General features: G+C 33.0%; 1 protein-coding gene across 1 annotated transcript; it reads left to right on the top strand.

The window, feature by feature from the left end:
- The first annotated feature begins 11,703 nt into the window (after positions 1–11,703).
- LOC132719607 (uncharacterized) lies at positions 11,704–42,554 on the top strand. Its single transcript, XM_060703795.1, has 2 exons — positions 11,704–12,101; positions 42,419–42,554. Exons 1-2 carry the CDS (start codon positions 11,704–11,706, stop codon positions 42,552–42,554), a joined length of 534 nt encoding a protein of 177 aa, XP_060559778.1.
- Positions 42,555–53,202: the final 10,648 nt, after the last annotated feature.

The raw sequence follows: 53,202 nt of genomic DNA, 5'->3' as shown, positions 1-53,202 counted from the left end.
GCCTATAATCATTTTTGTGCTCCATTTACAGGGTTATTTCTATATCAATGTAATATTAATTAAATATAACATTTTGATAAAGACAATAGTAAAATAATGTAGAAGTTAATTTGAAAGAATGCCTTTTTTATAGTTAAAACACAACTTTCTTATCTGGATGTCAGTTTTATCGAGCTTAGTTTTACCTCATTATACACAATATGCAAAGTCATTGCTGTACAGTAAGGACATGTTGTAGCATCATCCTGAGATCAAAGGTTTTTATCATGCTATTCGTCTTATTTTATGACTACGTTGTCGCGTTATCAGTTCTCAGAAATTGAATTTATGTAACTGGAATGCAGACCTTTGATCATAATGTATATATCCTAGTAAACGTATTTATTACGTTAATGATTACATCTAGATAAACAACAGTACTATAGAAAGCTTTCTATTTTATCTTTGATTCTGTTTCAAATTATAGGGCAATTTATAATCAATAGCCAAATGTTTATCTCAAAATAGCATATAATTAAATATATTTACTATAATATTTATGTCGCGAGCAATACTCCACTTTTGAAGTTTTGATGGAAAATACTTAAGTTTTTTACTTTAAATTATTTTAAACATATTTAATTTAGCTCAATTGCGAAACAAGTTCTTGCAACTTATATTATCAATTTCAAATCCGCTTCCTGGATCTAACCAGTAATTAAGTTATATCGTGACCCGAGTAGGGCTCGAAGCCACGATTCCTTGGTTGAGAGGCAGACATCTTAACCACTAGGTCACCGCTCCCCTTTCCTTAAAATTGCTTTAATTTATTTCTTTTATTTATTTTGCAATGATTTTTTGTTGTCGATATTTTATTTATTAATTATATTTAAAATACAAAAATTACAACTAAATACTGTTTGTAATAAGATTGATCTCTAATGTGCAGTGTCCTTCAATTTTGAAAATGCTAGATAAAACGCTATTGGTATTGAATTATGTAATTATGTAATTATTATTCTTCATGATGAAATGGTACTAAACAATTTATTAGATAAATGTATTTGATAGTTATGTCATAAATTTGAAGTTATCTACTTCAGAAGCAGGAAAATAACAGTTTTATGGCAAAATTGAGTTGGCATTTCAAAGACATTTGGTGTACGCATTAATAAAGTGTTCTTGTTCAAACATTTTGAAATGTTAAATGCTGCTCAAAATACACAAATTGATATAATAAGCTGTGTAATCAAGTCTGATAAATCTATTTATATTGTGATTCTTTATTTGCAATACATATATTCTATCCAATCATGTAATCAAAGTGATTTTACAACTAGAAAGACTGCAGTGCATATGCAGCAAAAACGTAATGGATTCATGGAGGGTGCTACATTGCCTGCTCGATTTGCAAGACGACTGTTTGATTCCATTTTTAGCTCGACTATTCGAAGAATATGAGAGCTATTGTAGTCGCCCCGGCGTCGGCGTCGGCGTCAGCGTCCGCGTCGGCGTCTGCGTTGGTTAAAGTTTTTTGTAAATTCAAATATCTCAATTATTACTTGAGATATTCAATTGAAACTTACAATACTTATTTATAGTAACAAGGTACATCAGATTGACAAGTTGGATAACTCTGTCTACAATATTGACAGAATTATGCCCCTTTGGAACTTAGAAATTTTGGTTAAAGTTTTTTGTAAAGTCAAATATCTCAATTATTGCTTGAGATATTCAATTGAAACTTACAATACTTATTTATAGTAACAAGGTACATCAGATTGACAAGTTGGATAACTCTGCCTACAATTTTGACAGAATTATGCCCCTTTTTAACTTAGAAATTTTGGTTAAAGTTTTTTGTAAAGTCAAATATCTCAATTATTGCTTGAGATATTCAATTGAAACTTACAATACTTATTTATAGTAACAAGGTACATCAGATTGACAAGTTGGATAACTCTGCCTACAATATTGACAGAATTATGCCCCTTTTTAACTTAGAAATTTTGGTTAAAGTTTTTTGTAAAGTCAAATAATTTCTCAATTATTGCTCAAGATATTCAAATGAAACTTACAATACTTATTTATAGTAACAAGGTACATCAGATTGACAAGTTGGATAACTCTGCCTACAATATTGACAGAATTATGCCCCTTCTGAACTTAGAAATTTTGGTTAAAGTTTTTTTTGTAAAGTCAGATATCTCAATTATTGCTCGAGATATTCACTTGAAATTTAAAATACTTTTTTTTATAGTAACAATTTTACATATCTCTATAACTATTAAAGATATTTATTTAAAACTTCACATTTAGGGTCATAATTGTAGGTCACTGACAAAGCTTGCATTTAGGCTGATTTTTCTCCCCTTTTTCAACTTAGATTTTCATGTTAAAGTTTTGTTTGTAAGCTGTTATCTCAATAACTACTGAAGGGTTTGTGCCTTTTTTGGGACAATTTTATGCATTCATAATAATAAAGCAGTGATTTACTTGATAAAACATCTTAATAACAAGCCTTTGTACCTTTTCTGTCAAATTTATGTATTCATAGGTAATTAGTATTATTATACTCAATAAAACACCCTTGTGACATAACCTTCCGAATAGTCAAGCCAATACTGTATAATTAGACTCTCTCTAAGGCCTATAACATGAATTTATAAAAAAAAATTAGCCCTTTTGTGAACTTAAAAAATTAAACAATATAAAGGCTCTTTTACTATCAAGCACTTAGAATAGTCGAGCGTGCTGTCCTACAGACAGCTCTTGTTTCTTATAATGATTTCTATGGTATTATATTTCGGTATTAAATTATTCTGAAATAATCGATTATTTTGATGCATCCGCACATTTTTCACTTCAACGGATAAAATTCAATGAAAAGTCTTATTGTGTTTAAGCTTAAAACCAACACCAATAACACATGAATCTTATTGGAGGAACATGCCTTGCAGGACATAATACATTTTATCCGAAAATACTCATTTGTTCCTTCTAAATACTTTGCTTTCGAACGAACTGCAATGAAGAAACAGATGAATAATATCAATTGATATGAATCGTCTTTGATATTTACCATTTATCCAACTAACTCTCTAAATTTCTTTTCCCAGTAGACGTAACTAATCAATTGTCTTGATCAAATGTGTTTTAGTTAGAGTCGTTACTTGCTTAATACTGGGTTTAAACCTTACTTGAATGAGGTGTTAAAAGTGATTTTTTCTAAACCTAAAGTACATGAAAGAAAAGACAAATGTTTGGAATATAAAAGCCCGTACAAGTATGCAATAATGTATGTGAATAAACAATGGAGAGATTCTAAACTTTGACCACTATTTCATCTGAATCTAACAGTTTGATTAAAACATTTCATAGATTGCAGCAAAAAAATGCAAGCTGTGTCAACCCCCGGCATTGATTGAGAATAACAATAATTAAGCATGAAAATGACTACATGTATTTCAAAACATGAGTAGATAGATGCGTTCATACGGTGTTGATCATGAATTATTCTATATGACACTTTCGTGCCATTCAATGAGGAAAAGCGTAGTGTCCCCAAATAGATGTGTGCCTTAAAATGTTCTTTTTTGTCAGAAATAGAAAGAACTAATTGCTTTTCATGACAAATAATGATCACATTTTTCCTTGTTTCTAGATATCAAACTTGGTTATGATATCAAAGACAGTTTTGACAAATATACAATTTTCTTTGCCTTGATGATTAAATGAATTGCCAAGGGAATGAGAATATACAATATGCAAAATCATTGTTGTGCAAATGACAAACATTTGAATTTCGAGAGACAATGCATGAATGAGCTGTTTAACCGTTTTACCTGCTGAGTTTCTTGAAAGGACTGCCCACAATTACTTTTTGGGGATATTACGATTAAGACATTTGCCAACAGTTTACAAGAAGTCAGACAGCAATGGGGTGAAGGCGTAACTGCAATTTTCGGGTTTCAAAGGCTGATCACTTTTGATTCCAGCAGCTCAAGTGTGAAGTCCTAGCGGCAGGGTCTCGCAGTTACTGCAATCAGGTAAATTTTTCTCTCCTGAATATATATGTATTAAATAACATTTTTGCTAGTACTCGAATCATATTGCAAATAATTGATATCAGTTAACACATAATGACATTTAATGTCCAAATCGCAAGTGGCACAATAATAAAATTGATATATCAATATGAAGAATTTAGTTTAGGAATTGACAATACCTCGCAATAATCATGTCACTTGAAGAGATATCTCACTGCATATGTTGGTTTATTGGTGCATTGAATGTCAATTAAGAACTGTGAGAATAGATATGGTCGATGCTTTATCTATCAAACGTTCTTCAAATGTTTAGTGCGATAAATCAAAGGCATTTTATTGAATATTTAATGCATTTTCAAACGTTAGAACCCAAATGTTGTAAACATTTAACTTTATCCACTTCCGTATTTTGACAATATATATATTGAAATAGAAATCGATTTTTTACTTTGCGTAAAATAGTTATAAGTTACAGAAATTGAATGATGTCCTTCGACATTTCTGTTTTTACGCCATTACATTGAATTGTATTATTTTATTACGACAAAATCTCCTTTTATGTTCACATTAAATATAATACAATATTAAATAATTTATCTCATATCCTTATGATCACTTTCAGAAGCAGGATAATGATACTTTATGACATTATAATTGTTATGTCAAAGAAAATGTGTGCTTTTGTAAAATAGATTAGCTTAAGGTTAAATGATTGAAACGTTCGATTTCTGACTAAAATATCATTGATACTAAATGCAGTAATTAGAAACAATGTCGATCACTTATTATGTACGTATTCAAAGAGCACTACATTGTATTTTACTTACTGATTACTACGAATATCCTTGTCCTTCAAACCTTTCCTTGGAAGTTGATAGAGAAAGACTTACGCTTAGGATGGCATTAGTGAAGGAGCATACCAGAGATGATTGCCATTGTCTGGGCTTCGTGACATTGTAAACAACGAGAAGTGTTTGCAACAAAAGGTTGCCCAAACTAGAAGCGCCACTGAATTTGTTTGAATGTCTTTAACAATCTTAAAAAATAGAGATGAATCTAATGTTTGAAAATACAAAAAATAGTGTATCAAAATACAATTATTATTTTTTTTTTATTATTTCTTTTTTTTTGTTTTTTATTAATTTAAATTTTTTTAATTTTATTCTTTAAGTTTTCCACTGTAAGCCTATCAGTTTTCAATGTTTTCAATTAATTGATTAGGACAAAAATGAACCAATTATCTTAATTACATTGCATGTTTGATAAAGTGTCTTTGTTGTTACATTGAAATAGGAACGTCATTCATACAAATAGCGTAACTATTACAAGAAGAAATATTTTGTGATCTTAAAATGTTTTTAAGTTAAGGACATCCAATAGTAAACAGCATTTTTCTTAAATCGGATATAACCCGTTTTATCAACTTTTTAATGAACGGAGCGAAACTAAACTTTAGTCAGTGTTTCTGTCTTTCCTCTTAAAGAACGTCTCATAGAAGACGTCATTTCCTAACAGACTATCACTTGAGGAGTCGTTAACATACAATACTTTGAAAGCTTTTACTAGTGATCATTACACACCAGTCAGCCGTTTCCTGACAGAGATTTCTTTTTGTCCAGAAAATATATCAGATTTAATTTTATCGACATTTTATTGAAGTTATTTAGATTACGAATAGACGTTTACCTTATCAATGTTTATGTGATTTCCTTTCATTGGATTAATGGGTTTAATTTTCGTAGACAACATGTAGACGACAGTGTATAAATAACATAGGTTTGTGAGTAACAGCAAAACTATTATCCCGTTGAATGTCTTGGGTATTAGTATTTTTAAAACGGATGATATTTTGCCGCTACAAACATATGTGTTATTCATTCTATTTACCCGAACAATTATTTCATAGGGACACTGTTGCTTTAGGGTTTTTTTAATAAAACTTAATAAAATTTAATAATTAAATTTTACTGTGAATAAGTAATGATACCTATGTCACTTTACAAATATGTAATTTGGGGAGAACAGTTGCAATCCTATACATTTTAGTAATATCTTTGGATCAGATTACATTCTTAATTAAAAAGGATAATAATATGAAATCAGTTTAAGGTATGAGCCCCCTAATGGGCACTATAAGGAACTATAAAATTGACAACATAGGTCAGTTATATACCTTAAAAGACACAAGAATGCAAAATTTAAACAAAGTTTACCGTATGGTTTACGAGCTATGGAGATTTTTCTAAAGTAAAACTTGGCTATTAGAAGGGCTCTTTTTCAGAAATTAGAAACTCTTATTATTCTATTATATAATCATTTTGAACTAATGTTTTCCTATAGAATTTTTTTTAAGAAACAAATAATAGCATTCAGCTAACAAATGACCCAGCAAAATTATTGTTTCTACTCAAAATGTTTGAAATATGTATATAATTGTTACCCTACCCACCCATTTTAAGTAGTTGTTTGATCATTTTTCTACTTGACGGGCCTTATTCAAAACATCCCTAAAATTTACTCAAATCAGGGGCTGTTTTCAAAGTTTGCATAAATTTTCTTAAAGGTATATTGGTTGCGCTTATTAAATATAAAATATTTTTACCGACTAGTTTTTATTTTATTAGACTTTGAAAATACAAGGTACCATATTTGATAATAAATTTGGCACAATTTAGCCAAAAAATGCCAATAATAATTTTATAAATAAAATGAAACACTTTTATCTTATCAAGAGTGATCTGAGAGACACAAATAATGTTCAAAGAAAAAACATGTACAATATAATAACTGTTGTAAACATGTCCTTGAAAATGACATTGAATAAACTAACCGAATTAAGTTTCGGCGACAGTTTCATCACAAACAGGAAAAAAAATTTACAATGATTTTAAAAAATTCATTTATTATGATATGCAACGTATTTAATGAGAATTAAATCAATCGTTATAAATCAGTTTATCTCATTTAATGAAGAAAGACAAGCTACAACAGAAAAAAATTACTTATTACTTATGTTTAAAACCTAGATGTCTTTACAACAAGAAGGCACTCTACAGGATAATTGGGTTTTTGAGATGGATATTATTGTTTGTGAGGGTAATGTAAATAGTTGACGTATTTTTAGGTTTGTCTTTTAAAACCTATTATTTAAATGTAGCATCTATTTCAAAGTAAAACAATCTGCAGATAAGGCATTAAGAATGAATGGTTTTATTTTATTTAACTTAACAATATACTGGAATATAACAAACTTTTATCAAGTTTTATTACCTTTAACTGTTTACTATTTCTTAAAACAAAGTTTGTATACAACATGGTATTTTTGATTATTCAATGTAACAAACTTGTTGCTTTGAAATATAGCAAGTGTATAAAAGAATAATTATCTATGGTTCATCGTTTTAATGCTTTGTAATTAATCACTAAGGCCTACCAACCTCGTGATTTATATTACTGTGCATCTAAAGTCGAAAAGGACGAGAACAAAAATCAACAAGGCAAAGGCAACGTTCATAGAACGCAGCCAAAGCTTGCAGTGTTCTACAACAACGCTATTTCCTAAACAAATAATTGAGAAAGCTGTTCACGGGAGAATTAAAATACCTTACTAAGGGAAGCCTATAACCCTTTCTGGTGTTCCATTTACTGGGTTATTTCTATATCAATGTCGTATTAATTAAATATAACATTTTGATAAAGAAAGACAATAGTAAACGAATGTAGTAGTTAATTTCAAACAAAGTATTTTCATTATTAAAAACACAATTTTCTTATCTGGATGTCAATTTTATTGAGCTAAGTATTACCTCATTATACACAATATGCAAAGTCATTGCTGTACAATACGGACATGTTGTAGCATCATCCTGAGATTAAAGTTTTTAATCATGCTTTTCGTCATATTTTATGACTACGTTGTCGCGTAATCAGTTCTCAGAAATCGAATTTATGTAACTGGAATGCAGACCTTTGATCATAATGTATATCCTGGTAAACATTTTTATTTCGTTAATGATTACATCAAGATAAACAAGTATAGAAAGCTTTCTATTTTATTTCTAAATCTGTTTCAAAGCATGGGAAAATCAATAGCCAAATGTTTATCTCAAAATAGCATATTAATAAAATATATGTACTATAATATTTATGTCGCGAGCAATACTCCACTTTTGAAGTTTTGATGGCAAATACTTAAGTTTTTTACTTTAAATTATTTTAAACATATTTATTTTAGCTCAATTGCGAAACAAGTTCTTGCAACTTATATTAATCCATTTCAAATCTGCTTCCTGGAACTAACCAGTACTTAAGTCATATGAGGAATCATAATCGTGACCCGAGTAGGGCTCGAACCCACAATTCCTCGGTTGAGAGGCAGATATTTAGGCCACCGCTCCACTTTCCTTAAAATTACTTTAATTTATTTCTTGTATTTTGCAATGATTTTTTGTTGTCGATATTTGTGTTTATTAATTATATTAAAATACAAAAATTACAACTAAATACTGATTGTAATAAGATTGATCTCTAATGTGCAGTTTCCTTCAATTTTCAAAATGCAAGATAAAACGCTAATGGTATTGAATTATGTAATTATGTAATAATTCTTCTTCGTGATGAAATGGAACTAAACAATTTATAAGATATATTAGGAGGGGGATGAAAATCCACCAGACTCGAAGTGGCTGTCAGCTACGGAATACACAGGAACAACGCACAGTTAACCCTGGTGAGACGGGGGAGATATCTAGTCAGGTGCCGAACCACAGTGCTACTTGTCTCTCAGCTCCCGTGCATTCCTTAACTGCAGATGACATCAAGAACGGTACAGCAAATCCCACAGACCAAACAGAGCCGTCTGAGGAGCTAATTCCTCCCACTGGAGATGGAGAAGAGTCCCCAATATTTCGAACAGATCGACCAAGGGTGACTTCAGGAGGTAGTTCTCCAATCTTTGCACAAAGTAGACAGAGTACAACTCCACTCCATGAAACACAGGAAGTACCAGACCAAGGGCAAGCTGAATCAGACATCAAGACCACGACAACCGACATCAAGCGAAAGAAAACCGAAGATCGCATGGCCCAATACCAACGACAGTAGCTGGAAGACGTTTGACGATGACTTGGACCTGATCCTTCAGTCAACATTGTCAGGTGCTGTGGAAAGGAAACTACAAGTGTTGCCTTCCATAGCCTACACCCTTGGAAGAGAGAGGTTCGGAGAAGTGAAGAAAGGAGAGTCAAAGAGAAGTCTCAACCGCGCCCAAACAGAAGGCAGTGTGAGATCAAGAGGCTCCGGACAGAACTTCCGTACTTTACGTAAGCGTTTCAAGGGTGCCAACCAGACTGAGAGAGAAGGTCTCGCCCAGTTGAAGAGGACAGCTGAGGTCACGCCTGAAGACCCTCACTACGGCAGAGAGAGTGGCCAAAAAGAGGAAGACCAAAGCAAAGAAGAGAGCCGCCTTCATAGCAAATCCTTACAGATTTTCTAGGGACCTACTAGGAGAGGAAAGATCAGGAAAGATGAAGAGTAGTAAGACCGAAGTGGAGCAGCACCTACGGGATGTACACTCAGACCCAAGAGGCACGACCCGCTAGGCAACTGTGACAGAATTCTTCCTGTTGAAGAACCCATCAATTCACTAGATCTGAAGGAACCAACATTTAAAAGAAGTGACAAGTGTTGTTATGAAGGCCCGGTCATGTTCAGCTCCTGGACCGAGTGGCATTTCTACAAAAGTTTATAAGAAGTGCCCCAAGCTTCTGAGGACGTCTCTGGCAACTGTTGAAAGTGGTATGGAGGAAGGGAACAGTTCCAGACTGCTGGAAACAAGCCGAAGGTTGCTTTGTGCCCAAGGAGAAAAGACTCTAAGACAGTAAAGCAGTTCAGGACCATATCACTTCTAAGTGTTGAGGGCAAGATATTCTTCTCAATACTGGCCAACCGCAATGACCTCGTACATGTTAAGCAACCAGTACATCAACACCTCAGTCCAAAAGGGAGGAATACCCGGTTTCTCGGGGTGCGTAGAGCACACCAGCGCTCTAACCGCAGCTGCTTCATGAGGCCAGGATCAACCACAAAGATCTCAGTGTCATTTTGGTTAGATCTTGCGAACGCCTATGGATCGATCCCACACAACTGATCTTGGAAGCTCTGCACCACTACCACATCCCGGATCATGCCACAAAACTCATCCAGAGTTACTTCAGCAACATTCACCTGAGGTTCTCTTGTGAACAGTTCACAACAGACTGGATTGAGCTACAGAAAGGCATTGTGACTGGATGTACCATCTCTGTTATACTGTTTGTGATGGGCATGAACATCATCATCAAGGCAGCAGAGGTGGAAACGCGAGGCCAAAGACCAACTCTGGTATCGCCTACCATCCAACCGTGGGTTTATGGACGACATGACCGTCACGACGGAAACTCACATCCAAGCACGATGGGTACTCACGGCACTAGAGGAAACAGCGACATGGGCCCGAATGCAGTTCAAGCCAGCCAAGTCACGAAGCCTGGTGATTAAGAAAGGAAAGGTCACGGAAAGATTCAAGATGACCATACAGGGAGAGGACATCCCATCCCTGTCCAACAATCCAGTCAAGTGCTTGGGAAAGTGGTTCGACACCTCACTATCAGACAAGAGCAGTCAAGCCCGTCTTCAACAACAGGCGGAGGAGGGGTTGAGAAGAATAGACAAGTGCGATCTTCCGGGGAAATTCAAGGCTTGGGTGTACCAACACAATCTACTACCCAGACTCGTTTGGCCAATGATGGTTAACGATATTCCAACCAGTACAGTAGAGAAGCTGGAGCGGACTGTCAGCAAGCACCTAAGAAGAATGGTTAGGCCTGCCTCCATCCTTCACCAACATAGGTCTCTACAGCAAGACAGCAAAGCTACAGATGCCCATCAACTCTATTGTAGAGGAATTCAAGTTGCTAAGACCAGACTTCTGCTAACGCTGAGAGATTCCAAAGACGAGAAGATCAGCGGCGCTGGCATCGAGGTTAGGACTGGGCGAAAGTGGTCAGTGAGTCGTGCGGTGGAGCTTGCAGAGAGCAGTCTCAAAGCACCAAGACATTGTGGGTATGACAAACATAGGAAAAGAAGGACTAGGGGCACCAGGAAGCACCAAAGATGGGAGACTTCAACACAGCAGGAAAGAAGATCCCTAGTACAGACCGAGATCAGGAAAGAAGCAGAGCAGGAAAGAATGTCAAGGGCAGTCCAGCTAGGACCACAGGGAAACTGGACAAGATGGCAGGTTCCAGAAAGGAAATTATCCTGGCAAGAGATCTGGCAGTACGAGCCACTCAGACTGAGTTTTCCTGCTTCGTTCTATCTACGACATGCTCCCATCTCCTACCAACCTGTACCAGTGGAAGTTGATTGACGACCCGGCATGTCCATTGTGTGGTTCACCAGGATCACTCAAACATGTACTGTCATCATGCCCCACAGCCCTATCTCAGGGGCGCTACAGATGGCGTCATGACCAGGTCCTGTCTGAGGTAGCCCATGTCCTTTTGAGACCGAAAGGAAGAAAAAAGAGACCGAGGCCAAACCAGAACCGCTACATCGGGTTCCTGAAGGAGGGAGAACAAGTACCCAAGTCAGCCCCAGCATCGACCGGAATCCTGAATGAATCCAGGTCATGGAAATGAAGGCTGACCTAAAGGAACAACTACAGTTCCCCCAGGAAATCGCCCAGACTACCCTCCGGCCAGACATTGTGATATGGTCCAGGAATCCAAAACGAGTGGTGCTGGTTGAGCTGACAGTCCCATGGGAGGAACGCATTGAAGAATCCCACGAGCTCAAGAGGTCCAAGTACGAAGACTTGGCCCAATCCTGCAAGTCCAACGGCTGGAACACTCAGGTCTTCCCGATTGAGGTCGGATGTCGTGGCTTCCCATCACAATCAGTGTGGAGGATGCTCGGAGCATTGGGCATCAAAGGAGCGGCACGAAAGCGCACAGTCCATGCTCTGGGGAGAACAGCCGAAAGAGCGTCCAGTTGGCTATGGATGCTCCGTAGCACACATGAATGGCAGCCAAGGTAGACGGGGTAGGGCCTGATCAACCCTACTTGCTCCACCATCCCGAGGGTGTCCCGAGTGTAAATGGAGCGAAACACCTGCAGACGGATGGTAACTCGGCTGATGACGTCTACCTTCAGCAGGACATCTGTTATTCAACACTTTGATTTGTTGGGTCATAAATTTGAAGTAATCTACTTCAGAAGCAGGAAAATAACATTTTATGGCAAAATTGAGTTGGCATTTCAAAGACATTTGGTGTATGCATTAATAAAGTGTTCTTGTTCAAACATTTGAAACGTTAAATGTTGCTCAAAATACACCAATTGATATAATAAGCTGTGTAATCAAGTCTGATAAATCTACTTATATTGTGATTCGTTTTTTGCAATACATATATTCTATCCAATCATGTAATCAAAGTGATTTTACAACTAGAAAGACTTCAGTACATATGTAGCAAAAACGTAATGTATTCACAGTGGGTGCTACATCGCCTGCTCGATTTGCACGACTGTTTGATCCCATTTTTTTTTAATTTTGTGATTCTGAAAGGTATTTTTATAACAAGAGAATTTGTTAAGAGAATTCATTCATTCAGAAGAGATTCATTTGAAAAAAAACGTGGCACTATACATCTTTAACGCAAACATAACCTCCGAAAATAATATCGAGAATAGCTCTAAAGAACGCAAAAAACGTGTTGGAGGCTCGGTTAATTGTCCATGTTCATGGACAGTACTGGACACTGCAATCTACCGTCCTCGCCCTTTAGCGACAGAATTAATACAACCATCCGCAGATGTGTCCATATGGCGATAATCATGGAAGCTTCACTTTGATAGTTTCTGTCTATGTTCATGGACAGTACTGGACAGTTCAAAATACCGTCCTCCCCCTACAGCGACATAATTTAGACATTAAAATGGTGAAAACCAGCCGCAGATGTGTCCATACGGCGATAATCATGGAAGCTTCAATTTGATATCTTCTTGCCATTACATGAAAAGCGGCTTATAGTTCCCAAGTAAAGTAATGTATGTGCACTAAACGGGACCACAATGGCCTGAACTAAATAAAAAGGAAATTTGAAAGGGGATCACAGGTTATGAAACCTGCATATCACAGACGAAACGTGAAAAGACCAATTTAAAAGCAGCAGCAAATCCTTAGGGTTGTGTTACCATTAAAACTAAAAATGCCCAACTGTAACGTGGTCCAGCAGACCACAAACACAACAAAAATCCCATGCTGAACCCGAGATTAAGAAGACAAAATATCGTTTTGTTTACGCTAATGGATAATTCAAGTAACCATTACAGAGTTACTTCTGAATGTATTTTACATTTTTTTCTTATAATGATTTCTATGGTATTATATTTCGGAATTAATTTTTTCTGAAATAATCGATTATTTTGATGCATCCGCACATTTTTCACTTCAACGAATCAAATTCAATGAAAAGTTTTATTGTCTTTTAGCTTAAAACTAACAACAATAAAACATGAATCTTATTGAAGGAACATGCCTTGCAGGACATAATACATTTTATCCGAAAATACTCATTTGTTTCTTCAAAATACTTTGTTTTCGAACGAACTGCAATGAAGAAACAGATGAATAATATCAATTGATATGAATCGTCTTTGATATTTGCCATTGATCCATCTAACTCTCTAAATTTCTTTTCCCAGTAGACGTAACTAATCAATTGTCTTGATCAAATGTGTTTTAGTTAGAGTCGTTACTTGCTTAATACTGGGTTTAAACCTTACTTGAATGAGGTGTTAAAAGTGATTTTTTCTAAACCTAAAGTAAATGAAAGAAAAGACAAATGTTTGGAATATAAAAGCCCGTACAAGTATGCAATAATGTATGTGAATAAACAATGGAGAGATTCTAAACTTTGACCACTATTTCATCTGAATCTAACAGTTTGATTGAAACATTTCATAGATTGCAGCAAAAAATGCAAGCTGCGTCAATCCCCGGCACCTGATTGAGAATAACAATAATTAAGCATGAAAATGACTATTTCAAAACATGAGTAGATAAATGCGTTCATGTTCGGTAGTGATCATGAATTCTTCTATATGACACTTTCGTGTCATTCAATGAGGAAAAGCGTATTGTCCCCAAATTAATGCGTGCCTTTACATTTCCTTTTTTTTTCAGAAATTGAAGAACTAATTTCTTTTCATGACAAACAATGATCACATTTTTCCTTGTTTCTAGATATCAAACTTGGTTATGATATCAAAGACAGTTTTGACAAAATATACAATTTTATTTGTCCTGATGATTAATTAAATTGCCAAGTATTTATTTCTGAGAATATTCAATATGCAAAATCATTGTTGTGCAATTGACAAACATTTGAATTTTGAGAGACAATGAATGTAATACTGTTAAACCCAGTTTAACCGTTTTACCTGCTGAGTTTCTTGAAATGAATGTCCACAATTACTTTTTGGGGATATTACGATTAAGACATTTGCCAACAGTTTACAAGAAGTCAGACAGCAATGGGGTGAAGGCGTATCTGCAATTTTCTGGTTTCAAAGGCTGATCACTTTTGATTCCAATAGCTCAAGTGTGAAGTCCTAGCGGCAGGGTTTCGCAGTTACTGCAATCAGGTAAATTTTTCTCTCCTGAATATATATGTATTAAATAACATTTTTTTTGCTAGTACTCGAATCATATTGCAAATAATTGATATCAGATTGACACATAATGACATTTTATGTCCAAATCGCAAGTGGCACAATAATAAAATAGATTTATCAATATGAAGAATTAACTTTAGGAATTGACAATACCTCGCAATAATTATGTCACTTGAATAGATATCTCACTGCATATGTTGGTTTATTGGTGCATTGAATGTCAATTAAGAACTGTGAGAATAGATATGGTCGATGCTTTATCTATCAAACGTTTCTTCCAAATGTTTAGTGCGATAAATCAAAAGGCATTTTATTGAATATGTTAGTGAAGTTTTCAAACGTTATAACCCAAATGTTTTAAAACATTTAACTTTATCCACTTCCGTATTTTTGACAATATAATATATTTTGAAATAGAAATCGATTTTTTTACTTTGCGTAAAATTAGTTATAAGTTACAAAAAATTGAATGATGTTCCTTCGACATTTCTGTTTTTACGCCATTACATTTGAATTGTATTATTTTATTACGACAAAATCTCCTTCACTGTTCACATTAAATATAATACAATATTAAATAATTTATCTCATATTTACAATGGACTGTAAACGTTGTGTGTCCGAGAAGAATTCCCAGTATACACATATGCCTTGTGTTAAAATAAGAATTAAATTAATTGCCTGCTTCCATCACTAAAACTCTATTGCTGCAGCATTACACAGTTATTATATAATAATAAATAAGACATATTACTCTTAAAATACTATATGTATAAACTAAATACCGTTGGTAGCTAAATTTATTATATATTTTTTATTCTTTTTTGCCACTGTTAGTCTGTCAGTTTTCAATGTTTTCAATTAATTGATTAGGAGAAAAATGAAACAATTATCTTAATGACATTGCATAATTGATATCTTTATACTTGTTAAAGTGTCTTTGTTGTTACATTGAAATAGGAACGTCATTCATACAAATAACGTAACTATTACAAGAAGAAATATTTTGTGATTATCATATTTTTTTTTAAGTTAAGGACATCCAATAATAAACAGCATTTTTCCTTAAATCGGATTTAACCCGTTTTATCAACTTTTTAATGAACGGAGCGAAACTAAACTTTAGTCAGTGTTTCTGTCTTTCCTCTTAAAGAACGTCTCATAGAAGACCTCATTTCCTAACAGACTATCACTTGAGGAGTTGTTAACATACAATACTTTGAAAGCTTTTACTAGTGATCATTACACACCAGTCAGCCGTTTCCTGACAGAGATTTCTTTTTGTCCAGAAAATATATCAGATTTAATTTTATCGACATTTTATTGAAGTTATTTAGATTACGAATAGACGTTTACCTTATCAATGTTTATGTGATTTCCTTTCATTGGATTAATGGGTTTAATTTTCGTAGACAACATGTAGACGACAGTGTATAAATAACATAGGTTTGTGAGTAACAGCTAAACTATTATCCCGTGGAATGTCTTGGGTATTAGTATTTTTACAACGGATGATATTTTGCCGCTACAAACCTATGTGTTATTCATTCTATGTTCCCGAACAATTATTTCATTGGGACACTGTTAATGCTTTATGTTTTTATTTTTAATAAATTAAATTTTACTGTGAAAAAAGTAATGTTACCTATGTCAAAGTACAAATATGTAATTTGGGGAGAACAGTTGCAATGCTATACATTTCAATAATATCTGTGGATCAGATTACATTCTTAATTATTCGTATTTCATATTAAAAAGAGAAACAACATATAATCAGTTCAATGAAAAAAACGCTTTTCTTTAGCTTTCTTTTTTTAAAAAGAGTTGCATTTCTAACAATCTTACACTGTTTTTGTTGGAAGATAAATGCCGCCCTTCCATATTAATCTTACCTTTCATGTGTTTTGATTTCAAAGCTAGTGTTTGCTGAAACGCAATTTCATTTTCCTGATTACGATTATTAAGGGTTATTATCTCAACATGTACAATATAATAATTGTTGTAAACATGTCCTTGAAAATGACATTGAATAAACTAACCGAATTAAGTTCCGGCGACAGTTTCATCACAAACAGGAAATAATTTTTTATAATGATTTTAAAAAAATCCACTTATTATGACATGCAACGTATTTAATGAGAATTAAATCAAACGTTATAAATCAGTTTATCTCATTTAATGAAGAAAGACAGGCTACAACAGAAAAGAAATTACTTTAATGATAAAGAGAAATTGCTTTTGAGAACTGATAGAATCTCGCAATAACCCCATCACCTTCGCTGAGACGTATCGCACAATCACCACCGTTTATAACCGTTAATTGCTACTTTATCCAGACGTGTTTTACTATGGGTAATGATTGCTGAAAAAATAATAAGAACAGAACAGAATAGAGTTTATTTCATAACTTGTACACACATAGGTACATCGTTATTACAAGCATTTTTAAATATTATTATAGGTCACATATTTTACAATTACACATAAAGAAAAAACAAATCAATACAATACTGAGCAATGGGATATTTAATACATACAATGTAATACATTACTTACACTGACAAAACTCCATTAATCAATTATATATTCATTTCTTTAAATAAATTCTGTAAATGAATAATGAAGAGTACTAAATTTAAGCGGAGAACAAACTATAACTTCGCTTTTAATCGAATTTGTTTGATAAATTATTTATATAATAATATACTGAAAGAACATCAAAGTATATATAATCAAAACTGCATCATAATACTATTGAAGGTTTCTGAAGTAATCTTTTCGTTTGATGTTTGCCTTTTTTAAATAATAACATAAGTTTGTAAGTACTTTATGACTTTTAGATTGTAGTAGTTATATAAATTTGGCCATACTAGGCCTAATGTAAAAACATCGCTTAATATATTGACTACGTAGATTTTCATAAGCACTGCATTTTAAAACAAAATGATATTCGTCTTCGAGTTCGTTAGCATCACAGAATTGACAAGTTCTTTCGTGGCGTTCTACACGGCCTCGGCCATACCTTCCGGACTCAATTCTAAGTCTATGGGAGGACACTCGAAGGCGTGAAAGAGCGCTTCTAAATGATTTACAATTAATCTTATCTAAATATAATTCATAACAGAACTGATCTTTTACATATGAATATAGATGACTGAGCACACCATTACTAGATACATCTGCACGCCATTCTTGTAAATAACAATCGATAAGTCTTTGTTTAAAAACAGTCAATTGCTTACCTAATGGAAGAGGTATTTTACCGCTCTTAGTATTAAATGCCAATTATGTATTCGAACTAATGAGTTTTTCTTTTTTTTTTGTAAATACTGCGCATGCGCGATTTTTTTTAATTTTTTTTTTTGCAATCGACATTATGTGTATGTCTTAATAAAATATTGAATCGTTTTAATTCAAAAAGTAATGTCAATGAATATTTTAAAACGTAACCAAAACCGATAAACATTTTACTGTTTTATCTTATTCCAAACTTGGAAGTTAGAAATGAATGGGAGCAGACTCTCTATTGCTTTTACTAAATTTATATAACGAACAATAGCTTTCAAGTTTTCTTTGTTTTTACGCTGTATTATGACGACAAGAGTTTCCTTCATGTTCAGATTACATTTTATTTCCCATATGAATTCTGTTAGATGCAGGATAATGATAATTTAATGTCAAGATTGATTGAAGATTTCAAAGAAAATTTCTGTTTGTATTAATAACGAAGAAACATTCAATTGCTGATTGATTTTTCATTAATGCAGTGAAACTTAATATTACAGATCAAGTATTATTTTCATATTTATAAAAACAACATTTCATTGTCGATTACAGCAAAAATTCCTGTCCTTCAAAACTTTAAATTTAAGTTGAAAGAGGAAGATGTTTACTTTTTCAGTATAAAAAATAACGAAAGGTGCTTTTCACAAAATGTTACTTAAACTAGGGACGCCTTTGAATTTTGAGCATCTTTTCTCTCATCGTTGTGTGTAAAGACGGGATGCAATAGAATAGAGAAAAACAGAATCCCTAAATGCTCATATATTTGTTTTTTCTTTGCAATGGCTTGGTAATTTTACCGATATTGTATCTCATTTTAGTCATAGTTATAACCACATGCCTGGTTTTAAAATAGGAATTAAGAAAATAGTCATCCTACACCAATGAGGAACATGACCGACTGATCAATGTACACATTTATTGACAGATATATCACTATTTATATCCTGACTGGATATAACTTCATCATGCACCTGCTATGAAAAAATTTAAATGACCATCATTTTCTTTTCCGTGAATTATATATGCAATGGATGTTGCTTGTTGTTTCTCCTAAGTTTTTTTTTTTTTGTTTCTATTGAAAATAGTCAGGGTTAAATCGTATACATAAACATATGCACTGTGCGTTAACTGGAGTGCAGGTATTAGTTAACCACACTCCAGAGCATGCCTATTGATTGTTTAATTATTTTTTTTGGGGGGGGGGGTTACTTATTGTGACGACAGAGAAAGGGATACCGATATAAATATCATATTCAGATGCATGTTCATTGGTTAATTTTTTGCTGGGGTTTCAGATTGCGACAACAGGGAAGGTGTTTTTATTTTGCCTGATGCCAAAAACTCGGCAATCCGATTTATACTCCGGGGCTACGCCCTCTCATACAAATTAAATGGCATCGTGGTTCGATGATCTTTCTATTACTTGTCTGTTTTGAACCTTATTGAACACATATTGCAATTCCGTTAATTGAGTTGTGTACATTTGCCTTCTTTTTCCTCTATAACCTAACTTTTGCTATTGATTTTAATAATAATAATAATAACGGTATTGAAATAGATCAAACATTTTATCCGGTGTTTAATATAATTACATCCCAGTGCTGGTAAATTACAGTTTAACATCAAGATATAATTGCAATTCATAGATTTTCCCAGTAATCAAAACTGTTTCATTGCTAATCAATTGTTTTGTTGTTTTTTTTGCAAAATCCAACGCACAAATGTAATCAGAAAGAATAAGCATGCAGATAAAGAACATTTAACGGTAAGCCTAAATTATATTTATGTTAAAGATGCATTACTTATATAGGATAGTAATAATATATATCTGTTCTGTTTTGTACATCAATGAGCGAATAGCATAAAAAAGTTGTCTCCTTGTCTTGCACAAATTCTTTGTTCAACACAGGGTTCCTATACACTGAACCAACTAACTCTCGGGCATAGAAATGTCTTAGCAAGTACAATATGTAGTCATTGATGAACAGAACATGGAATAAATTAACCGCTTTTAAAGTTGGATCATTAAAATCAGGCAACATTTTCTTATAATGATATTTAAGAAGCAACATTGACGACATCTCACAATAACTCTCTCACATTCGTTGTTATGTATCTCAAGGCACATGGCCTTTGTAAAGTTTATTTTCAAGTTTATTACGGTTATATACAACTTGATAAGGATGTGTTTCTGCTAATGCTGATGGGTTGCTGAAAGAGAAACAATTGCTTACCCATTTAAAGAGTTTTTTTTCCTAAATTTTCTATAAATGTTTTACATTTAACAGGCATAAAGATGATTTAAGAATCAAACTACAACTATTGTCAAAAGCACTTAGCATTAAATGTAAATCCAGTATCTCGTTGATTTCCATTAACTATTCCATAAATTTCCCGTCTGATTTAGCTAATGAGTTACTACATTTTTGTGCTATTCTTTTTATGACATTGATATTTATGAAATGAATGTAGTATTATTTTTTTCTCGTATTTAGATGTTTTATGCATTTGTTTATATCTTTGTAAATATTGCATTCGGTACTTTGGGGCAATCTTCGTTAAGTCTTTTCCTTAATACAAAAAACTTGAATCTTGTTCATTCAATATCATATCAATGAATATATTTATAGATCATCAAAATCAAAAACATTTTACAGTTGTATTAAATTCCACGTTTTGGCCCCGTGGTATTGAAATAGAAAATGTATAATTTTACTCAAAATAATAATAAAATAACTAGATAATGAACAATGTCCTTCAATTTATCTCTGTGTTGTTTTTTCGCCATTACATTGCAAAAAGTTATTTAAAGTAGAAGTGCCTTTGTCTTCATGTCGAGAAGAATTACATTTTATTTCCCTTTCGAATTCCTTCAGAAGCATGATAATGACAATTTAATACCAAGATTTATTGACATTTCAAAGACAATTTGTGTCTGTGGTGATAATGAAGATAGATTCCAACCAGCAGCTGAAACATTCAAATGTTGATTGATATTTCATAAATGTAGTGAAAACCCAATCTTACAGATCAATTATTATTTGCATACATGTATTTATAAAACAATATTTCATTACTGATTACTGCAAATATCCTTGTCCTTCAAAACATTGAAATTAAGATAAAAAGGTGATATATATTTTTATTTTACGCGAGAAAAAAAAAGAGAGGTGTTTCCTAAAAAAGTTATTTAAAGTAGAGGTGTCTTTGAATTTCGAGCAGCTTTTCTGTCATGGTTGTGTGTAAAGGGAGAATCGGTTATACTTTAATATGTCAACATATCTGGTTTTGAAATAGGTATTTGGTCAATGATCATCCATCATCCATAAGTCTGTATTACCGCCTTATTTGTGCATTTTTACTGCACATTTTTATCATTCATTCATCTAACAGTGAACAAGATTAAACACTCCTAAAAACTTGGATCATCATGCAATCGCTTTTGCAAAATTAAAGTTTAAATCTTACCAGGAATAAAAGATACTATGGTTGTTTGGCGTTGCTTCTTCTTTGTTACTTTCTTTATTTCGTAGAAGATATACTGTTCTGTTGTTTCTAGTGGTTATTATTTATTCATTATAATTTTTGATTTATTAGTGTAAGTTCACTGGCATGCAACACATCATCTAATTGCTTGTACTGTAAATTTGTGAGAACGTCAAGACCGGATATTGACTATTCTTAAGGCTGCCATGTTATGTTATGTCTTAATTTGTATTCTCACAAAATAAACGAAGAAATCTTACATTTCGCCATCATTCTCTTTAAAACTGTTTATCAAATATACATACTTTAATGATATTAAATTTCAAATCTTTTACATATTTCACTTCATTCGTGTAAAAGGAATTTAGTGTACATTTTAAGAAAAAAATATTTTTTAGAACTTCTATTTGATTGTTATTCTGTTTATCTTTTTTAAATCTACGTTAAAATAAGTTTTCATATATTGTACATTTTCTTTGTAATTATTTAATTAATTATTTAATAATGATATTGATATAGTATCTTATTTAGAATATATTACACACACATTACGTGTGTGAATTTACAAAATGTTCACTTTGGTCCATTGTCCCATTTCCTCTATTACCTTACTGTTGCTTTTGATTCTTCTAATACAATGTACTAACAACATTGAAACAGATCAAAACATTTTTCTTATCTTAAATATAATTTTATTTAAATGCATGTAAATAACAGTTTAAAATTGCGAAAGAATTGACAGTCAAAGATATTCTTAGTTTGAATAATTAACGTCCATTTTTTCAAACATTTAAACTATTTAATTGCTAACCAATAGTTATTTAATAAAATCCAAAACTCAAATTAAATCAGATAATATAAACGTGCATTTAAAATAACGCCACATAGCATTTTTTTATGTTTTATATAAAAAATTGCAACGTTGAAATATAACAATTATAATAATGTATAATATACATCTGTTCTGTTTTGTACATCAAAGGAATAAAATAAACTATGTTTGTCTCTTGTCTTGCACAAATTCTTTGTCCCACAGAATGTTCTTTTACAACTGGAACTAGAAGACATATAATTTATCTTTCATATATGTAACTATCTACTTTCAGACCTTTTCTCCTGACTTGTGTGTGTTGGATATCCGAATGTATGGGATTTTTTCACGTGGAAGTATTGTTACATAGAACGTCCGACAAAACATGCATGCAGACTCTTTTATTTGGAAGGCACTTAATAAATGTTTTATGACGGCATAATAAATCAAGTATTGCCGATGTTGCGTTAAAACCAGCCCAAAATTTTTTGGGTTTAAAACGTTTACGGATAATTTGATTTTTATTTTCCCACTTTTTTCCCACAAGTTTCTTTTTTGGACTGTCTTTTTTCTAATTTTTCTAAAAAAAAAAGGGAATTTTGATTTTTCACTTGAAAAAAAAAATAATTTTTACAATATAATAGGGCGCATATTTTACATCCTCAAGATATCAAACTTGGTTTAATTTCAGAGGCTTTTGTTTCTAAAAGAAAATTTCCCTTTTTGCATGATAGTAAAAAATTTAACTTTTGTAAAATCCCAGCAAGTCCCAAATATGAAAAATTTAAATTTGGGGGTTAAAAAAAGGAACGGGGTTTAAATAAACGGCTTTTTAAAACCGGGAAAACGTTTTTTTTATGATATAGGGAAAACCCAATACTGGCTTCATTATTATATGCAACGTACTTAATGAGAATTAAGTTATACGTTATCAATCAGTTTATCTCATTTAACGACAAATACTTGCTACAACAGAAAATAATACTTAAATGATACTGAGAAATTCGTTTTTTCAGAATTGACAGCATCTTGCCAATAACCCTCTCACATTCGTTGTTACATATCTCACAACACTTGTCCTTTGAAAAGTTTATTTTAAAGGTTATTACGGTCATATTCTACTTTATGGGGACGTGTTTCTGCTAATGCTGATGGGTTGCGGAAAGAGAAACAATAGCTTATCCATTTGAAGATGTTTTTCCTAAATTTCATATAAATGTTTAACATTTAACAGGCATAATAAAGATGTTTTAAGAATCAAAATACAGCTATTGTCAAAAGCACTTAGCATTAAATGTAACTCAAGTATCTCGTTGATTTAACTCGGTTTAACTTTTCCATAGATGTCCCGTCTGATTTCAACTAATTGGTTACTATATTTTTGTGCTATTTATTTAATGACATTGATATTTATAAAATAAATGTAGTATTATTTTTTGTCTCGTATTCAGATGTTTTATGTATCTGTTTCCATCTTTGTAAACATTGTGCATGCGTTTTTTTGTTGTTGTTGTTGTTGTTGTTGTTGTTGTTGTTGTTGTTGTTGTTGTTGTTGTTACTGGTTAATTTAATTCCACATTTCGAGCCATAATATTAGAATAGAACTTGTATGTTTTTACTTAACGTATAATTATGTTAAAATAATAAACAATAACACAATAACCAATGTCCTTCAACTTTTCTCTATGTTGTTATTTTTTTCGCCATTACATTGAATTACATATTACGAAAACATTTGTCTTCACGTTCACATAAAACAAAAAGATACACAGTATCAGGTAAATAATATTTTATTTCCCTTTTGAATTCTTTCTGAAGCAAGATAATGACAATTTAATATCGAGATTAATTGACATTTCAAAGACAATTTGTGTTTGTATTAATGACGTAGGTAGATTCAACCAGCAGCTGAAATATTAAATTGCCGATTGATATTTCATAATTGCAGTGAATCTAAATATCAGATCAATTATTATTTGCATATTTATAAAAAAATATTTCATTACTGATTACTGCAAATATTCCTGTCCTTCAAAACTTTGAACTAAAGATAAGAAGGGGATATATATTATTTTACTCGAGAGAAAAAAAAAGGTGTTTTCTAAAAAATATATTTCAAGTAGAAGTGCCTTTGAATTTCGAGCAGCTTTTCTGTCATCGTTGTGTGTGTAAAGGGAGGAACTTAAGTTATATTTTTATATATCCACATTCTTGGTTTTTAAATACATGTACTATTATGTCATCAATAAGTCTATATGGCCGCCTTACTTATGCAACTGTTACTGTACACATGTATCCTTTATTGTTCTAACGTTGAACCAGATTTTATCACTCCTAATGAACTGAATGGATCATATGATCTATCATGTCACTGCAGTCGTAATATTAAAGTGGAACATCTTTCCATGAATAAAAGATACAATGGTCGTTGAGTGTTGCTTCTCCTTTGTTACTTCTTTTTCTTACAGTTCTGTTGTTTATATAGTGGTTATTATTTATTCATTTACAGATTCTGATATATGAGTTTAAGTTCACTGGCAGGTAATACATCATCTAATGACTTGCACTGTAAAATTGTGAGAACATCAAGACTGGATATTGACATTTTTAAGGCTGTCATGTAACGTTACGCCTTAATTTGTATTCTCACAAAATAGACGAAGAAAATCTTACATTTTGCCAACATTCACTTTAAAACTGTTTATCAAATACACATACATATAATAATAAATTTTCAAATCGTTTTCATAGTTCACTTTATTCGTGTAAAAGGAATTTAAGGTACATTTAAAGAAAAGTATTTTAAGAACTTCTCATTGATTGTTGTTCTGTTTTTATTTTTAATCTAATAATTAAAGTACTTAAATCAATTAATTTTTCATATATTGTACTTTTTTCTTTGTCATTATTTAATTTGATATATATTTCACTATATTCACTAAGTTTCATTTTTGACGGTCTATTTCTAATGTTTCTAATAAAAAAGAATATGATTTGTTCACTTGAAATAAAATGAATTTTTACAATATAATGATGGTTGCATATTTTACATTCTCACGATATCAAACTTGGTCTTGATTCCAGAGGGATTTCTTTCTAAAGGACAATTTCCTTTTCATGATGAGTAAATAAATAGTTAACAGTGTTTATCTCAGCAAGTACAATATGTAAAGTCATTGTTGAAAAGAACATGGGTTTAATTAACCGCTTATACGTTCCGACCATTAAAACCAAGAAACGTTTTTCTTATGATGATATGAAAAGCAATACTTACCCATTTTGATAAGCAACATAATGAGAATTGAAGCGTAAATTACCTCATACGTTATCACTCAGTTTATTTCATTTAACGACAAAAAACATGCTAGCTACAACAGAAAATAATACCTAAGTGATACAGAGAAATAACTTTTTCAAAATTGACAGTCTCTCACATTAATATATGTGCATAACATTTAAAAGGCAAGTATATTACTTTAAGAATTTGAATACAGCCATGGTCAAAATCACTTAACATTAAATGTAAATCAAGTATATGGTTGATTTCAATTTAACTTTTCCATTATATGTCCTATCTGATCTCAACTAATGAGTTAGTATATTTTTGCGAAATTCATATAATGCCATTGATATTTATAAAATTAATGTAGCATTTTTTTCTCGTATTTAGATGTTTTATGCATTTGTTTGGTTTTTTTGTAAATATTTGCATTAGGCACTTTGGGGCAATCTTCGTTGAGTGTATTCCTTAATATAAAAAAACTTGAATATGGTTCATTCAAAATCATATCAATGAATATATTAATACATCATCAAAATCAACAAACATTTTACAGTTGTATTTAATTCCACGTTTTGGCTCCGTGGTATTGAAATAGAAAATGTATAATTTTACTCAAAATAATAATAAAATAACTAGATAATGAACAATGTCCTTCAATTTATCTCTGTGTTGTTTTTTCGCCATTACATTGCATTTTAACGACAGAGTTTGTTTGTCTTCATGTCGAGATGAATTACATTTTATTTTCCTTTTTGAATTCTTTCAGAAGCAGGATAATGACAATTTAATACCAAGATTTATTGACATTTCAAAGACAATTTGTGACTGTATTGATTCAAACAGCAGCTGAAACATTCAATTGTTGATTGATATTTCATAAATACAGTGAAACCTTATCTTACAGGTCAATTTTTTTATTTGCATATTTATAAAACAATATTTCATTACTGATAACTGCAAATATTCTTGTCCTTCAAAACTTTGAACTTAAGATCAGAAGGGGATACATTTTTATTTTACACTGAAAAAATATGAGAAGTGTTTCCTAAAAAAAGTCATTTAAAGAAGAAGTGCCTTTGAATTTCGAGCAGCTATTCTGTCATCGTTGTGTGTAAAGGGATAATCGGTTATACTTTTATATATCCACATTCCTGGTTTTTGAAATAGGTATTTACTCAATGATCAACCATCATCAATAAGTCTGTATTGCCGCCTTATATATGCAACTATTAATGCACATACTCGTATTCATCTAACGGTGAACAAGATTTAAACACTCCAAATATCTTGGATCATCATGCAATTGCTTTGCAAAATTAAAGTGGAAATCTTACCAGGAATAAAATATACAGTGGTTATTTGATGTTGCTTCTTCTTTGTTACTTTCTTTATTTCGTAGATGATACACTGTTCTGTTGTTTCTAGTCGTTATTATTTATTCATTATATTTTCTGATATATGAGTGTAAGTTCACTGGCATGCAACACATCATCTAATTGCTTGCACTGTAAATTTGTGAGAACGTCAAGACCGGATATTTACTATTCTTAAGGCTGTCATGTTACGTTCTGCCCTAATTTGTATTCAACTCTCAAAATAGACAAAGAAATTGAATGTACATTAAATACCATCATATATTTTAACATGTTTTTAATAACATACTTACTTATAATAATATATCTATTTCTTTGACATATTGTACATCATTCGAAGAAACGTAATTAGTTAAATGTACAACTTCATGAGAACCAATGACCTTAATTACCTTTAATTTAGCTTTTTATAGAAGAGTTGATTAAAGCACTTTTTATAGTTTATTGTTTAATTAACTTCGAAAATATATCCGTTGAATCTATAAAATGAACTTCTTTTAAAGTCCTTCATAAGTTTGACATATTATACCTACATTTATAGAATAAAACTTTCAGTGACTTAATCATTTTTGTTCATTAAGCTTTCACATCCTTTAGTTTTTCTTTCTCGTTTCTTTTTTATTGTTTTTTTTTTTTTTTTTTTTTTGGGGGGGGGGGGTTTATCTTAAAGCGTTCTTGTAGTTAATCTTAAACATAAACAAAACAGGAACTAAGTGTGTGAATTATAAATTGTTCTCTGTGGTCATTATCGGATGTTTTTTCCTCTGAGAGAGAATCTTACATTTTTATACTCTAACATCCTACTTGGGTTATTCATTTTTATATTAAAACTGATAAGTAACAATATTGAAACATATCAAAACTAACATTCTGAGTTACATATAATTATATCAAAATGTTGCTAAATTAAAGCTAAACAATGCAATAAAACTAACATTTCAAAGATTTTCTCGGTTTGCTTCAATTCTATGTTATTCCTTTCTTGTGTAAATATGCAATGCTCAAATAGTATACTTATAATATGAGTATGTTCTGTTTTGTACATTAATGGTTATTTGTGAGAATAAAATAAACGATTTTGTCTCCTTGTTTTGCACAAAGTCTGTCCAACACAGGGTTCCTATTCAACTGAACCAACTAAATCCCAGGCATATAATTTATCTTTCCTAAATGTAACTATCAATTCACAGACCTTTATTCCTCACTGCGGTGTGTTGGATATCCAAATGTATTGAATTTTATAGAATGTCCGACAAAAACATAAATGCAGACTATTTAATGGGCAAGCACTTAAAATCTATCTATTTAATATACTTTTTTGTTTATGACTACCGCCTCCGTGGTCGAGGGGTTAGAGTCGATGACTTCTAATCCAGTTACCTCTCTGGCGTGGGTTCGATCCCCGGGAGATGCTTTGGTAGTTCAGCGCGAAGGAAGGTACTGGTGTAACTCTCCAGGAACGATGGTTGGGAATCTACCCGCCTATATGAAAGGCGTAAAATGAAACAAAAAAACAAACAAAACAAATTGTTTATGACTGCATAATAGATAATAAAACAAATATTGCTGATGTTGTCTTGGACCAGTCGAATCTGTTACGGATAATTTGATATATACCACTTTACCAACGACTCATTAAGTTCCATTGTAAACTGTCCATTTATAGTGTTTAGAGATGATTGACACGTATATTTAATTGGGTTTTTAAACATAAATTCGTACTGCAATATGTTTCCACTTATCAAAGAATTGATTAATTTAAGAAACTGCAGATTATTTTAGACATCTGCATATTTGTTTATAGAACAGTGACAACGGCAGTGAAAAGCAGCATATTGTCAGTTACTGTTGTTAGTAAACGACAAATGGTAAAAGTAGTCGCGAACAATACAACTCCTAGCGGTAATCCAAGAGTGCAGAAATGCGCCCATGGTACTTGTCAACAGACAAGAAAAAATAAATGGTTTGTATTTGAATTAGAGAATTTGAATTGTATAAATTTAGAGTGATACAATATAAATATTGGAAATAGACCAAAATTTAAATTTATTGAATATTGCAACGTTTAACATGCCATAGTTGATTATGTAAGAGTTTCATGCAAAAGGACATTATTTATTTATTTATTTATTTATTTAATTATTTATTTATTTATTTATTTATCTATTTATTTATTTAAGGCGGCTACACCTATATTTGGATTTAAGGCGACTTCTCCAAAAATTGGATTTAGGGCTACTACTCCTAAAATTGAATTTATTGCGACTACTTCTTAAATTGGGTTTAAGTCGATTACTCCTTTGGCTTTAAAGCGACTACTTCTAAAATTGGATTTAAAGCAACAACTCCTAAATTGTAGTTAATGCGACTACTTCTAAAATTGGATTTAAGGCTACTTCTCATAAAATTGGATTTAAGGGGTCTACTCCTAAAATTGGATTTTATGCGACGACTCCTAAAATTTGATTTAAGGCCACTTCTTCAAAATTTGGATTAAAGCCGACAACTCCATTGTCCCCTTAGCTACATAAAACCATATTTAAGCCTCATTATCACACAGTTTTTACGATTAAATTGCAACAAAGAAAACTAATTGTAACCTTTGTCCTCATAGCCACACAACCCCCTATACCTTACCCACCCCTTTCTCTTAAAAAAAACGACAAAAAAAAACAAACAAATATAGGCACGAACTGACAGGTAGACGGACGTACGGACACACAGCCGGACGGACAACGCCAAATCTATATATCTTAACCTTTGGCAGTGGATAATAACAAAAACAATGTTTTGACTTAATAACTTTAATTTCAATATTTGATAATATTGTTTACAAATAATGTTTTGACTAGTGATAAACTTTAATTTCATTACTGGACACATAAAAAATAGTTTACAACAAAACCGTATGAAAATACTGTCATGTTTTTGTGTAACCGTTTTGTAGTACCTTTCTAACATTTTGTACGAGTATAATAGAGTCTCCAATGGTATTAGTTTTTCCTATTGGCGGTAAATCTTGCACCGTTTCTAATAGCAACATTTCAAGATCAGGTTCTTTACAACTTTCGATAACTAAAGTCCGTCTCAACACACTGTCAGAAATAATGTAAAACTAGAAATGTGTCCATAGGACACGGGTGCCCCAACCGCGCCACTGTTCTGTCAATCTTTTTACTAAGTCAAGGGAAATAACTCTACAAATACAGGATAAATCCACAAGCGAAACCCCAGGTGCAAATCTAAATATGCTGAGCAACCTGCCCGTAAGGTTTAATGAATATGTCAAATCATTTTTGAGTAACTTGCGACACAAGTTGAAAATTGCAAAAATTTTCTAAGTGAAGGGCAATAACTCTAAAAATACTAAATAAATCCAGACGAAAGACCTGGTGCACAACTGCACATGCTGATCAATATTCCTGTAAATTACATGACTCTAGGTCAAATACTTTTTGAGTTACGTGCGACACATGTTGAAAACTGCAAAATTTTACTAAGTCAAGGCAATAACTCTGAAAATACTAAAAATATCCACACAAAAATACCCAGGTGCACAACTACACATCTGATCAACATTCCTGTAAAGTTTCATGACTCTAGGTCAAATATTTTTTGAGTTACATGCGACACAAGTTGAAAATTGCAAAATTTTACTAAGTCCAAGGGCAATAACTCTGAAAAATACTAAAAATCCAAACGAAAACCCGAGGTGCACAACAACACATGCTGATCAACATTCTGTAAAGTTTCATGACTCTAGGTCAAATACTTTTTGAGTACATGCGATACAAGTTGAAATTGCAAAATTTTACTAAGTCAAGGGCAATAACTCTGAAAATACTAAAAATATCCAGACGAAAATACCCAGGTGCACAACTACACATGCTGATCAAACAATCCTGTAAAGTTTCATGACTCTAGGTCAAATACTTTTGAATAACATGCGAAACAAGGTGAAAATTGCAAAATTTTACTAAGTCAAGAGCAATAACTCTATAGAAACTGAATAAATCCACAAACAAAACGCAATGTGCACAACTACACATGCTGATCAACATTCCTGTAAAGTTTCATGACTCTTAGGTCAAATATTTTTTGAGTTACATGCGACACCAAGTTGAAAATTGCAAAATTTTACTAAGTCAAGGGCAATAACTTCTGAAAATACTAAAAAATATCCAATAACGAAAATACCCAGAGTGCACAACAACACATGCTGATCAACATTCTGTAAAGTTTCATGACTCGTAGGTCAAATACTTTGTTGAGTTACGTGCGACACAAAAGTGAACGGACGGACAGACAGCGGACAGAAGACAGCGGAACGGACGTGAAAGGGTAAATCTAAATGCCCGCCAATAACTGGGCACAAAAAATATTATTGATAATGTACGAAGGCCCACAAGTGACATTACACATTTTTGGTTGTTGTTGTTGTCATGTGTAATTTATTTCGTTTTTAAACGAACTATTAATTTCTTTATTTTATACAATTTGTCGTTTGAAAAGAAATAGAACAATTGTTAAACTATCTTAAACACATATCTCATTTCTTGATCAATCCAACATGTCTTCTTATAATATTTAATATACATATATTTTCCTGTAAATTTATTTCTGTTGCTAATGAGTAGTTTTCACTGTGTGATTATAGCTTTAGTGAGTATATTGATTATTTCTAGTGTGTAATATCGTCAGTGTGATTTGTGCTAAGTCAAGTAATGTCCTCTTAGTAATGTAGTGTCCTTGCGTGATTTGTGCTAGGTACGTTATGCCGTCTGTGTTTTGTGTGATTAGTGTGTCATGTCACATCTGCAGTCTAATTTTGTGCTAAGTTTGTAATGCTATGTGTTATTTGTTTGCTTCGTGTATCATTATCTATGTATGATAGTGCTATGAGAGGTGGTTATTGACTCGTGTCACGGGTGATGTGGTTGGTGTGGGGTATTTTTGGTGTGATGTGTGTATCTTTGGTGTGTGTATCTGTGTATTGTGTGATGTATCTGTAGTGTATGTATGTGTTGTGTGATATGTTGTGTATTTGTTGTGTGATGTTTGTATCTGTAGTGTGTGTATGTGTTGTGTGATGCGTGGTGTGATGTATGTGTGGTGTGTATCTGTGGTAAATTATGTATGTGTGGTGTGATATGTGGTGTATGTGTTTTTGTTTGGTGTTATATGTGTCTGTGTGATGTATGTGTGTTTGTGTGGTGTGATATATGTTTGGTGTGGTGTGTGTGTGGTGTATGTGTGTGTGTGGTGTATGTGTGTGTGGTGTATATGTGTGTGGTGTGTGTGTGTGGTGTATATGTGTGTGGTGTGTGTGTTGTATATGTGTATGTGTGTGTGGTGTATGTGTGTGGTTATGTGTTGATGTGTGTGTGGTGTATATGTGTGTTGTGTGTGTGGTGTATGTATGTGGTATGTGTGTGTATCTGTGGTATATGTATGTGTGTTGTTTGTGGTGTGGTGTGTGTGTGTGTGATGCATGTGTATTTGTGTGGCTGTGAGATGTGTGTGTGTTGTATGTGAGTGTTTTTAATCCGAAAGATTGTTATCAATTTTATTGGAGAACGGGGGATCGAACTCGCAACCCCACTGATTCGTAGTCAAGACAGTGTTACCACTGGACCACAACGCCCGTTCTGATTTAATTTTTACTTTATTTGGAAAGTTTTCCTATAACATTAGACATTAATAGCCAAATAACTGGTTATACAATCGAATTTTAACACCTTTAGTATAGCTTACAGTTTTGAACGTTTTAAATGTATTGTAATTAGACAGTCATTGCCCCTGAGGGGTTACAATATAGCCACCATTACAAATCAGTTTATATTTAAACATAGCAAGCATCACTTAATAAAACAAACAAGACGACTGCTAAGCTATGTATGCCCTGTATCGGAAAAAGGCCCTTTTGGCTGAATTTTTCCTGGATAACTTACCAGTAATTACCAGTTTCTCCATAAGTGACTAACTACTGATCCCACATGATTTCAGGATATGCAGTGAAAGACAAATTTAATGACCATTAGGCTCAGTATCCGAGACCAATTATCACGCTTGATAGTATCAGTCATTCATTTATTGCAGTTTGGATCATAATTAATGAATATCCGCTTCGAGGGTACCTACCTTTTTTGGCGATATCGAGACTCACGTAATGTTATTTTATTCAACGCGTTCAACTTATTCAGTAGCGCTCATACAAGTATAAGTTATCCTCTATTCCTGTAAGTGATTTAAACAATATTGTCATAATTATTATTTTGTTTTGTTGAAAATCATTAATACCTTAAATGAATCGCATAAACGAAACGATAACAACATTAAAGGCCCTTTATGCCACCGAAATATTTTTATTTTAACTTCTCAAAACCTTTTCTTTTTATTTTTGGTGTACTTTTCATATTTTTCATGTGTCGCCTTTTTAGCAATTAGTGATTTATTAATGTGTATGGTAGTCAAAATACTACTTTGTTTATATTTTGGTACCTTTAAGACAAATTATTTCATGTTTATTGCTATTTATTGAGGTAACAAACATCATTTAAACGTAACAAAATTCAGGACACTGCTGGGTGGACTGTAAGCAAACAATGCCATCGAGTACGTCACGTGACGAAGAAAGACAGAAAGAATTATGCGACAAAACGTTAGAGTTAATTCAACAGTACTTAACAGATGCAGAAAAAAACTGGATTGGAGGGCAAATGATATGACTTTAAAGTTTTTAAAAAATAATAACAAAATAGAAAGTATTGTTATAACATTCGTTTTCTCGTGGCACTTTAATAGACTACGAACAACTTGTTATATTTGGTGATGGTTCTGAAAAAAAATCGTTTTATTTTCTGTTAAAAATGATGGCTCTGAAAGAACAACGTTTCTTCAATATACCTGAAGAGCCTAACAAATATACAAACATTTAATTATGAAATAAACAGAATCGTTTAAGCAACTAGATACAATATGAACGTGTAGTCAAATATAACTGTAAACAAAAAGCATCTTAAAATCAATTTACAAAAATGAACAATCCAGAAATCATTATTGGATCCAATCTTATCAATTTAGCCTCGAGTACAAACATTCCATATCAGATAAAAAATTAGAAATTAAAGAGTTTATTTTTTATATATATATTTATAAATATATACTTGAGAAGCGCCTCGTTCAATATAGGTTGTACTCAACAATGTATAATAACCTCATATCATTATTATATATTTGTATTTACAGAGGTAATGAGTATATATTTTTATAGTGGAATGTTTTTCTTCTTGATTGCATACCCATTACTTTAATGATTATTCCATACGAAATTCTTTTGGAAAAATAACCGTCCTCATTGATATAAATTATAAAAATGTCTGAGGTGAAATTAACGAACGTCCATAAGGGACCATTATTATAAGATAATAGGCAACGTGATGAAACAATTTACACGGTGATATAAAGACTTATTATCAATTACTCCATAATCATAAAGCAATTATCATTTTCGAGTGAAACAGTTACTGTCTGGGATAACTAGACATGATCAATTGTTTCATGGTTTATAAAATAGCCCTATGATTTTTTCGATACGTTAATCAGGCTGGAAGCACAAATGGTTAAGGGTAAATTGAATAAAAATTCTAAAGGAACCTTAACAATGATTGATTTCATTCCAGGAATAGTATCTTTTTGAGATGATTTGTCTTGTCTTGAAAGAATATGGTGTTATCGTGTAGTCTGGTTAAAACAAGGTTTCAATAGGTTCTTTCTTATATGCTTTCAGCTATTCGTCCTTTCATCGACCTTTTAATAAAATGTTTAGCTTCTTTCTTTTTTAAATCTGATGGCAGGGTAGACTGGCCTTGCTCTCTTCTTGTGGCAAAAGCGAATCATTTTCGTATGGTGTCTGATTTGAGATGCCGGATTTTCGCCCCTCAGGGCCCCAGGCAAAAACATGAAAATACATACGACAAAGTGGTTATATTGCAAAAAATCAGCCACGATACTGTCGTGTCCAGTATGGAAAAAAATTTAATGGTCTTTTAACAGCATGGATCCTGATCAGAATGCGCGGATGCGCAGGCTGGTCTGGATCCATGCTGGTCGAAAACGCACTATGTATGTGTTGTCATGGCGCGGCTTATTTTATGGTTATTCTTGAAAATGAAGTTCGCGAATTATCTGAAATTAATTTTGCACACAAATCATTGGTGTGTATCAACCTACATCAATGGTTTAAATGGCCAGTTTATGTGGAGATAATCTTAATTTTGATAAAGCATTTCGAAACTTGAATGGCAATAAATCTAAATATGGTTCAAATCTAAATTCTGTTTTAAATTGCTTATAGATAAATAATATTCCACATTCTTGCAATCGTTGGAACCAGTTTTGCTTAAAAGTATCAATTATCCGAGCTTTAAAAAGTAGATGAAATTTACCTAAATCAACACTGTTTGTTACAGTATGTATATAATAAATCAAGACTATTTTAAAGATCGCAAACAGTGTCACTTAAAATAACCATGTCGTCTGCAAAAAGCATTAGAATAAAAGTAATATCATCACCACTGTCATGCCCTCTTTGTAAAAAAAGCTCAAGATCATCAACAAATAATGAGAACAATAAAGGGGACATAACCTCTCCTACAGCACACTCAAAATAGTCCGAATATGAGTTACAACCTTTGATACAAACTTTAACTTGTGAATACATGTCCCTTAATATTCTAAATAATTTTCCATCAATACCTCACTTATGCAATTTTAGCCATAGGCCGTTTAAATACACACTATCAAATGCTCTTTTCATATCAACCATGCATACAACAATACAAACGTTTATTTTCATTTAAAATCTTATGTACAACAGCGTTTAATACAAATGCTGCATCTACCGTAGAACGACCCTTGCGAAAACCAAATTGAGCATCGCTTATGATATCATTTTCTTTTCGGACCAATCATTCAGTCGTTTATTTAAAATTCCAGTAAAAGATTTCGATAGGCAACTAACAAGTGTGATGCCTCTAAAATCCCGTACATCGCATGGGTCGTTCTTTTTGAAAATAGGCACTATAATACCGTTAGACCAATCAGATGGAAAATGTCCAGAATTCAAAACTGCATTAAAAATATCTACCAAATGTGCCGAAAGTATATCATAACATTCTATAAAGTACTCATTTAATAAATTATCACTACCACAAGCTTTATTTCTTTTTAATTTATTAACAATAAATTCGACTTCAGTAGTTGTGATTGGCTTATCTAACTCCTCAAAACTTCACCTATTTGCATCAAAATCATATTCACAGGAGTTTGAAATTCATTTTGTAAACTTGAAAAATATTTCAAAAAATTATCTACAGTTAATCTGCCTCTTCCTTTCTCATTTTTTCTACGAAAAAACTTCCAAAAGTCTTTTGGTTTTGAATGACTTTTTTTAAAATAATTTGTGGAAGCAAAAAAAACTGCATTTAGCAATTATATTGGAATCTTACAATTGATGTGTAATCCATTAATGATTGTTAGTTTCGTTGAAGAAATGCGTACTACTAATATTTGAGCACTATGGTATGAGTACCCTGTGTGTAAAACATTTTTTAGTCAGTTAAACATTAATTGCTTCCATAAATATGATCGTCATGTCTAAATATGTAAGTAGTTTAGTGACATACAAAATATTTGTTTCAAGTATTTTATGTTTAATGAAGTCGTGATTTAATAGCATTCTTTTTAGGAATTAATTTTTTAGATATTTTGGAGAACAAATTAATCTGCATATAGAATTACATATCAATACAGTCATACTCTTTATTAGTGTGTTTTTTTTTTCTTTTCCAGCCGGATATATATTAATCAATATAAACGCCATTATTGTCCAATTAAAATCAACGTTTTACAACGTGTTTTATTATATGATCTAAATATAGCTACAATCTCATTGGTCCAAACAGTAGTCAACAGAACTTTTTATAGAATCATATTCACTAGGTTTAGTATCATATTCACTGACTGAATCGGATTTTCCCAGTCTAAAATAGATTGAGACTCATATGTAATGATCACATATCGTAGACGGTATATTACGCGTTTTCATTTTAAAAAATGTTGCATTTTGTTCTTTGTCATCTATGTCATCTTCCGGTGAATATCACATCATATTCAATGGCACACTAATCAATAATTGTATAATGTTTATAAACTATATTATACACGTAATGCAAGCAAACATCCAACTCATTTCAAAATATATGTGTTTAAAATCTTGCTGAACTTTTGGGGAAAACACTGAAATGATAGCTTTTGTATTGATTATTCAATATATATCCTGGCCAAACAATTCACCAAGGTGTCTTTTAACCTCATTAGTATTCGTCTGGCATTGGGATAAGGTATTACTACAGGCTGCTTCTAGTACAACATGATAGTTTTTATTGACCTTTAATATTATTCATTCTGTTTTATTATACAATTATTGACTAGTGAGCCATTGAATGTGGTGTTATATTCACCGGCAGATGGAATATTGTCTGAGGCGACATTTTTATCTTAGGAATATCAAATTCAGCCACTGACCCACAGTGAATATGATTTTATAAATAGTTATGTTAACAATTGTTTGGACCAATGAGATTGCAGCGCTATATTTAGATCATCTAATAATAATGTCCATAATATACCATGATTTTATTATTTTATATATCAAAGTGATATATATACATTGATATTTTTAGAATATGTTTACATATATTACTGGGAAATTATCATGATTGTACATTTGGTGTTTGTACTGACTTTTGTTAAGATAAAATGTGTTTGTACATAAAACATTAATATTTTCGGGATATTTTGTGCAAATTTTCATTTCAATGCTTATTCGATAACGATAGAGATATACTTAAAAAATTCTTAAAATTGTAATCTTTTAACCATTTACAAAACAGTCACAGCGACACTCTGATGTGTTATATTTATTTTTACTTCATTCTATCAAAGCTCTTTTGTGAATTGTGTAAATAAATTGGCTTTTTGTAAAGCAATTCGTCATATATTTGTGAACAAGACAATGGTATACATTAGATGTGCTAAGACATCAAATGGTCCTATGCCTTATACACAGATTGACTTTAAATTATGAAAATGAATCTCAAAATTTGAGTTATCTTATTCTATAAGTATTTTGATACGTTCATATTCAAAAGAGAAAACCATTTCTGCAGATATTCAGCTACGTGTCTGATGTCATGGAAATTGTTAGTTTTCGTGTTTTTTGATAAATTGCTTGTTTTGACTTCAGATATTACAAAATGCATAGTCATTGTAAAACAGCATCTTTTCTTTCCATTCAGTTGTCTTTTTTTCTATATGAATACATTATCCATTGTGTTTGTCACTGTATACGACTTGCAAGCTTATACAGAGCGTGGCTGTAAATCATTAGCAAATCCTGTCTATAATATTAAATGACTGTGAACAGTGTCAAAGAATATGGGCAAAAAAAATTCTGTATTCTTATTGAAGAAAAAAACGTTAAACCGAAAAACGAGAAAGGACACTCGGAAACTTTATGTTTTCCGTTCGTTTGACTGAAAACGTGTACTACGTTACGGCAGTGATGATGTCTTAAGAATGTAAATCAAAATAGTTTAAAATTACTTGTTGATGACCTTTAACAGCATTATTTACATTTTGCTAGGTACTTTTGTGACACGTAACTTTACATTCAGCACTAATTCAGCACGAATTTCTTAATGTTAATAGCAGCTAATATGCTCTAAAACCATTATCGTAACGTTATAAAATCCATGCTTTCCCCTTTTATAGAATGAAATATTTATTCATTTCTGCCTTTGATGCAAATTTAATTGAGCCGCGTCACGACAAAACCAACATAATGGGCGCAGTCTGATCCGGATCCATGCTGTTCGCTATCAGTTTCTCTACTTGTAATAAAGTTTGTAAGCGAACAGCATGGATCCTGATCAGACTGCGCCCATTATGTTGGTTTTGTCGTGACGCGGCTCAATTCATGTTATACCGGTATACATTTTAGCCAATTGAAAACAAAGATATTGATATAGAAATAAAACAATATTACATTTTGTTATGCCAAGGAATGCCGTCACTAGACATGCGAGACAATTGCGAAAACATAAACTCATTTATATCTTTGATATTGATTCATTTTTGATTTGTCAGAATGTTTCGCCAAGCTGCGCTCCAGCTTCATTTGTATTCGTCAGACACTATTTCAAAATGTTATTACATATTCCTATCTGACAACATGACGGTGTAAATTCAATTCTTATTCTTGGCAGAGAACCTAACTGACACAAATGATGAGTTATTATTAATGCAATATGTTAAAAGTATTCCACTACAATGTGGGGAAGGGGTTTATACCATTTGATGTAGGTTGATACAAACAAATGACTTGTGTGCAAAATTAATTTCAGATCATTCGCGAACTTCATTTTTTCAGAATAACCATAGAAAAATTTCGCTTACAAACCCTATTACACATAGAGATACTGATAGCGAACAGCATAGATCCTGATCAGACTGCGCGGATGCGCAGGCTGGTCTGGATCCATGCTGGTCGCAAACCACGGTAGAGAATCACGTGACTTTTACGGTTACGCGTACAGACAATATGGCGGCCTAAAATCCTCGCTTCACATGTGTTTTCAGGTAATTCTTTATTATATCCCTTTTACTTACATACGAGACCTGTTGCAGCCTACGCAGAATAAAAAATTGTTGCCGCCTATACCTTATTTTCCAGAACAGAAATTTTCAATGTGGACAATTATTTTTCGGGTAACATTCACGCAAAATTTGTATTTTTTATGAATTTGATTAAAGTACGTCGCGTAAGCAAAGAGAAAATGTTCATAGAATTTCTTTATTTGAAAATGTAAATATTAGGCATGTTAAATGTTGACTGGTCATTTTCTATTCCATTACACGAGAGAAAAATGATTTGGGTAACTCCCACGCGTACTTTTTTTTTGATAACTCCCACGCAATATTTTATGTGCAAGCAATATCTATGCAGGTTATAGCCTAGATATTGATTGAAAAAAATCATGATTCATGCATTTAGCATCAAACTTTCATAGAATTTTGAATAATATAAAAAATACCGCCAATAGGTCCTTGATAGAATTAACCCAGCAGGCACATCAACGTTGAACAACGTAGAAGTATGGTCAGATTTCAACGTTGAAATAACGTTGGATTTATGTTCGAATTGGAAAGTTTAAGAAACGTTGAAGTTTCAATGTCATTTCAACATACTTTAATTCTAATATAAAGCAAAGTACTGTAACAGAGTTTAACAAATAAAATCAAGACACTATTAAATACTTCAGCTATTTTATTTCAAAAATACAGTTCAAGTGTAGCTTAAATTCAAGCGATTTAAAAGTCCTTTTAGTTTAACAATTAAGCTACAATCTGTTCCAATCTACCACTAGTACTTCTTCTAGAGCTCTCTGGGTATGTCTTAAGTGTTTTATGATGGTGTTTGAATACTTCTAATAAATAAAATAAGAAGTTACTAGTTAAAATTGATTTGGTCAATCTCAAATTATATATACAAATGTATATTAATCAACATAGTGATTTGTTTTATCTTAAAATGCTTATCTCAAAGATTTACATAATAAAAAAGCATAGAAATTAAGATACAGCTGAAGTTTCATATTGACAGTAAATTATGTACAAAAAACAACAAAAACTTTTTAAAAAGAAGCTATTTAAGTCTGACCTATGATTGGTAAGAAAAACTGCTCCCATCAGTTACGTCAGCATTTTCCCAAGAACAGTCCTTTCCATGTTAAATTTATGGTATAGAAGCTACAGCTGTAATACTCTAAATTTCAGCCAGGGCCAGGATCTAGAATATAAAATAGATTTATTATTCCCTATAAATTCACGGCAAATAAACTTAAATGTTATTTAACCTTAAACAGTTTAATCAATATTTGTTTTGATAATGCAATGGATATAATGTATTTTTCAAACTAATTCACACTTAATTTTACTATCACTAAGATATAAAATTAATACAGCTAAATGACGAATCGTCGTTGGGCGTAAATTATATGGGCCGAACAACACTTCATCTGCTTATAGGTTACAATAATATGATAAATAAATTTCAAAAAGGCATGGCTTGTAAAATCATAAATTGCCAAGGACATCAATAACTTCGCGTAAGGCCTACCAAACCCAAATCATTCAATTAGGTCGCGTTTTGATACAAAAGTCTAAAATATTAGAAGGTTTTTTATTTCCGTTTTTATTAGTATAAATACAGTTGTCATTTTTCATATTTTACAGATATGGAAGGTTCCATCTCGGATATTGTTTGTGATAAATGTGGGAAACATTTCATTCACGGATAGGTCTCAAATATTGACCACATGAACAGTCTACACGGCACAGGACCTTATAAATGTTGTGGTAAAACATTTTATAGCCCAGCAAATCGGAAACGTTACGGGTTTTACTGTTGATATTAAGATGACATTCAAACATAAGTCCTCTAGATTTTATTACCTAGTTTGTAAAATAAAAGACCCATTCTAATAGTCTTAAGGTTGTTTTCTTTTATGCTTTAGATTTAAAAAAACCACAACATAATAATGTTAAATTTGAAAAAAGTTGGTTACATAAAAGACTAAGTGATAAAATGATTTGAATGTCTTTAAAATCTGAATATTACGAATAACAGTAAAATGCCATACCTGTCACGTTTCGATTTGCCACAACATTTACAAGGTCCTGTGCCGATTAGCCAGTTTATGTGGTCATTAAGGCAAATGTTTTCCAACATTGTGTAGATAAGGTTAAATTAAGCCAAGTTATCTTTTTAGAATGTTTACGGTAATAATTTCCCTTTAAGGCCAAACCAAATCTATTGTGGTGTTATGTGTTCATGTTTGTCTTGGTTCCTTTTGTATGGGTGATTAAACTGGTTTTGCAAGTTGAGTGATGGATGATTGGTTTTGGTATGCAAGTTATTTTTAGAGGATTTGGTTCGAGGATAGCTAATATTTTCTTTGGTAACTGACCACTCCTTTCATTGCATTCAAGGCAATAACATCTCTGACATTATAAAGATATATTATTTCTTTATAGAAATATTGATAGATTTATTATTATTCATACAATTATTATTTTGAAGATCTCATCTATTTAAAGCCTGGTATGTATATATTTATTTTAATTGTAATTGTGAAATGTTTATAATGTATATATTGTAATTATTGCAATTGTGAAATATGCAATTCATGAATTTTCTATTGTATAATATTTCTCTTTGCTATTTGTATTATAATCATTTTATTTTGTTATAGGTTTCTTCTACACCTGAATAAATATATAAACATTATCAAAGTGTTTATTATTGAAGAAACCCCCCACTACAAATTGGCTCCCCGACAAAGGACAGGAAGAAGAACCAGGCGAGCTGTTCTCTGGTTGGAGGCCACCGGGAATCCAGCGGCAAAGACCAGGACGATCCCAGAAAACCTCACCGCGGCAACTAAGAGCAGCAGTAGAGGAGATCTACCATTTACCTGACTTATATATGATTTCAAAATCATAGGCAGACAAAGCAGCAATCCAACGATGACCTGTCGCGTCCAACTTAGCAGAGGACAGGACATAAGTTAAAGGATTGTTGTCAGTAGAAACAAGAAATTGGTTGCCATAAAGATAGTCGTGAAACTTATCACAGACAGCCCATTTCAAAGCTAAAAATTCAAGTTTATGAGCAGGGTAATTACGTTCACTACGTCTTAAACCTCTGCTGGCATAAGCTATGACATGCTCTGAGCCATCCTGCTCTTGAAGTAACACGGCCCCTAATCCAGACCCACTCGCGTCGATATGGACTTTAAAGGGTTTACTGAAGTCAGCAAAAAGCAAGAATAGGAGGAGAAGTAAGTTTTTCCTTAAGAGTATCAAAAGAAGATTGCTGGGCATCACCCCATACCCATGTAGCAGTCTTTCTAGAACGTTTGGACTTAGATTTGGGAGAATTACCATGACCCTCAAGTAAGTCATTAAGGGATTTGGCCAACTTTGAATAATCCTTAATAAATCTCCTATAAAAACCTGCAGTTCCAAGAAATGTCCTTAATTCTGCAATGTTCTTAGGGACTGGCCAAGAAGAAATAGCAGAAGTTTTCTCAGGATCAGTAGAAATACCATTCTCAGAGATAACATGCCCTAGATAAGAAACGGACGTTTTGAAAAATTCACACTTAGAGCCTTTAAGTTTAAGACCATGAGAAGATAAACGTTGAAAAACATTTTCAAGCCTAACAATATGCTCCTCAAAAGTTTCAGAAAAGACCAAAATGTCATCAACAAAAACAAGACATTCACGCAAAAGAAGGTCACCCATGGCACGTTCCATAACTCTTTGAAAAGTAGCACCTGAATTAACTAATCCAAAGGCAAGCCTATTGAATTCATAAAAATCCAAGGTTACCAACAGAAAAAAGCAGTATAGGGCTTTGAATCTTCCTCCATCTCAACTTGCCAGTAACCACTGCGTAAGTCAAGTTTAGAGAAAAATTTAGATCCCACTAAAAGGTCTACAGTGTCGTCAAAACGAGGAAGCATATAGGCATCTTTTCTTGTTCTTGAGTTAAGCAATCTAAAATCAATACAGAACCTAAGTGAACCATCCTTTTTCCGAACAAGAACAACATTAGAAGAGAAAGGAGAGTCACTAGGCCTGATGGCACCGCAATCAAGCATATCCTTAAGGTGCTGCCTCACCTCTTCATACATTCCAGGGGGAATTTTTCCTGTAAGGCTGCTTTGAAAGGGGCGTCATTCATTTAAAACAATACTATGGCGTGTGAGATCAGTACAACCAATATCAGTTGATCCCTTGGAAAATACATGATTCCAATTGCCTAAAACTTGGCGAACACGCAGAAGTTGCTGAGGGGACAGATTCTCAGTATCAATATTCAAACCAAGAGAAGATAAATCTGGCTGTGAAGAAGTAGGGTTCACACCATTAGAAACAGAATGAGAAGAAGCAAGGTTGTCTAGCACTGTAACTTCATTAACCACACAAATGTTAGATTTCGGCTTAATAGTCAATGTCCTCGCAGTCAGATTACAGATGCGTACAGGCACCTTTGCATAACCGCTTTCATTGGACACTGAAACTATTTGTGGCCGAACAATATATAAAACATCTGCATCAGGGTTTTCAGTCACAAGCTTAGTATCACTAGAGATACCTCTAACAAGACCATTAACAGAAATAGACTCATACGGTGCAACTGTGATAGGATGGTCATTGGTAGATTTGACTGTGTGAGGCTTACAAACTAAACTGTCAAATGCTGATTGCCAAACTTGAGACAAATTTGAATCGGTAGATGAAAGTTTACAGAGCCTGATAACATTGGTACCCAATATCACAGGACAAGATATGTTTTTATGTGTATCAGGGACAACTAATACAGGCACAGGCAACTGAAGGTTTAATTCCGGTTATAGCAATCGGAACTTCAATGTACCCTAAAATATCTAAAGATTGCCCATTTGCAACTGAAATGTCTAAGTTGATATTGAAATCTGTCAAATTCAACAGTGGCGGTCTATTTGACAATGACAAATAAAATGAGTTTGATACTGTTTGAAACCATTGAGCCAGTATCAACTAGAGCTATGGCTGAAATACCATTAAATAAAATATTGGCCCTTATTGGAACATCCAATAATTCTACTAGCAAGTGATTGCTTCTCAATAACCGCCTCTGATTGGCCAACAACAGAGGCGGACCCTAGTTTGGGTAAACCGCAGAAGATCCCTGTTGCGCAGCAACATGGCCCTGCTGATTCATACCCTTACCACGGCCACGCCAACTGCGATTGGTATTGTAAGATGTGTTACGGGGACTGGTGTGTTATAAGGTGCTGTTTGAGGTGGTGTCTGATATTTGTATGTCTGTACTGGGGGTGGTGGTGTGTTCCATTGAGACAAAGGAGTAGGTTTGTGTAGGTAATGAGAGATTATCAAGTTTCTGTAAAATGGCATTAAATCTCCTATCAACACCAGACTGTAAGCCACGCATTTGTTCAGTGAAACGGTGCTCCATGTCCTTCATAGATTTTTCTACATAGGAAATAGAAGCCATTTCACCAGACACCTGCGAAATTTACAGAAATTTTAGACTTGGGCTGGACAGACGGAATAGTATCTTTCTCAATCCTACGGATTTCCATTAAAAAGTCATCATAGTCAGAAGCAGAGTCAAGCTTATGTCTACTGCTTGCTCTTAAAGAATCTGACCTTAAACCTGACCATAACTTTTCACATAATAATTCATTCCTAGCAGGACTTTGGTACAGAACCACCCTCAAAAGCTCTCTGCAAAAGTGCACTCTAAACGACACCCATAAGCTGCTACCGATTCATCAACGCCCTGAGATGCATTGAAGAATTCCTTCATAGTAACACCTTGCCTTGATGGTTCAGCATAATTCACAGACAACTTATGTAAAATATCATCTATGGACACAGATTCACCTAACGAAACTACCAAACGTCTAGCTGTGCCCCTTAAAGAAGATCTCACAGCTTGACGAACTTGGGAGTCAAGTAAAGATGTATCTTTCCTAAGACACTGTACCTCATGGTGCCACTCATAATAAGAAATTTCACCTTTAGGGTAGGGTCATCTCCAGAAAAAAGGTGGAATCTTAGGAGTACGGGATAAAATTGGGGGAAGGTGAAGATGGGGGAGCAGAAGGGAGAAAAACTGAAGGAAGTTGGCTTATATACCTCTACCATAACCATGAGAGGGTGTCTTAGCTGGTGTTCCATCCTTAACAGAGATATGGTACTTATTGAAGACAAAAAATTAATCATCTCTTCCTTCAGAAAAAGAATATTTCTTCTCACCTTCCGAATCCTCCATCTTTAAAAAAAATTGCAAAAAAAATAAGAGGGGAAAAAATAGACCCTGGATTGAGTAGACAGATGAAAACAAAGTCAATAAATAAAATAAATAGAAAAATAAAAAAATAAGTGTACAAAGAATAAGACACTGAAGCGGAAATCTGGGGTAAATAGACCAGGGAAATACACCTAACTTATGGTGAAAAACCAATAAGTTTATTTTAAATGAAACTCAATAATCAAATTTATTGATGTATTCACAAACAATATTAAAAGCAAGTACAAATGCTTCTATTTACCTGATAAACAGAATTGTTTTTAATTCAATACACCATTTAAAAAAATAATAAAGATAACTCTGTATTTTTACCAAGTACTAACTGAACCAATATTAGTACCTTCAATTCACAAATTCCTGGTTTGAACCAGTACTGTTCAACAAAAATGATACCAAATAATTCGGTTCAGTACTGAGTTGTCAGTACACCAAGTGTTACTAGGACATTACAAGTTCCTGGGGATAACCAGTACTAAAATATTTCAATATTCAAACAGAATAATAATCAAACATATATAATACACCAGTTATATTTGGGCAGATATCTCTCAAATAATTCCTGGTAAATACCAGTACTTATATATTAAATATTTCCTGGTTGTAACCAGTACTTACCTTTCAATTTATAAAAAAATGTAGAATAATTATTACACTGTAATTCCTGGATGTAACCAGTACTTGAATGACCTAAAAGTAAAATACTTTAAAAAAAATGGGCAGTTCAAATTAAAATGTCTGGGAAAAAATAAGGAATTTATTTAGCCAAAACAAAAAAAATGTCAACAATTAATACCCTTAATCAATTACCAATTACCAGATGACTTGATACTGCTATGCCGTCCAACCAAATGACTTACCAACCAAACAAACGCCAAAAACAAAATAAACCGAATAAATCACACGACCGCACTCACTTTCAAACAAAAAAAAATACTTAAACGCGAATTGGTTCTGGGTGTTAATTTGTTAGTTATGTAGAAAAGTACAGAAAGAAAGATCAGAAATAGAGCATAATATATATTCAATACACAAGGTAAACAAACACAGTAATCAAGATCCTTAAATTTTTTCTAAATATCTTTTTTTAAAGTAAATAAATAATTGAAAGACCCTTAAGATTTCTTAAATATCTATTTAAATATATCTAAACTATTAATTTTATTGTATCAACCCAGATAACTAAAAAAATAAATCAATGTATATCAATAAGACAAATAATATTTACATGTATTTACATACACAAAAATAAAATATACACAAAGATATTTACAAACACATAACAAATAAACAGCAGCAGTATTTTCAAAAAGATTTATCAAAATATAAACGAAATGGAAGTGAGTTTCTTGTATTTAATATAAAATATCCAAAATTTATGGCTTATCCGAAAATACCTAAAGAAAAATAAGAAAGATCGCGAAATTGTGTGACAAAATTACATTATCGTTGTTTACATAAAATAAATCAAATGACAAGTCCTATTTAATGAGAGAATCAAAAATTTACCTTAAAAGAAACTGAATTAAACCAAAAATCTACTTAATATATGTATAAATATAAAGAAATTTACCTTGTTATTAAATTTTCCGAAACAGGTCACACAAAATTTGGAATATGGGCCGAAAGTAGTCCCGCAGTTAACAAAGAAAAATAGTCCTTACAAAAGAATGAAAAATACCGCCAAAAACAATAAAAATACACAAGAATAAAATATCTACTTACATATATATAAAAATTCCACAAACACAAAAATAAAAATCACAAAATATCACAGTTTATTGTCCGTATATACAAATTCCTCCGCGTCCTAGATATTGCACTCTTCTCTGGACAGCTGATTTACTATTTACAAATAAAAGTCTATATATATGTACATGTATCTCTGTCTAGATGTGTGGCGCGAAAGAGCTCTTATTAAAAATATGGGTGGGGTGGGGATAGGGGTGGGAGGTATACCTATGGGATGGTAGATCTCCTCTACTGCTGCTCTTAGTTGCCGCGGTGAGGTTTTCTGGGATCGTCCTGGTCTTTGCCGCTGGATTCCCGGTGGCCTCCAACCAGAGAACAGCTCGCCTGGTTCTTCTTCCTGTCCTTTGTCGGGGAGCCAATCAAGATTGTGATGGGCTATCTCGCCGACCACAGCTTTTCAGCGATGCTGTCAAGGCAGTGTGCTTTGCTGCTTCTGTCTCTCTTTCTTCTGCTGAATGTTGCTCAGGAGATGAGGTCCCTCATATGGCCAATGAGGAATCTTTTCCTTCTGAAGCTGCAGTCAGACCAGTGGATTGGGCGGTAGAACAGTCTAAAGACACTGATATATCTTCTGTTCTTTCCATCCTACGTTCTGGTTCTCGTCCGAGGGGGGAGGGTGATAAATCTCTATGGTTAGCTCGTCAACGTTTTTATTGGCCCGGCATGGAGGCAGATTTTAATAGTCGCATTTCAGGTTGCAAAAGTTGTATTTGCAGAAAGGCACCGGTAGTACCTGCTGCAGAATTGGTTCCAATCCAGACTTCAAGACCCATGCAACTTGTGTGTATGGATTTCTTGAAGCTGGAGAAGTCCAAAGGAGGGTATGAGGACGTCTTGGTCATTACCGACCATTTTACCAGATATGCCAAGGCTATTCCTTGCCGTAATCAAAAGGCAACTACCACTGCTCGTGCCTTATATGAACATTTTATTGTCCACTATTCTTTTCCAGAGCAGCTGCATTCTGACCAGGGGCGGAATTTTGAAAGTCGGGTCATCAAGGAACTTTGCAAAATTGCAAATGTTCGAAAGACAAGAACCACTCCTTTCCACCCTATGGGAAATCCATCAGCGGAGCGATTTAATCGGACCCTTCTCAGAATGTTAGGTACTCTGGCAGAAGATCATAAATCTAAGTGGGCAGATTTTGTCCCTTCTCTTGTTCAGGCTTATAACGCCACCAAGAACTCTTCTACAGGTTTTTCTCCTCACTTTCTTATGTTTGGATGGCATCCCCGTCTTTCTTTTTGATGCCTATCTTGGTACTTTTTCCTTCTAAACTCTGAACATCTTTCTCCTACTACTTATGTTTCTCGTTTGAAGGAACGCCTTTCAATATGCTTATCGGTTAGCTGGTGATGTTGCCAAGAAGCGGGCTGATTCAAAAACAAGAAGCAATATGACCGTAGAGTTCGCGAGAACAAATTGTTGTAGGCGATATTTGTTTTTGTCCGAAAGTCAATCTTCAAGGGCGACAGAAGCTGGCAGATAAGTGGGAGAAGGACCCTTTTGTTATCATTGACATACCATTTCCTGACCAACCTGTATATAAAGTACAACTTGAGTCTCGAAAAGGTCCTGTCAGAACCCTTCACAGAAATATGCTTCTTCCATTTATTTCTATCCCTGAAGAAGATACAGATTTACCTGTTGAAAATAAGCCTAAACCAAAACCTAGGCGTGTTCCTATACAGAAAGAGTATGATGCTGATTCTAGCTCTTCTGAATCATCATCTGGTGTATACATCATACCACAGAGGAGATTTCCAGTTACTCGCAGTCGCAATACTCGTGTTGATTATGGACATTCTTCTGATGCTCCTTCTATTTCTATCCCTTCATTTGTTCCCAGGATTCACCCCAATCCTGTGACATATTCCCCAGACAATGTCCCAGTTACTCCATTAAGTGTTCCAGTTGCTCCAGTAAGTGTTCCAGTTACTCCAGTAAGTGACCAAGTACTCCAGTGACTATTCCAGTCATTCCAGTACATACGCCCGTTTTATCTTCACGCCCTATCCTACGCCCTAGACGTGTGATACATCCACCGGATAGGTATGGAGAATGGGTATAATTATTGTATAATGTTGTTTCATTTTTTAATGCAGTCCTTTTAAATTTCACATGGGTCCTATGTATGGAGGTATATACTATGTATTTATTATTTTCAAGTAGAATTGACAACTCTACTGTATTGCATTATTTCTTTATATTTTACTGTTTAACTATTGCAAAATAGTTATAGGAGGGCAGTATATCTTAAATAATATGATATATTTATGTCGTCATATGAATATACAGTGAATTGCATTTTGTTTTTCGAATTGATCATAATGTTATTTTTTTCATAAATCCAGGTTTCATTAATAATTGTTTAAGAAAATGCCGGTGTCATTTTTAACTAGAGGGGGGAGTGTGTAGATAAGGTTAAATTAAGCCAAGTTCTCTTTTTAGAATGTTTACGGTAATAATTTCCCTTTAAGGCCAAACCAAATCTATTGTGGTGTTATGTGTTCATGTTTGTCTTTGTTCCTTTTGTATGGGTGATTGAACTGGTTTTGCAAGTTGAGTGATGGATGATTGGTTTTGGTATGCAAGTTATTTTTAGAGGATTTGGTTCGAGGATAGCTAATATTTTCTTGGTAACTGACCACTCCTTTCATTGCATTCAAGGCAATAACATCTCTGACATTATAAAGATATATTATTTCTTTATAGAAATATTGATAGATTTATTATTATTCATACAATTATTATTTTGAAGATCTCATCTATTTAAAGCCTGGTATGTATATATTTATTTTAATTGTAATTGTGAAATGTATATATTGTAATTATTGCAATTGTGAAATATGCAATTCATGAATTTTCTATTGTATAATATTTCTCTTTGCTATTTGTATTATAATCATTTTATTTTGTTATAGGTTTCTTCTACACCTGAATAAATATATAAACATTATCAAAGTGTTTATTATTGAATAAACCCCCCACTACAATTATCCACAAACAATATCCGAGCCGGAACCGTCCATATCTGCAAACTATAAAAAATGACAACTGTAATTGTGCTTAAACTGAGATCGATCTCCTTCTTATATTTGAGACTTTTATTTTAATTTCTGCGATTAATTCATCTATATCGAAACTTCATTTAATATATTCACGTGAGTATGTATTCTGCTATCCATAGGGGCTTAATTCTATGTAGGACCTTTTGGCGGTATTTTTCTTTGAACGTTTAAGGCTAAATGCATCAATCATGATTTTGTTCAATCAATATCTAGGCTATAACCTGCATAGATATTGCTTGCACATAAAATATTGCGTGGGAGTTATCAACAATAAAAGTACGCGTGGGAGTTACCCAAATCATTTTTCTCTTGTGTAGTAGAATAGAAAATGACCAGTCAACATTTAACATGCCCAATATTTACATTTTCAAATAAAGAAATTCTATGAACATTTTCTCTTTGCTAACGCGACGTACTTTAATCAAATTCATAAAAAATACAAATTTTGCGTGAATGTTACCCGAAAAATAATTGTTCACATTGAAAATTTCTGTTAAATTTTTGAGTGTTTGTAAAAGCTATGAGCACAGGGGTGGAAAATAAAGTATAGGCGGCAACAATTCTTTATTCCGCGTAGGCTGCAACAGGTCTCGTATGTAAGTAAAAGGGATATAATAAAGAATTACCTGAAAAACACATGTGAAGCGAGGTTTTTAGGCCGCCATATTGTCTGTACGCGTAACCGTAAAAGTCACGTGATTCCCTACCGTGAGATTCAAGATAAAAGTAATAATGTGCATGTTATGTGCGATATAAGACGGATTTTGCAGTATTATTTTTCACCATATTTCTATTGCGTTACTAACGCAGCAAGGGCTTATTTTGCATATTTTTCAAAATGTTTTCATGAAAATTAGCAAGAATCTGGAGGTGTACTGTTTTAAGTCCATCTAACATTTTATGTTTTTAGCCTTTTTGAACTTCAGTGAAGAACCTTTAATAGTGTTTTTAGCTGATTTAATCTTAAAATCATTGATATGAATTTTATTTTGCTACAAATCGTATCATTGCATTACAATGATACTCCTACTGATATCTCTGGCAAAAAAACTTAATTTGGGTGGATGAGCGACTTTTATTCATCTGTTTTACTTTTAAAAGACCATTAAACCTTTCAATACTGGACCCGACAGTATCGTGGCTGATAATTTGCAATATAACCACTTTGTCGTATGTATTTTCATGTTTTAGCCTGGCGCCTAGAGGAGAAATCAGCCACCATACGAAAATGATTCGATTTTGTCACCAGTAGGGACTAGGGAGCCAGGCTACTCTATCCTGTCGTCAGATTTAAGAAAGAAAGAAGCTAAAAAAATTATTAAAAGGTCGATGAAAGGACGAATAGCTGAAAGCATATAAGAAAGAACCTATAGAAACATTGCTTTAACCTAACTACACGATAACACCATATTCCTTCAAGACAAGATAAATCATCTTAAAAAGATACTATTCCTGGAATGAAATCAATCATTGTTACAATGATTTTTTATGCAATTTACCCTTAACCATTGGCGCTTTCAGTCTGATTAACGTATCAAAAGAATCATAGGGCTATATTATAAACCATTATAAAACAATTGATCATGTCTAGTTATCCCAGACAGTTTCACTCGAAAATGATAATTGCTTTATGATTATGGAGTAATTGATAATAAGTCTTTATATCACCGTGTAAATTGTTTCATCACGTTGCCAATTATCTTATAATAGTGGACGTCCGTCCATTTCACATCTGATATTTTCATATACATGTATCATAGAGTACGGCAATTCCTTTCATGAATAAAGTAGCGAGTATGCAACCTGGAAAAAACATTCTATACCGTATAAAATAATATATTCATCTACTCTGTAAACAAAAATATATTATCATATTATGAGGTTATCAAAATATATTGAACGAGGCTCTTGCGTTTTGCTGCTTTGTGCGAGTCCAATAGAATTAATAGTGTTCTCAACAGCGTATAATAAACACTTTTTTTCTACAGTACCGTGGATTTTTAATGGAACAACGATCACGTGGTGCAAACGCTGAAAAATCATCGGTTATATTTTGTAAGGAGTGAAATATAAGTAGTTATAATCCTACTTTATGGCTTCTTCTCAAAATTTGTCCAGAGGCGTGCACGTCGCGGAGAAGGCACACGGCAGGTCAAGGTCAAGTCATCTCAAGTACCAGAGACGATTGGTTGACCTATCGTGACTAACTCGGGAGGGTTTGCTGCCGTCACGGAACATGATGCTTTGCCAGTATTGTCTTTTCCTCAAACGAACGAAGAACAGGATTAGGAAGATCGGCTTGAAAAAGACGTCCCCGATGAGACTTCTAGAGTGGACCGGCATGGACGCTGAGATCTCGGACATATGGAATTTCCGGCGCC

Source organism: Ruditapes philippinarum, unplaced genomic scaffold, assembly GCF_026571515.1.
Source record: "Ruditapes philippinarum isolate M1 unplaced genomic scaffold, ASM2657151v2 ctg1952_1_1_1_1, whole genome shotgun sequence".
In the NCBI taxonomy this organism is placed as follows: Eukaryota; Metazoa; Mollusca; class Bivalvia; order Venerida; family Veneridae; genus Ruditapes; species Ruditapes philippinarum.
This window is presented reverse-complemented; position numbering and strand designations above follow the sequence as displayed.

Excerpts from the sequence above, each read along its gene's own strand:
- LOC132719607 (XM_060703795.1), top strand. The coding sequence starts at position 11,704 with ATGAAGGCTGACCTAAAGGAACAACTACAGTTCCCCCAGGAAATCGCC. Across the intron at positions 12,102-42,418 it reads ACACATGAATGGCAGCCAAG|AAACCCCCCACTACAAATTG; the intron begins GTAGACGGGGTA and ends TTATTATTGAAG.